Source organism: Xyrauchen texanus, chromosome 19 (assembly GCF_025860055.1).
Source record: "Xyrauchen texanus isolate HMW12.3.18 chromosome 19, RBS_HiC_50CHRs, whole genome shotgun sequence".
Taxonomy (NCBI): domain Eukaryota; kingdom Metazoa; phylum Chordata; class Actinopteri; order Cypriniformes; family Catostomidae; genus Xyrauchen; species Xyrauchen texanus.
In genome coordinates, this window is record NC_068294.1 from 25,687,286 (window position 1) to 25,759,374 (window position 72,089).

Sequence of the window (72,089 nt, forward strand, 5' to 3'; positions counted from 1 at the left end):
ATTCTTTATTATACGAACAAAGACACATTTTCTCCTCGGGAGCTCCGGATAGACCCATTTTAAAGTTGCAGTATTTTTTCCCAGTGTTTTCCCGCTCTGGCAAGAAAAAAAGGCTGCACTGCGCATGTTCAGTGTTTTCTTATTAACTTTTTTTTTTATAGTGATTTTGTAATTGAAGGACGATGAAATAAAATGATGCCGAAATAATAATACCAAAATTGAAATGGGGGACATTGCTTATGACTTGCGGGACGCGGGACAATGCTTACAATTTCGGGACTGTCCCGTAGTCACCCTACCATACGACCTGCGTTAGACATGCTTGTGTAGCATCTCAGGTGTGTTGCGTCATAAAAATAAAATGTTTAGGTCACTGTGTCAAGTTAAATATAGTTTACTACTCAATCTTTAAACACACACTGAAATCCCTTAGTTCGCATTTGAACCCTTAGTAGCATATCTGTGTTGTTTTCTTCACTGTATAAACTGTGTGTTGCTCAGACAGCTGAAATTTCACTTACGACTCAGACTACTCTGAACACATTAAAAGTCGTTGTTTTTTTTTGACAAATTTAATGCACAGGGAGGTTCATTAAAAATACCTGTTAGCCATATTATATGGCAGATCTCGGAATAGATGGCAACTGTCAGGCAAGCTCCACTTGTGGAGACTCTCTGTTCTACCTTACTCACATTACATTGCAAACAATTATTTTTAATAAAGTAAATGAAAAGCAAAATTACATAATATATTTTATCTGGTTGAAGTCGAACTAAATTTAATGAGGTTTATGCTAAAAAAAGAACAAAATGATTTGCCAATGGGGTAAGAAAAATAAACATATTTCAAAAGTGAAAACAAGTTTATTTTTCTTACCCCATTGTCAGATATTTTTTTAAGCATAAAGTTCAGACTTTTCTGAAAACAAGACTTAATATCTTACGCCATTTTGCTTGCCAAGTAAATACACTACAGTTTGGGGTCACTTACACATTCTTTATAATAATTTTTATTATAATATTTTTTTTCTTCACATTTTTGAATAAGTCATCAAAACTATGTAATACTAGAAATGGAACTATGGGAATTATGTTGTGACAAAAAATAAATATTAAAAATAATAATAAATTAATCCAAAATATGTTACATTTTAGCATCTTCAATGTAGTCACCCTTTGCCTAGAATTAGCAGACATGTACTCTTGACATTTTCTTAACCAACTTCTTGAGGTTTCACCCTGGGATGATTTTTAAACAGTGTTGAAGGAGTTCCCATCTATGTTTGGCACTTATTGGCTGCTTTTCTTTATTATTCAGTCCAAGTTAAAAAAAATAAAATAAAATATTTTGTTTTTAGTTTTACAATTTTAGTTTTGTGTAATTGTATATGTTTGTATAAGTTAGATAATTAAATAATTATACAATTAGATTTTTGTCTACAAAACTAATTTGATATTTAATAGGAATACAAACGAGTCTACGAGGCTACATTATCAAAAAGCTCCTCAACCTTTCTTACATTTATAACTTCTTTATATAAAATATGCCTTAGACAGGCCTATTTATTTATCATTATTTAATTGTATTGATGATATATTCTTTATTTTTTCTCACCAAAAGCTGGATATGTAGGCTACATTAACTGTGGAATGTGTTTTGAGCTTTGATTTCTCCTGGTATTTTTGACATTATATCTGCTGAAACAGAATTTTGATTTATTTCTGCAATGTGCAAGTTTAACAAGTTTAAATTTATAAGCAGTGTGCAAGTATAACAATGTTATTCTGGAGGCATCAGTTGTCAAACAGTCGTGAAATGTGAAGCACACATTTTGCAGCGAATATTAAGTACAAACATTAAAAGAAATGAGAAAAATGTATTAAACCTACAAACAGGTGAAAGGACTGTAAATTTATATCAGATAGTTTATGATAGGCTACACTCGAGGCTTATTTTGTGAGCACGTATTTTATGTAATCTAATAACATGTGCAGAATTAGTGAAATGCAGTGGAATAAATAGCAAGAGCAAGCCTCTATACATTGAAAAAATGTGCATGTTTTTTCTCTCTCTCTCTGCAATCCTGTGCAGTAATATTCTGAATAGATTTACAAGTATATAAACTTCTATGGGACATTTAAACTGTTTGGGAATAAAGGCTAAACAATGCAATTACCTTAATTAGGTGTCAAGGCCCGAAGGGGCGTTGTGTCGAATGAAGTGACACAAGGGGTCTTCCTGGGACGCCAAACATACCTCTGAACCTGAGAAAAGACCAATGTCAAGTTGGCAGACAGAATTCTCCTCCTAAAAAGAGTTTATTTCCTTTAAAAGAATTTGACCTGCCCTGCATGCCATGGCTCTCCTGCAAGTTCACCAAGCCAAGGCACTCAAAGATCTGCACCTGGGTAGTTCCGACCCCTACGTGCTGCAGGAACTGCGCTCTGCCACCGACCTCGCTCTCAGAGCCACGAAGGTCACAGCGCAGGCACTCGGGTGAGCAATGGTCGAGATGCGCAACGTTGACAAGGCACACTTTTCCAACGCCCCTGTCTACCAGCTTGGCCTCTTCGGCGACACCGTTGACGACTTCGCCCAGCAGATTTCGGTGGTGAAGAAGCAGATGGCACATCTTGCCGCAGCACCGCCAAACCAGTGCACCCCGCCTGCTCGACGAGGGCATCCCCCTGCGGCTAAACACCAGGTAGCTCCGCATCAAACCGGGCCCAGCTCTCAGCCCCAGTGTCGAGCACCTCGCAGGCGTCGTACGGCACCTGTCTCCAGGACCACTTCCACGACCAGAAAAGCTCCGAAGCGCTCCTGAGACGGCGACCCAGGCTGTCAGATGTTCGCCACGGAGCTGGTACTAAGACCACACTGTCCCCCGGTGGAGGGCCGGGAGGAGAATCCTTTCCTTTCATTTGCTGCACCGCCTTAAGGCTGTGGCACCAACATTCTAAATAAAGAGTGATTTCCTCACACCCTGACTCTACAGTCCCGGCTACCCGGACACAGCTCTCTCGCCTCCAGACCCGCGACTGCTCAGCCCCGGCAGGCCAGTGCTGACGAGTTCCGAAGACGCCTCTCTAGGACCTCTTCCTCAGTCTCTAACCCGCCCCCTGCCGGGTACGTTCCCGTTCGACGGCCAGGCATATCAGTACAAGGTCCTCCCCTTCAGCCTGTCCCTGCCCCCTCGCAACTTCACGAAGGTCGCAGAGGCAGCTCTTGCCCCGCTAAGGGAAGTGGGCATCTGCATACTCAACTACCTTGATGACTGGCTCATTCTGGCTCACTCTCGAGAGTTACTATGCACTCACAGGGACCAGGTGCTCAAGCACCTCAGCCGTCTAGGGCTTCAGGTCAACTGGGAATAGAGCAAGCTCACCCAGGTTCAGAGCTTCTCTTTTCTCGGCATGGAGTTAGACTCAGTCTCAATGACAGCACGCCTCACCAACGAGCATGCTCAGTCAGTGCTCAGGTGCCTCGCTCTCTTTGAGCCAGACACAGCGGTTCCTCTATAAAAATTCCAGAGGCTCCTGGGGCATATGGCAGCCTCAGCCACGGAGACCACTTCAGCACTGCCAACAGACTCAAGTCTCGAGATGGGCATGGCGCAAATACCATGTGACAATCACCCCTTCTTGCCATCAGACTTTCAACCCTTTGACGGACCTCTGCTTCCTGCGGACCGGAGTCCCCTTGCAGCTGGTGTCCATACGTGTCATGGTCACCACAGATGACTCTCAACAGGGTTGGGGCGCCATGTGCAACGGGCACGCTGCCGCTGGCTCCTGGACAGGACCACCACTGCGTTGGCACATCAACTGCCTAAAGTTGCTGGCTGTATCTCTTACCCTACAGAGGTTTCTTCCACTAAAGGCAAGCATGTCTTGATCCGTTCAGACAGCACCGTGATGGTAGCGTACATAAATCGCCAAGGTGCCGTTCGCTCTCGTCATATGTCACAACTCGCCTGCCATTTCCTTCTTTTGGAGTCAGCCACGACTCAGGTCGCTGCGCGCCACTCACATCCCTGGCAACCGCGACACGCCGTCGTGGCAGATTTCGCCCAGTGGAGAGTGGAGGCCAAATATCAGGTGGTCCAGCAGATCTGGGACCGATTCGGTATGGCACAGATAGATCTCTTTGCCTCCCAGGAAAACTCCCACTGCCTGCTCTGGTACTCCCTGACAGGAGCTCCTCAAGGGACAGACACACTGGCACACCACTGGCTCCGGGGGCTGCGCAAGTATGCATTTCCCCCAGTGAGACTTCTTGCACTGGTGCTGTGCAAGGTGAGGGAGGACGAGGAACAGGTCATCCTTGTGGCCCCTTACTGGCCCACCCGGACCTGGTTCTCGGATCTTACGCTCCTCGTGACAGCACCTCTCTGGAAAATTCCCCTGAGGAAGGACCTTCTTTCTCAGGGACAGGGCACCCTCTGGAACCCGCACCCAGACCTCTGGAACCTCCACGTCTGGCCCCTGGAGGGGATGCGGATACCACCTGCAGTCGTAGAAACGATCAACCAAGCCAGAGATCCCTCCACCAGGCAACTTTACGCCCTAAAGTGGGGCATGTTCATGAATTGGTGTTCTTCTCGAGCCGAAGACCCTCAGAGGTACGCAGTTCGGTCAGTGTTTTCATTCCTGCAGGAGAGGCTGGAGGGGAGGCTGTCCCCCTCCACCTTGAAGGTGTATGTAGCTGCTATCGCAGCCCACCTCGACACAGTAGATGGCAAGTCCCTAGGTAAGCATGACTTGATTATCAGGTCCAGAGACTGAACCCTCCCCGGCCTAGCCTGTTCCCCTTGTGGGATCTCTCATTGGTCCTCTCGGGCCTTCAGAGACCCCCCTTTGAGCCGCTAGAATCAGTTGGACTCAGGGCCCTCTCTCTAAAGACTGCCCTGCTGATCGCACTCGCCTTCATCAAGAGGGTTAGGGACCACAATTGTCTGGAGTTCGGTCCGGCAGACACGCATGTGATCCTAAGACCGCAACTGGGCTATGTGCCCAAGGTTCCTACCACACCCTTCAGAGACCAGGTAGTGAATCTGCAAGTGCTGCCCCGGGAGGAGGCAGACCCAGCCCCTTTGTTGCTGTGTCCGGTACGTGCTTTGCGTACCTACTTGGACCACACACAGAGCTTTAGATGTTCTGAGCAGCTCTTTGTCTGCTTTGGTGGACAGCGGAAAGGGAACGCTGTCTCCAAACAAAGGCTTTCCTACTGGGTAGTGGATGCCATTTCATTGGCCTATCACACCCAGGCGGGTCCGAGCACACTCAACAAGGAGTGTTGCGTCCTCGTGGGCACTGGCCAGGGGGACCTCCCTGGCAGACATATGTTGAGCAGCAGGTTGGGCAACACCCAATACCATTGTGAGATTTTACAGTCTCAGGGTTGAGTCAGTATCATCCGTGTTTTCTCAGGTCCGAGCCAGTAGAACTCGGTAACACGCTAATGGACTGGCCAGGTGGATAGGTTGCACCTAGCGCCCTTTCCCTCGGTTGAGGAAAATTGTGAGCTTTCTCTCCCAGGAGATTCCGTACATTCGGATCCCTGAACGATTCCTCCCTAGCCCTGTGGGTCCGCAATTCAGCTGAGGAATTTACTGACCAATTCCACTGCGGGTACTCAATCTACCCTGCACTGGAATAGGTGCTCCACAGGTCGGGACTCCTCATGTGTGTATTTTACGTGGTACGGTCCCCTTGCCAGTGGACCCGCGTCTCCCTTGGGCAGTTCCAGCTGCCCACTGGTCGCCATGCTGTAGCAACTCCCCCCTCCCTGAGGCTGGATCTACCACTGCGCCATGTTTCCACATATGACCTGAATGGCCATGTGATGTATTTTCCACTTACCTCCCCCTCTCTGGGCAGGTGTGGTCTCCGCAGGGTCTTTTCCCCGTGAAAGAATAGGAAACTGGGTAAGACCCCCTTCCCATGATGCGTGTAAGGGCCCCAGCCGCTTTGGCTCTATGTGAGAAACATAGAGAGAAAAGAGGCCCGGCTAGGCTCGGCCCATTCCCAGATTGGTAAGCGTCGCCTTGTTCCCCTGCTTAGGGCAACCAAATGTATTCCGACGACTTTTTATGGGGCATTGGGGAAGGGAAACGTGAAAAACCTTCCCGCTCGTGTCAGCAGTACACATACACTGCTCAGCGCATGGTGTGATTTGAATTGGACCCTTTGTGTCGCTTCTTCGACACAACGTTGAGATAGCGACAGACGGGGAACGTCTAGGTTACGTAAGTAACCTCCATTCCCTGAAGGAGGGAACGAGACATTGTGTCCTCCAAGCCACGTCGCTGAGCCAAGCCACTGTAGTGGCCGGACCATTTACGGCTCCTAAATCCTTCCTGAATGAACTCGATGTATTTGCCCGCTTTTATGCCCGTATGTTCGGGGGCAGGTTATGCAAATACTGTCTGCCTAATTCCCATTGGCCTTTTTTCATAGATCAGAGGCATATTCAGCGCTCAAGAGTGACCCCTAGTGTCGCTTCTTCGACACGTCTCGTTCCCTCCATCAGGGAACGGAGATTACATACGTAACCTAGACATTTTTGTTAAGGACATTCTTCTGTCTGTTATCCAGTCTTACATTATTCTAATATATATATTTTATTGGATAATTTGCAATGTTGGCCTGTGAAACCTCCCCAAATTACCTTGTTAAATACATTTATTTTGAATTAGTCCATGACAGAGGCAAGCAAATAACTGTAATTATAACATCATGTCATGTACTATTTTATAGGCCCTCTGTAGAAGTCACTCTTAGAATAGATGTTGGAGGAATACCCTACTTAAGCTAATTAAAAATTACTTGGAATAATGCATCTCCTACTGTTAGAACAATTTAGGTCATGGTCATGGCCCAGATTTCTCTTGCAGTAACATTACTTATTATTATTTGCTGGTGTTAAGCTTAATTGTCATTGCTTTAACATAATTTAAGCATTTACAAGTCCATACACATGAAGTTTCAACTTCCAAAATGTTTCTATAAATTCAGAGCAGTTGTATCAACACTTCGAGGTCTATTGATTGGCTTAGTGGCGAGAATGAGACAAGGGTCACCCTCTGAGGTGCAAGTGCTACATTGACAAATTACCTCCATTGAGGTCATTTTACCCTGTTCATTTATTGAGAGGCAGTTCTTTGTCTTAATACCGTTATATGCTGCTTGGCATCAGATATTTGTCCTTTGGATGAAAAAATAGCCAGTATTAGACACCCTATATAAATCCTGAACAAGCAGGTCTTGTAACAACCTTGGGAATGTTGATGAGATTCTTGGTTTTATCACACCAATTCTCTCTTATTTCTGAGGTTAGATAAAAACCTTTCTTTGTGGTGCTGTAAACATTCTCTCTCATTTGTGATGTCCCTATTCTAAATGAGAGGATCTTCAATAGGAGTGGTTGTTTGTATACCACACTGTCACTGTGCAACCTCAAAATGTCTCCTCCACAGTCTGGACCTCCTGCGAACTTCCTAACAGATGCAGTGGGTGGAGCTCCTTTCAGCCTCCCACCTTCAAATCTAAACTAGCAGCTGACGGAGGCAGAAATGGGTCGAGATGATGTTACCTGGTGCTTCAGCAGAACTTTTTAGACCAGAGTCTTTCCTGAGCAGAAGTGGATAAGGCAATTACACACATGCAGCTGGGCTCTATCCCCTAAGCCTGTTAGCTTTGCCTGTGCACAGGTTTCTGTAGATAAGTGACCATTCTCTTTCTCTCAGTAAGAGCTGTCAGTGCTACAGGAATTTGCTCTTATGGTTATCATTTTTAACAGTGAAATATGTGAAAGTAAAAAAAGCCTAGAGCACACATACACAAACAGTAAGTGTCATATATTTCATACATTTTGCCATTAGCAGAATGATTGAACACTGAAAGTGGGTAGCCCGATTTTTCTAACCACATATACTCTGAACGCTCAGTGTGCACATGCACCTGGAATTCTTTTGCACTAATTAGGGGTCCACAAGGTGGCAACACTCACATTTGAGCTGTTACTGTCACAAAGAAGCACTTGAAGATATAATTGTGAATTGAGAAACAACAGTGGACATCAAGTGTGTGTGTGTGTGTGGGGAGGTCAGCATATACCTGCATTTCTATAACTCAAGTCTAAAGGAATATAAAGGCATCTTTATGGATCTAAACTCTTGAAGATAAATAGTTCAGTCTCTTATAGCATTTGTAGTGTGCATGCGGCAACCGCCTGTGTATTCATGCACAGTAAAATGAAGTATGCTTTGAAAGGCTTTAGCAATCGACTGTACGCAGATGCTAAGTGTTGGCTTCAAAACCAAAGTATACACATGGCTTAACACTCCAACACCAGAGAACCATAATTTACCAACTTGAACCATCTTATATCTAAACAGTCACTAATATGCACATAGTTTTGCTGGTATTTTACATCACGATCAAACAGTTGTAAAGTTATTACTGTACATAGATGCTATGTGGAGAAATATATTTGTCCATTTATTTTGCTGTGCCTGTGACAAGTAGCCCTCCCTCAATATCTTTTAAAGATATAAAACTCGTAAAAAATGTTAAGCAATATATTGAATTATTCTTTGAATTTCTGGTAATGATTCAAGAACCCCTACTCTTGGGAAGTTTTACCTGCATCTGACCTACAGTAATTATCAGGGGTTTAAAGTAATGAGTTACAAATACTCATGGTACTGTAATTAAGTCATTTTTCCCAGAAATTGAACTTTTTTAAGTAATTTAAAAATGTTATACTTTGGGGGCCTGGGTAGCTCAGTGAGTATTGACACTAACTACCACCCCTGGAGTCGCGAGTTCGAATCCAGGGTGTGCTGAGTTACTCCAGCCAGGTCTCCTAAGCAACCAAATTGACCCAGTTACTAGGGAGGGTAGAGTCACATGGGGTAACCTCCTTGTGGTCGTGACTAGGTGTTCTCACTCTCAATGAGGTGCTTGGTAAGTTGTGCGTGGATCGCGGAGTGTAGCATGAGCCTTCACATGCTGGGAGTCTCTGTGGTGTCATGCCCAGCGAGCCAGATTGATGGTCTCAGATTGAGGTGACCACAAGGACCAACTAAGTAGTGGGAATTGGGAATTCCAAATTGGGCAAAAGGGGATAAAATAAAATAAAAATGTTATATTTTGTATATAAGTGCTGTACCTGTACTTTTACTGTGCTATTTTCCCTCCCTCTGTGTTCGCTACTTCCCTGTCCTGATTAATTTTTATCCATCAACATAGAAAACACGCATAGAAAATTTTAACGGTAGCTGTAGATCGGGTGCAAACTGTTATGGATGTGGAGAATCAGAATCAGCTCTATTGCCAAGAAGGCAAAGGGATTTGTCTTGGTGACATAAACTTCCAGTGCACAAACAATACAGAAACAAGACAGAGATAATAATAAAAAAATAGAATAAAAATTAAAAAAGAATAGAAAATAAAGAATATTTAGAAATACACATAAGACTATATCTATGTGTGTGTGTGTGTGTGTGTGTGTGTGTTAAGGATGCCTCAATCATCATTTAAACTCCTGAAAGGGCTTTTCTCTGTAAAAAAGCCAATTGCTTGACTGTGTCATGTGAGTTTATCTTGCTCAAGCCATATATCAGCATTAATCCTGCCTCTAATTTGAAGAAACATATCAAGGTAAATATCATATTTCTGCTTGCTAAATGATATGTGTCTATAATGTATAGCCTGTAATTTAACTATCTATCACTGAGATTATTATGTTGTTGTGAGAGATTAATGCAATGTTATCAATATGGCTGGATAATAAAAAGATCTCAATGTTTATCTGAAGAAAAAAGAGATGCCCTCGATATCAATGATAAACCTTTGAGTAATTTTCCATACTTTGCCTATGTTTTACAACTAGACCTGGGGTGTTCATTTCATCGATAGCAAGACCACCACAGTTACAATATAAAAGACTGACTTTTTATTTCCTGGCGTCTGTAGCTGCACACTGGCTTATTATGTTTGTGCGCCATGTGTGTGTGCTCCGAGAGCACTATTACGGATACGTGGCTAAACGATCAAATACACTCCATAATTCCACCAATGCTTGTCTTGGTGAGGTATTAATATAAACGCAGTCAATTATGTGTAAAGTTAACATAAACAGTGGAACAAAAAACATATTTGTATCAAAATGTCAGACTTGAATTTTAACCGAATAGACCACTGTTTAGTATGCCATTAAAAGGCTATTAATCAAACAATAGTAACAAGAAAACAATAAAAGCACTCACTACATTAGGCTGAATGACTTTAGTAGCTTTAAAATATTAATTTAATATAATAAAACAGTGAAATAATAAAAAATAACAATATTTTAAATAATATTGTTAGTTTATTAATAATACCAATCCCTGTTGTAGAGTTAATTTGTATAATAAATTATCAGGGAAGTAGAGATTATAAAATAATTTAGAATTATGCTTAGCCTTTATCAAGTTTTTCTAATACCTGTTCTAATACATAATCAACGTTTGTAGATTAACACTTCAGGTAGAATAGTCCCATCAGTCACAAATGCACCGTGCATTAGAATGAGAACACAACTCTGTCTTGGCTTAAAAGATGCACAAACTAAATCAATGTGGAACATTGTGTATCTCAAAAGGAGTACAATGTGGCCCCATGTGTTACTTAAAAAAATAGTTCACTCAAAAATATTAATTCTCTTTTCATTTATTCACCCTCATGCCATCGTAGATGTGCATGACTTTCTTTCTTCAGCAGAACACAAATTAAGATTTTTAGAAGGTTTTAGAAGAATATCTCTGTAAGACCTCACAATGCAAGTGAATGGGTGTCAAAATGTTGACGCTTCAAAAAGCACAGAAAAGTAATTCATACAACTCCAGTGGTTAAATTCATGACAGAAGGGACATGATAGATGTGGGTGAGAACAGATCTATCAAGTCCAGTTTTAGCTAGAAATTCTTCTCTCTACCCAGTAGGTGGTGATATGCATGAACAATGTGAATCACCACAAACACAAAGAAGAAGAATATGAAAGTGAAAGATTTGGCTGAGCAGGGAGGAGAATTTATAGTAAAAATTTAATTAAATATTGATCTATTTCTCACCCACACCTATCATATAAATTCTGAAGACACCCATTCTCTTGAATTGTACGGGCCTACAGAACTGAGCAGGGCTGGACTGTTAATCTGGCATACCAGGCATTTTCCCGGAGGGCCGACGCACTTTGGGGCCGATCGGGGCGGACTGGCCAGCGGGAGAAAAGAGTGGGCCGGTGAGTCGGCGATGGGCGATATGCAAAAATGACCCGCTGCGTTATGCAGAAAAGGACAATGAATCCAACTCAACAACTTTTGGGCCAGTTGCCACGTAAAATCCCGGGCTGATTTCTCTTCCCATTCCAGCCCTGGAACTGAGATATTCTTCTAAAAATCATCATTTGTGTTCTGCTGAAGAAAGTATGTCACACACATCCAGGTGGCATAAGGGTGAGTAAATAATTAGAGAATTTTCATTTCTGGGTGAATTATGTCTCTAAAGTCCAATGTGGCCCCTGTTCCAAACAACTTTTCCCACCCCTGCTCTACCTCCTCTATTGTGCGAGATATGAGACGCCAAGTGACCCTGCTTTTTTAATGATTTTTTCTTTCCTTGCATTATTTTGAACATCTTTTATGAGCAACAATAACTTGTTTTGTCAGCATTAAGGACATCATTTGATTTTAATGTAATTGTTTCATACATTACGATTTTAAATTGTGATAAGTGTATTGAAATAACTTTTTCATCTTTTCATTTCTGTAATAATGTCACCCTTTTATTTTTTTGGATTCAGATTCATTAAGTGTTTATCATAGATAGGTGATGTATTTTAAAAGCTGGCAGTCATAAATACCTATAAAATACCTATATATTTTTTTCTTTCTGGCAAACTTCATGGAATGTAAATTACGGTGTGTGTGTGCGCTACATTTTGAAATTTTAACCTACAGTGTTTATTATAATGGGGCATAGATTTCAAAACTCAGTACTCAATACTCACTCCTCATGAGTACATTTAAATCAGCTACTCTTTTACTCTTACTTGAGTAGTTTGTAAAACTTGTACTTTTACTCTACTCACACTAAATGTTTTAGAAGTAACAGTACTTTTACTTGAGTATGATTTTTATGTACTCTTTCCACCCCTGGTAATTATTCAGTTCAAATGTGGTAGACAGTCCCGTGCTTTCACGGCTACCAGCATTTTTTCTGACACCTTGAACTCTCTTTTTCTCTTTTCGTGATATCGTCATCTTTCCATCTGTTTTTTTTTTCATCATCGTTATTAATGCATTCGAGTTGCTGAGTGCCAATGCAGTGACACTGTCAGAGATGTAGTGTATTTAATGAACATGATATGGAGCAGAGACAACATAGGGAGTTACAGGAGAGAACTAAGCAGAGAAAGTACAAGAGGCAACAGTGAAACTATTTCAAGCACTGGGCAACTCCAGCACAAAAGCTCAGCAAATTACAATGTTTGTGATTATTTGTGGTCAAGAGAAACCCAACTGAAAGAGAAGGAGACATCAGTATGATAAAGATACTGACAATCAGTGATCAAATAGTTGTTTGTGGAAGAAGGAACATAAATGATCTCGAAAACAATTAAAATAAATCAAAAAGTCTGAAAATAAATCAAAATCTGCAATGCAGGACATGTATCGTGTATTTTCAGAGTGGACTGAGAGTCACAAAAAAGTGTGCATGCATATGTATATTTCTAATTCAACTTTATGTTGTTTAATATAATGAGACTCCATTGAGAGACAATTTGTATGTTTAGCCTTTATGCTATGTTTCCAGTGCTGGGAGCATTTTTGCTTAGTTTATGTTGTATTTTCAGCTATGAAACAAGCATTAGTGGGGGTTTTTTTGTAGTCAATAAAACACTTAAATAACTTGATAATATATTCATCTGAAGACATGGCTGAACAGTCAAGAATCACAGCCAATTCAGTGCATGAATAGCTATGCATAATGACCATTTTACTAAGGAATTAAACTTTCCACAAACTGTCACTTTGCTCAAAAAAGAAAGAGAATAAAAATAAAAAAACACGACTAATCCACAGGATGAATACAGCTGGCTTTTCCTAAAGTATCCACTTAATAATCCTCTATTTCTTTAAGAGTAGTGCTCTTTCAGACAGCTGTGGAGGTAAGAAAGGCAAATTGCTTGGCAGTGGGCAGAAACGAGTAAGTGCATCTGTGCTGTCTAGATTGGTCTGCATGCCAACAGGAAGTGAAGTCTTAATGGCGGCTCTCCATTTATCTTGTCCCCTGGCCTATTGAGACCAATTACCATGCCAAACCGAGCCTGACAGGGAGATTTCATGCATCAGGGGGCGAGAAAGTCAAAGGTTTCCTGCATTTTAGGGTGAAGAGATGATTCGCTGCCACAAGACACAGGCTACTTGCCGACAAAAATGTTAACAAAACATGAGTTAGGATGGACATGGAGAGAAAACAAGGCTGTAATGGTGCCTTTATTATTGTTGCTTCTTTCGGTTAACAACAATTCCTACAGAGCGAAAAGTATTATTTTTATATTCAGTGGCAACTTCAGAATAGATATAGATAGCCTCTGTCAAATTATCTTAATTGGGTAGAGGTTTCTGTTCAACTTTGTTATGACGCTCCTCCAAAGCGATCACACACTAAGTCATGTGAACTTGGGAATTCTTTAATATATGCAGTGGGCGCAGATATATAGCAGATGTTGTTTATGAAATAAATAATAAAATCCCTCTGTGATTCAGAGCAGCACAGTTCCCGCCTCTCCCTATGTGCGATGATCTAACCCTCACCTCCATCCACACCCCTCTCTCTACAGGGGCTCCATACTGATGTTCATCAATGCTTCATATTTGAAGAGTTGGCTATGGCTTAGTTAATGCTTTCAGCATGGGTTGACTGGAACACAAGCACATAATGTTCTTGTATGGTGTTGCAGAGTGAAGCATTTACATGTTTCCATTAATTTTTAAATAAGCAAGGGATGTGGTAATCATCTTTATGCTACAAATGCTGTCAGCTTAGTTTAATTTTTATTGAACCCGGAACATTCCTGTAATGTCGCCAAAATGAAGTAAAATAAAAAATGACACACAATATAGCCTACTACAAACTTTGAAACATACATCCTGCCTTCATTCAACATGAAAATGCCATTAGATTGCAGAAACACCAGACAGAAATCAAAGAAATGTAATGGTTTTAAACATATTTAAATTATATAAGTTAACACATTTACTTTATTGAAATAGAAAAAAATTAAACTATACTTAAACTAGAAAACACTGAAAAACTAAAAGTAAACTAAAACTGGCAATCGTATAGTGAAAAAAAAGAGAAAATTAAACAGAATTGTTTTTTTTTAAATTATTATTATTACAAGAGTTATGACAGATGCTTTTATCAGCAGGTCCATCTCTGACTCACTCACACACTTGACCGAGTTTATGAAATATCAAGACGGATCATCAAGCAGCTCGCTGTTGTTTGTCAGTCTACGCAGAAGACTCTGTTACCATGGTAATTCTTCTAAGTATGAGATAAGTGATAGTGTTGCGCTAATGTTTGTTTGTATAGCCGTATAGGGGAGGAATAGGAAATGTAATGACTGTGGCCACAGATGATTCTAAATGACCAGCTTACAACCGATTTCCACTTTGCTCAATTTTCTAATAGGCTGGATGTTTCGTTTCTCAGTAGTGAGGGCCAGAGGAGGTGTGAAGTCTGGAGGGAATATATATTTACCAGCGAGTCAACACTGGATTTAATATTCATCTATGGAAGAAAAATCAGCTAAATATCCTCTTTTTAGAAAGACAGCCAAATCAGAACAGACAAGACCAGTCTTTCTCTCTCACTTATGTCTCTGTAATGCACACACTCACTCCCTCACAAATGCACTTACATATATCGCTTTAGCACCTGCCTCGGGCCTTCTTGAGGGTTCCAGTCTGCATAACAATGATGGACTGACAGCATGCATCCACTTGAAGGGAGGTGAGGCCAAAACTTTCAGAACTGACTTCATATGAATCACTAAAATGACTCTTTCTCTTGCACCTCACTGTGCTGTGATTCTTTGCTGTGACTCCTCCAATTCCTCCCACATACTGTATATGTACTGATATAGTATGTTTTTGTAATTCTTATATATGCATAAGGCAACTCATAGGAACAGAGAGCGTCTACTCCAAAGTAATAGTCACTCACCCTCACCCTAACTCTCATTTACATCAAACACTCTCACGTAAACATCCGGGATGATAATTTTCCTAATGCTCTTGAATCTCAGGATAGAGATTAACTGTTGTGAATTTCAGTGATTTTTGAGAGGGCATTTCAAGGAAGCAGTGGGTGCTGGACTGCAGGTGCTGACCAGATAAGATGCTCTTGTGCATGTGTGTGTGTGTGTCAGACTCCTGTTATCTGCTTCCAGTCAATGAACCACATGATTACAGCTCAAACCACTTGAAATTGCAATTATACCTTTTCCATGGGGAAAAGTTCAAGAAGAGGACCGATTCTAGTGATGCAGCAGATTCTAGGCTGAATTACGCTCTGCTGAAAGAAGACTCCAGATTAATGTTCAGAACAAAGCTATCTCCAATCCATCAGTTTCAGAGAACGTTGTCGATGGGGTAGCTTTCTGTTTATTGCTATGGATGTATTTCAGACCGTAATTACAGAATGCTTTAAATGTAAATTGAAATAATTTAAAAGTAATGAATCACAGCACCCTTAGGCTATGAGGAGAGAGAAAGAAGGAGGGAAAGAAAAGTATTCCAGCTTTGGGTCACTTCTAACACAGTTTATGCTACTACGGACATCATGAATGCTGCAGATGATAATGTCCACTCCTTCATGAATGCACACTGTTTCTCTATTGTAGCGTATTTAGGGGTTTCAATGAAAGTTTGCTAACTGGTTAGTTTGGCGGTGTTGTTTTATGCTATTAGCTTAGCTGTACTGTGTTTACAAGATTGTGTGCTGTAGATTGCCCCGGAAGAGTCTCTTTAGGACTTCCCTTGAACTGTCGTCGCCATATCATCCAACACCAGTTTGATTGGTGATATGGGTCAACACTAATGAAAACAGTTTAATCGATGTATATCAGCGCGTACAAACAAACAGTAATCAGTTAAAGTGCCCAGATTCTCACACCAGTATAGGTAGCAAATTTGGTATGATAAATGTTCAATGCACAGGTTAAAGTGTCATGTACATTACTATTATTGGTAAGGGAAACAGTATGTGTGAGCTAGGAATTAAATGAAATGGTCTTATTTCTATATTACTATGTAAGGAAATGTATAATGGAATCAGTCGCATTTGACAACGTTATAATTTAGATAAAAGACAAATAACTAGATTATTTGTCTGAATAAATTCTCCACGATTAAAATCGTAATACAACATCTCGTTGCATCAGCTCACAATTTCTACTGTAGGGAATTAGCTTTAATAAGGGAATTATGATTAATTCTCTTATTGTAGTAATATTATTCTCATGGCTTATTTACAATAATATTACACATATAAGTATAGCTTTGAAGCGAAATCTTTTAGAAAAAGGGATGAGATTATTTATCAAAATACACTACAGTCAACATGACATGAAAAGGGAAACATGAATAATTAATCATAACTCTTTATAATTAATTATGAACATCTGGATTGGTTAATAGAATCAACTTGAAGTAGCTGAATTAACATTACAATCAATTTATCTGTTCGTCCAGCGAACACTCAGTATTGATTGTCTATCCTCAGAAAGGATATTTTCATGGCCACACAAAAAAAAAAAATCTTTCTTAGCATGGAGCTGTGATCGAATCATTCAATTTTAATTGATTTACAAGCAGACCAGAATCAACTCGCAAGAATGTACACAAACGTTTATTCAACTAAAATACGAACACATAACTAATCTAAACAAAAACATACACACAAATCACTTATACATGGGAAAGGGAAAATGTTATTAAACCAGAACAGAATAGGGGAAATGTAGTTATGAAAAGAGCCATTTTTACCATCTGAGAGAACATAGAGCTCTTAATTTAAAAGCACGATTGTTACAAAGGGGTTTTCATCTTATACTAAAACTAGGTTCAGGTAGTTACTGGTACAATACTTGGCTGTTGAGAGAGCCCGGATGCAGTCGAAGGAGAACGTCTTGATGGTTCCTCAAGTCGATGGTGTTCAAGTTGCAATCAATTTCTTCCTTGCTGAATGAAGAAATTAGGATGAACTCTGTTGTTCATTGGCTCTATGATCTAGGTAGTTGCACATGGCATGTGGTGTTGAGGCCTGCCAGCCTGCAACCTCATGGTACCAGCAGCAGAGGTTCAGGGGAAAGATCTAGGGGAAAGAGAGTGAGTAAGATGCCCTCCCGGTTGTGTGTTATTCCTGTATGCGGTCGACATCTCTCACATTCAGATGGCCATGATCGCTGTCTTTCGTGCCTGGGCGCTGCCCACAGCGAGACATCTTTCATGGATGCGTCAAGTCCTCATTGCTAGTACATGACCATGGCAACGTTGCGGTCGCTGCTCACCTTCTTAAGAAAGCAAGCTACCCCAGCGGCTCCCTGCCTCGGTCATTCCACCCACGGGTATGAGGCCAGCACGGCGAGCGCTGAGGGCGAATCAGGGACCACAATGGGACCACCTCCACCAGGTAAATCCCCGCGGACCTCCCATTTCTCCGGCACGCTCGTTTGCTCTGGTTAGGCTTCTGGATGAGTGTGCCGGCTAGTCTCAGGGCGAGTTCGACCTCTTGTTCAGCGCAGCATCTCGGACAGGCTTTCCCCTTCGGGTGAGATCTCCCAGGCACACGTGGACGCGCTTTTCCGGGCAGCCTCGAGCGTCAGGCTAGAGTGGAACTCTCCACTCTCCCGTGAACCCTCGTGGCTCGACGATTGATATCTTGGCTTACAGCGCTGCTCACAGCCACGCCACGCCCCAGTTCCTTTGTTCCCGGAAGTGCATGAGGAGCTGACAAGATTGGCACATTTTATTGCCCGGTTCCGATCTTTTCTTATTTTTTTGTGGCTCAAGACCCTGCAATACGTCTGCTCGTCGCCAAGGGTGTCTCCCTGCGGAGGCTGCACCAGCCCTGCCCCGGCGTCGAGTCCCCCGCAGGAAGCAAACGAAATAGCAATCTCATGGCCGGCCACCAAGAAGAAGGCTTCGAAGTGCCGGCACTAATGAAAACAGTTTTGGTGTTTAACCGGTGTGTACGGCTGTTACTCCAACCACCGTGGCAAATTCAGCACCCTGGCGGCAGTTTCCCCGCCCCTGAGCACCAAGCTGTGGCACAAACATACTCAAACCTGGACAGTTTCGACAGACCACGGGGACAAAACATTTCCTCTCCCCTCCTCGACCGATCCGCTGTTGAGTTTCAGGAGTCAGTTAAGTGTTTCGATGTCTCTTGACTCAGCACCGCCACAGGGCTCAAACCCCGTCAATGTGGCTTCCCTGGCTCTGCCCCGCCACGAGGCCCCATCCGGTGGTACGTCCTACAAAATTGTTCCCCTGGTCCCCCAAGCCTGGAGCTTGGACACACGGCACGAGAACACCACTAACTTGTCACGGAAATCGCAACCCTTCCAAAAAAATTAAAGTGGAAACATGCGATAGAGCCTGTACCTCCAGCTGAGATGAAGAGCGGGTTCTACAGCCCCTACTTCATTGTACCAAAAAAAGGTGGGATACGGCCAATATTGGACTTACGAGTTCGGAACCGGGCTTTACAAAGACTCCCGTTCAAGATGCTGACACTAAGGCGCACTCTAGCGAGCATCCGGCATCAAGATTAGTTAGCGGTGTTAGACCTGAAGGATGCGTACTTTCACATCTGGATTCTACCTCGACACAGACCCTTCCTGCGGTTTGCATTCGAGGGTCGGGCGTACCAGTACCAAGTCCTCCCTTTCGGCCTGTCCTTGTCCCCTCGTGTTTTCACGAAGGTCGCAGAGGCTGCCCCTGCCCCGTTAAGGGAAGTGGGCATCCGCATTCTCAACTACCTCGATGACTGGCTAATCTTAGCTCACTCTCGGGATGTTTTGTGTGCATGCAGGCACTCACCCGGCTAGGGCTTTGGGTCAACTGGGAAAAGAGCAAGCTCATTATGGTTCAGAGCATCTCTATTCTTGGTTTGGAGTTGGACTCAGTCTCGATGACGGTGCGCCTCACGAACGAGTGCACCCAGTCGGTGTGGACCTGTTTGAAGGCCTTCAGACAGAAAACCGCGGTCCCACTGAAACTATTTCAGAGGCTCCTGGGGCATATGGCATCCTCGGAGGTCATCACAATGCTCGGCTAGATGAATATTAGACCGCCTCAGCACTGGCTCCGGACTCGAGTCCCAAGATGGACATGGCACCACGGGACACATCACATAGATTTATTTCATGCTAGCTAGTTAACTAGCTGTATTAGATAGTAGAAATAGAGCGCAACAGTTCCAGCCCACTTTTTTAGTCGTTTTGGTTCTGTAAGTATTTTTCCCATAAATTTCTATCATAAGAATTTACATTTGAAGTCACGAACCAAACCATCCAGCTCTGGGGTGAATCACATCACAAACTTTTATTTGAAGCAAAATACTATTTGAAAATCAGACAAAAAGACAGGTACAAGATTTTGTACCTATCATTTTTAATGAGGGCATGGAGTACAATCTTATGAAGCACTGCAAATGATGTAATTGAATTAAAAATGATGGAAAAAATGGAAAACTATGGATTTTAAGTTGTTGATTAGATGTATAGAAACAATATATTTTGAAGTAGTTTAAGTGTGTAGACCGACTCGATTGTGTCGTTCACTGTGCATCATGAGTGGGCAGACTCAGCACTTTATTTGGCGATTCTTTAAAAAGATGGTTTAAAGTGCCACAGCATTACACTATTTGGGAGACTGATGTCTCTGCAGAACAAAAATGATGGTTTCCCAATCAGTGGCCATGATGGACATTTTTCAGTCTAATCTAATTAAACTTCTATGTTAGCTCAGATGTTTATGAGGTGAAAAATGGTATTAGAAGCAAACAACTTGATTTTATCAAGTAAAGCATTTGAAAGCGCTAATCCCAGTTTGAAAATGCTCACTGATTGGGAAATCCCCATTTTTGTTCTGCAGAGACACATACTTCATTTTCAGGTGAATTAACCTTAGAATGGTATGCATATAGTGAAGCAAAACTATTTTAATATTAGAACAATTTTTCTTTTGAGAACAATTTTGGAGAACAATTAGACTTGGAGCTGTCAATACAGAGCCACACTAGTCTTTTGAGCCGCAGGTTGAATACCAAGGGTATAGATCCATGGTTTATCTTTTTTATGAGGCATAATGGGGCTGTGTGTAAAAGCACATTAGATTTTGTTAGTGTCCCATTTTGGCCATATTCCCCTATCCTCAAAGTCTTTGTTCAACCATTACATTTAATTATCACACAAAGACTTTCTTTAATACGTGACTATCAGTTCAGTACAAGACACATGAGAAATAGAACATAAGGCTGCCTAAATGATCTTTCCCCCTCCATTTCTTTTGCTCAACTTTCTGAGTGCTGAAATCCGATTGTCTCGCTGTTTTATTTCCCCTGTGGGTCTCTACATATTGTGGGTCATTTGTGTGGCTTAGACTGCTGAACTCATGCTGAATAGTCATTGTGGACACACACATAAACGTACACACACATGCACACAGCGCAACCCAAACACCATCAGAAGAACAGATGCCTTCTCATCAAAGCGTAAATGCCACTGATGGCAGAGCTTTCCATCACAATACATCAGCCTGTTTTTTTTGTTTTTGTTTTTTTGCCTCCACTCACAGTGCTTTTGTTCATGCTGGACAGCTTAAGATAAGGAAGGCCTCTGATTGACACTAATCATTGCTTTACGCCACTCAGTGTCACTTTGACATATTTACAGTGCTGAGAAATATTTAACAAACCCAAAACTATAAAAACCTTTTCAGCTTTCTCTCATTTGCCACTTTCACACACTTTTACAGCCTGGTAAACTGCAGTAAAATAGTTGGATTAAAATGTACCACATCTGCTTTTCACAATGGTTTCCGTCTTTTTCCTTTTTGTGCACATTCACACATCAGCACCAAAATGCATGTCTCAGTAGAAACATTTCTTCATCTGCTCAGATGGAGAAGCACTTTAAGTCTGGATTGCACTACACCACATATAAAAAATGAATAGAATCTAAAAATACTAGATATCACACACTAATCAACTCTCCTTCGGCTTGCTCACTGGGGTTATGAATACAATTATTATTTTACTATTTTTAAACACAATTCACAATCATATTTTATATATATATTTATTATACAGTTTTATTGTCTGTTAATGCCTTATCTTCTGTAAAGCTGCTTTGAAACGATATGTGTTGTGAAAGGTGTTATAAAAATAACTTGACTTGACTTGACTTGACAGACTATGCAAATGTATAGAGACAAAAATTTGGCATCACACACTAGAGAACAACTGAGAATCAGAACTCACGTGGAAACACGCTGCCCTGTTCTAGGAGACGCTTGATAGATGTAAACAAACATGGATGTACAGGATCGCTGCCATTGATGTTGCTGATTCTCTGTTTTGAGTCTCAAGAGAAATGGTCCGAACTCATTTGGGTGCGTTCTTGGGTGAAAGACAGAGACTGTGTGAACTCCATTTCTTCATGATCCAGTGGTGTGGCTGCACACAATTTCCATAGGGTGCTCACAATGTGACTTCAGATTTGAGTCATGGAGAATCATACAAGATTTCCTAGTTTGTTGGCTCTAAAATATTACATATTTGTATATACTCTGACTAAAAATAATTTCACTATCTGAATCATCTTCGTCTTACCTCAGCACATCCTGATCTAGTACATGCACAAACCGTTAATCTTACAACTCGTTTCACAGGTATAGCAACAAAACTTTTCAGGTAATGTTCATCTTTCACTCATTCAGGGAAATAACCAGTGCTACATTTACCAGTATCTTCGAATGGGTTGTGTTCACACAAGTAAATTGAAAATTGCAGTTAATTTTGTGGAAAAGGCTTTATGTGCGAAAGTGACTATTGCCTCTATGATGTGAAACACTTTCACAAGATGGGGAACATTACTTTTATAGTAAAATAATAATACCTTTTTATAGTTGAGGGCGGCTGTGGCTCAGTTGGTAGAGCGGGTCAACCACTAATTGCAGGGTTGGTGGTTCGAATCCTGGCCCACCCTACTCCACATGCCGAAGTGTCCTTGGGCAAGACACTGAACCCAAAGTTGCTCCCAATGGCAGGCTAGCTTACATAGCAGCTCTGCTGTGTGTGTGTGAGTGTGTATTTATCACTTTGTGGGGACCAAATGTCCCCATAACGATAGTAAAACCCGAAATTTTTGACCTTGTGGGGACATTTTGTCGGTCCCCATGAGGAAAACAGCTTATAAATCATACTAAATTATGTTTTTTGAAAATGTAAAAATGCAGAAAGTTTTCTGTGAGGCTTAGGTTTAGGGGTAGGGTTAGGTTTAGGGGATAGAATATAAAGTTTGTACAGTATAAAAACTATTATGTCTATGGAAAGTCCCCATAAAACATGGAAACACAACAAGTGTGTGTGTGTGTGTGTGTGTGTGATGTGTGAGCGTGTATTTATCACTTTGTGGGGACCAAATGTCCCCATAAGGATAGTAAAACCCAAAATTTTTGACCTTGTGGGGACATTTTGTCGGTCCCCATGAGGAAAACAGCTTATAAATCATACTAAATTATGTTTTTTGAAAATGTAAAAATGCAGAACGTTTTCTGTGAGGGTTAGGTTTAGGGGTAGGGTTAGGTTTAGGGGTTAGAATATAAAGTTTGTACAGTATAAAAACCATTATGTCTATGGAAAGTCCCCATAAAACATGGAAACACAACATGTGTGTGTGTGTGTGTGTGTGTGTGTGTGTGATAAGCAGCTGAGAGAGCAGCTGAAAATGAAAGGGTGAAATAGCAAAGAAAAAAGGGACTAGAGAAGAAGGCAGAATAGAGTGAAAGATTACGCTTTACAGATTGAATGTATTTGACTTGCAGACATTTATTGTTTTAAATCTGAGATTTAAGAGGCAATGATTAAAGGGGACCTATTATGCAAAATGTACTTTTACACGGTGTTTGAACATAAATGTGTGTTGGCAGTGTGTGTACACAACCACCCTATAATGATAAAAAATCCACCCAGTCCTTTTTTGTTATTCCCAATTAATCATAAGCACTGTCTCAGAACAAGCAGTTCGCAGATTCTGTACAAATTTAAGTCACATTGTCCCCTGCCCACAGCTGTTGACAGACACTGCTGATGGGCATGTTTGTTTATGTGTGTTGTTTTGTTATAGCACATAGTGAACATTGTAACAGTATTTGTGTGTGTGTTGCTCATTAATCATTGCAAAACTGCTGAAAAAACTCTACAACAAATAAATACATTTATCAAATAACCATTCTGGTTCATGCTCAAAGTTGTTACTTCTGAGTCTCTCTCTCATCATTTTCATTTGAAGACACACACGCAAAAACAACTAGTTTTTGTTCCCGCCCAAAAATTTACATGTTCAACATGGTATAATAAATGATCTGTAGGGTATTTTGAGCTGAAACTTCACTGAAACATTCTGGGGACAACAAAGATGTAAATTACATCTTGAGAAAAGGTGCATAATAAATGATCAATGCTGTGTGGATGTGCATCTGTGCAATCAGTGTCACCTATGATGAATAAAAAATTAAGCTCAAATAGACACATGTTGAACAGAAATGTACATCTTGAGCTATGAATTTCCTCTTGGCACTAAATATAAAATCTGTTGTACTTGAAATTACCAAACGATGTGTGCAAAATCCATATCCCTGCAGAAAAGACCAGCATTGCTGTTCACCAGCTAATGTTGTGTTTTGGATGCTGGTCTCCAGCATGGAATGCTGGTGTCCCAACCAGCCTTTTAAACTATCTTTTTCCAGCATGATCAAAAAGAACAGGCAGGTCAATAAGCCTCACCAGCTAAAACACATGGCTATGCTAGTCTACCTGCTAGACCAGCACCAAACAACACTAACCAGCATAAAGTAGCCTAGACCAGCATGGGAATTCCATGCTGGTTAGGCTGGTCTTCTCAGCAGGGAAAATGGCAAAATGACTGAGATGAGTTTAATTTTATTTTATTATTTATTATTATTTTTAAATTATAATACAAATAAAATTTGTAATGATCTCCAATGGAGAGTATTTGTGGACTTTCATATTTGGTCCATGATTTCCAAATAAGGTAGCTTTGAAGTTTCTTTATCAAATTGTGTGCATTATACAGTATGCACTATATACAGGGTACAATGCATCTCTACTAAAGCTGTTGTACCTGTAAATAACAAACAACAGATAATATCCATCCATCCATCCATGATGGACTCATATATTTCTCAACCAGGCGGCTTTGATGTTAAAAAGATGCCAATGTAGTGACAATCTTGTTACTGTAGAAACAAATTTTCTTCTCTAGTTTTTAACCAGTAAATATATCGTCACCATTTCTCCAAATAGCAACAGACAAATGGAATAAAGAAGGAGAGTGTTTTCCATAGTATCTGAGTGACTGATATGATACCTCTCCCCTTTTCTCTGTGATTTCATCTCTGATCATTATGCAGCAGTGAGCAGCATTCTGTCAGATAAAAGCACTGCAGTAATGGAGGATAATGACTTGCTCACATGCCCAACTGCCTCTAAGCCAGCATGCTGTGCTTTGAAACTGTGAAGCCCTAGTCCCTTGACTGCTGTAAACAATGAGGAGTTAGCGAAACAGACAGAAAGATATAAAAGAGGTAAATGGTGATGAGGGAGAATTAACCCCTGAGATTGAGGTATGTCAAAATGCAGAAGGAATTAGTTCCATCAGGTGGTGTCAGTAAGCCAGGCTACCAAGGGCTTCTGCTGTTGTGGCATAAGAACACAAAGAGAAAGTATGAGTGTATGAGTTTGTTCAGTGCTGAAGGACCATTGTGCAGAGTGCCAGCTGCTGACTCCTTTTTTCTATATGAGTAAATCCTATATCTTCAGAAGTGTTGAGACACTACCAGATAAATGCAAATTTGTGTGTATTTATATACATATATATATAAATGTATATAAACATGCCACAACCATGCACAATGTCTTATGCAATTTTCATGAGAGAGCTAATTCTAAGCGCAATTTCCATGCAAGCACATGTGGCCATGGGTGGGAGTGTTTGCGCTGACTGTGGATGTATATGCGTGTGTGGCATTCCCAACTGGAGGGAAACGTGAATCAAAATTAAATTAAACCCGACTACGCCACCCTGGGGGAGAGCCAGGGAAATACTCCCAATAAAGGGCACACAGTTTCAAACAAAATCGATGTTTAAACACTGACCCTTAACACTTACTTAGATTAATAATTTTAAACCATGACTTTAACTATACATAAGTAATATTTACATTATATTCATGATGTTAGCCAGAGGGGAACTGGCTCCCACAGTGAGTCTGGTTTCTCCCAAAGTTATTTTTCCTCCATTAATCAACATCTTATGGAGTTTTGTGTTCCTTGCCACAGTTGCTTTCAGCTTGCTCACTTGGGTTATTACTACAATTATTATTGAATTACTTATTTTTAAACACAATAAACAATCATATTTTATCTAATTACACAATGATGATTCATCGACATTATAGACATTAGTTTTATCGTCTGTTAATGCCTCATCTTCTGTAAAGCTGCTTTGAAACGATGTGTGTTGTGAAAGGCGTATACAAATAAAATTGACTTGACTTGACAGGTAAGTTGTACCAATTGAAGGCAAATGAATAAGCAAAAGGGAGACATGAGTATCAATAAAAAACAGGAAGTGAGGAACCCAGACTCACCAACCCATCTACCTCCAAGATAAAGGGAAGGGAGAAGTCAGCATAAGCCAATATAGGGGCAGAGGTGAGCCTACTCTTCAACCCCTCAAAGCTCGCCTGGCATTGTTCAGTCCATGCTGCACCAAAACTCGACTCTACTCTACTACGACCGGCAACCTCAGCCACCAGCCGGAGCAGAGGGGCTGCCAACTTGGCAAATACCTCGACAAACCGTCTATAGTAACTGGCAAACCCTAGGAATTACCAGAGTTCTGCCACCCCTGTAGGGCACTGCCATCGAATCACTGCTTCTATCTTGCTCGAATCCTCAAAACCACCTCCAACCACTCCAGATGTTAGGTCACGGAGGAGGAAAACACCACTATGTCATCCACGTACAAAAGCAGGGACTGACACTGCTGATCCCCAAACAACAGCTCCATCAAATGCTGGAAGGTACTTGGGGCATTGCAGAGCCCAAACGGCATACAAGTCCATTCAAAAAGGCTGAATGGGGTGCAAAAAGCAATCTTAGGCTCATCCCCCTCTTTGACAGGAACCTGGTTGTACCCACTGGTGAGGTCCATGGTAGAAAACCAACGGGCCCAGACAGTGAGTCCAACGTTTCCTCTATGCGCGGCAGAGGAAAACCATCTTTCTGCATCTTTGCATTCAGCTGGTGGTAGTCAATGCACAAATGGAGTCACTTGTGCCACCCGGAATACGACATGCTTTACGACCCCGCAATCGGACCCTGTCTGAAAAACTAGCTTGGGGGACAGCACTCACCTGGCGACAGTGTTGTAATGCTTGAAACACTGATTTAGAGGCCCTGAACACCGACGATACATCAAAAAGGGTGGGAACATGCTGCCCAAAGTGCTCCCGATAGCAACGGTTCAACACATTCATCCCCAGAATACCAGGGACTCGAGCACCTGTAACACCGGGAGGATCTCTGACACCAGCATGCCACATCCTGGAATTACCTGACCAAAGAGCTCAATGTCCAACTCCATATAACCAATATACGGTATCAACGACCCATTGGCTGCATGGAGCTGCAACCACTGACATGCCCTGAGACGATCCTGGCCTCATGGTTCAAACTGTTCTAAAAACAACTTTCTGTGATCGTAGACACCTTGGAGCCAGTATCAATCAAACAGGACACCTGTACCCCACCCATACAAACAACGAAGTGTGGACACGATGCCATTAAATATGACAGGGGGCCTGATGAACCTAAAGTCATTGAGCCAACTTGGCGGGACCTAGTTTTCCATCGGTTGGGTGAACGTCTGCCCAGCCCTCACCGTAGGAGGAATCTCACGACGAGCTAGGGAGGGATGAGGGAGAACACATTCTCCATCACATTCACGAGCAAAATGGCCTGGTTTTTGACAACGACGACAGAGTAATACCTCAGTACGGGATGGCCGACGAACATGCTGAGGAAACCGCATACCTGCAACATTCTGAGTGAGTTGATCTAACTGTTGCTGCTGTGACTTTAACATCTCCCGCAGCTCCCTCAGCTCTGACTGAGACTGCCCTGGCACCCCGTACTGGATGCCATAAGCCATTGGAACTGACTGACTCTGGCCCCTCTCACCCTCTGGCATTCCCTCCTGCTCTCAACTAATCCCTTCACCACGTACTTCCAATAAAACAGAAGCGGGCTGGCGGCTAACTAATTGCTTCAGCTCCTGGCGGAGTGTGCTTTTGGCAACATATTCGACAAACTGATCACGTAACACTATTTCAGCATTAGGGATAGCATTGGGTGATTGCTGTTTAAACCTCTCCAGGAGTGTCATCAAGGCCAGGGAAAACTCTAACAGAGATGCTCTGTCCTATTGCCTACTAAAAAAAAAAGGCTTCTTGAAGCGCTACATATGATTGAGAGCAACCATACAACTCACATAAAATCACAATAATCTTATCCGGATCTCCCTGTTCCTCTCTGGGTCGGTATCTAATCTCCTCATGCACTTCACCCTCCAAATGATCGAAGAGAAAGAACGCTTTGGACAAATAATGAGCCCACATGCATTCCTGAGCCTCCTCCACCCACTCTTCAATGACTGTGCTGGATTTGCCACTAAATTTTGGACATCATCTGTCCCTAGGCACAAAAACAAACCGTTCCGGCACAACAGAATTAGTATCGACTGGTTAGGGAGGGTCAGGTGCTGCCTTGTTGGGAACAAGATGAGCAGTGCTAGGACCAGGTAACTCACCTGGTATCTGCTCATGACGCAAATGGTCATTATCTGCTCTCAACTGCATTACCAATTCTCGCAACTCCTGCATCTCCTCCTCCAAACTTGTAACCACTATGCTCACTCCACAATGGAACAGGATAACGGATAGATTCCCCAAAAAGGTAAAAATGCACACTGCTGTTTTGCTTCTGAAAAAAAAATTCCAACCAATATTAAATCACACACAGAATTACACCCACATCTCACTAGATAAATCTTTGCCTTACCAGGTAAATACTGCCGACTATACGCCAAAATGTGACATTCCCAACTGGAGGGAAACGTGAATTAAAATTTAATTAAACCCAACTACACCACTGCCCTTTATTGGGAAATACTCCTAATAAAGGGCACACAGGTAAGTTGTACCAATTTAAGGCAAAAAAATAAGCAAAAGGGAGACGCGAGTATCAATACAAAAATATATATTTTATTGACACTTCAGCATTACTAAAAAAACATACAATTATTTAAATTACTTAAAGCACAATAAATATTTAAAAACAACTAACAATTCTCCAGGGCCAGGTTTAGCAGTAGCAAGGCAGGCCAGCCGACTCGGGAGATCATCCAAACCCACCTCAAATTCACACCAAATCATCAGACACACACACACACAACATAAAGTTGTGTCGGCACACTTAATCAAGACAGCTAGCCTCCCCCACTCCCCACAAAGTCCTCACTGGCTCCTGGAGAAAAGAGAAACACAAATTAGACCAGGATTACAGATAAATAACAATATACAATAACACAACAACATACACCAAATCAAGTATAAAGTGACAGTGTGGGAAATACTAACCTGAAATAACAGGTTTGAGGCAGAGACATGCACCAATATAACAAACCGCCTCACACTATATGTGGTCACAAAACAAATTTACTCAACCTAAATATAAAAAAACTAATAGTCACAAGATAACTTGACACTAGAGGTCGACCGATATTGTTTTTTTCAGGCCGATGCCGATCTTTTGAAATCCGGGTCGGCCGATGGCCGATTAATGCTGCCGATTTATTTTGGCCGATATGTGCTTGTTTTTAACCTCTTATTTGAACCTTTTATTTGAAAGATAAAATGTAACACAAATAATTTCTTAAGATAGACAAAATATCTCAACAAATACTTTTATTGAACACTTGACCAATCTGCACTTGTACACTTAAATTAAAAATGTATAATGTAAAAACATATTGTATAAATAATGTATAACAAATATATTAAATAAACAAAGCAGGTGTTACGAACTGCTCCGAGACACGAAGGCTGAGATCCAAATGCAGCTTTAATTAAGGGGCAATCCACACATGTAATCCAATATTCAGAGCATCCAAGAGAAGCACAGGCATAACTAGGGATGGGTATCGTTAAGGTTTTAATGGTATTACTATCTTACCGATACTGCTTATCGATCCGGTACTTCAACGGTATTCTTAACGGTTCTTTTTTTTGTGAAGCTAAACGCAGTTTTAAAGGAAAAGATACTGTTTAAAAAAATTTAAAAAATTAAATAAAAATTGCACTTAATGTGACGTAGAGAGAAGCGACGGAAAGCAACGGAAACAGCGGAGAGTTTACGGAAGTAAAAGCTGTTAGTGGATGCGAGCAGAGAAAACTGAGTGCAGAAAGAAGGATAAGATATCATTATCCAGTGGCACAAGTGTCTTCTATGTGGAGAAGCATTCGGGCTTAAAGACTGTGAGTGAAATGCGGAAAGAAAGGGAAAGCGCAACCAGCGAACGGTCATCCCAGGGACGCTGATGGTAGGATCAAACACTCTCTAGTCGGGAAAGGGTTGATTATCTCTCTAATCTGTGCTATTTGAAGACAATCATGGACTATTTAGAAATGAATTGATCATATTGTGAAACATTAGCTTTTGGAGGCAATGTACATATTGTTCGTGTGTGTTTACACTAAGTAACACTGCTGTGAGCACATTGTTTCAGTTTGTTAACTTAATGTTTATTAGGCTTATTATGCTTAAACATATTATGCTTATTATGTTTAGACTTAGAAATAAGTGAATGTTGAGACAGTTGTGCATAAGAATATTTTATTCACATAGTATTTTGTCTATATTTAAGTAAATGTTAATAGTAATGCTAGTGTTTATTTTTAGTTTCTTTAAGGCTATCAAAATGTATCAAAATTTAACAAAATCTAACAAAAGCTAATAAAGTCCAACAAAAGCTAAGAAGAGTTAACAAGTAAGAAAGATTCATCTAAGTGGTTAAGAAAGCAACTTAACAAGCAACTTAACAAGCAAATTCAAGAAAGAAGCTAAAAGAACAAACTGATGTGATTGTCTGGATTTGTGTACCACTGAATTGAATTGAAACAGAGTTTAATTGGACTATCTGAACTTTGAATCTGACTACTGTTCAATCTGTTATGGAATCTTTTGAAAAATGAATACAAGTCGTGGAAAATCCATGTGGAGTTGTTCCGTGTGTCCTTTTGAATGACTGATGCTCATTTTCGAGTTAGAGGCAGATGCTGATGCGTAAAATTCTCTGGATAACTCGACATTGTTATATATATATATATATATATATATATATATATATATATATATATATATATATATATATATATATATATATATATTAAACAAAGATAAATGTTATATAGGCACAGTGATTTAATTTTAGGAAGGTCTACTAACATTACTGTTCAGGTGTGGTCTAAAAAGAAATCTAATAAAGTAATCAATTGTAAAATAACACTGCATAGTTTATCATAGATAGATTAATGCTTATTAATGCAGGAGTTATTCATTCAAGAGCTGTAAGTGATTTTCTCTTTGTCTTTTGTTGTTTGATTCGCAGTAATGGCTCAATCGTCAGCATGTTTATTAGACTGCTTCCCCTTTAAGACAGAGTCTAATAGGCTCCTGATGCGCCATATGTTCTCCCAACTATTTCCATAACTACGTCCATTTAAGACATAAACTGTGTTTAAGTGAATCTCCAAGCCGGTCGTTTTGACATATTTTTGTGTATAGTTGATCGTTTAGATGCGCACATGAAACCCAAAGTAGCCACTTTGCTTGTCTCGTTGTGGTCTGTTTCGGAGCGCGCGCCGCCTTGGGAACGGTATCTCTTGTGCTCTTTTTATTATTAAACGCATCCCGCAATTTAGCAACAGTAGCTAGACTGCATTTTACAACAATCACCGATCGTGCTGATTCTGATATTAAGTTTGAGTTTTAGGGAGAAATGTCAGTGCACCGCTGTGAAGGGAAGGAAGTTTTGCTAGACAGAATGCGGCTTATGTATAAATATTATTTTTATAATCTTTGGAAGGCGAAATCTAAAATAAAATCAGACTAATATCACAGATCTAAACCAGGCTACGTTTGAATGTTTCATTCTGTCACTCATTAAGCAGGGCTCGTGTTGTGCTCGCTGTGGCACCGCGTGAGAGATCTCTCTCTATCTCTCTCTCTCTCTCTCTCTCTGACTGCGAATAGCTAAATTGCATCACAGACAAATGGTTTCACAAATGGCGAGATAAAATAACTTTCTCTTTATAGCAATAATAAATGTATTTTCTTAATTTCTCCAGTACCGACAGCAGAACCGATAACGTCCGAGCTTACCAAAGCCAGTCCTTCAATAGCCTATAGTGCGTTGGAATCTTTTTTATTACTTATTTCTCTGCATTGAGTGACGACCCTCTCAAATATAAGACACACAAACAGAACAAATAAAAGTGCTTACTTATTGTGACATGATAGCAACCCTTCTGCTGTGATAATGCAACTTCAACTACGCTATCAATATCCAAAGTAGCCGAACGTCATGTCGCGTTTTTTCTCGAAGTTGGCAGTAACATATCAAAAGTTTTTAATTAAATATGAAGAAGTTATACAAATTTAATCCTTACCGTTTTCTCCAAGGAATTTAGCTCCTCCTTAAGCACTGGATGAGGTCTGCTCACTCTGCTGGAAAATGACTCTAGGGGCAGCGTGCGTCGAACACGTGTTCCACAACAACACTAGGCTGCCCACAGATGCGCCTGCCTAATAATCGGCTTGATATACTTGGATATTGGCCGATGCCGATTATGTAAAAAAATGCAAAAAATCGGCCAGCCGATTAATCGGTCGACCTCTACTTGATACTATAGCAACTATTAAAGAAAACAAAAAATAAAAAAGACACAGCACAAAGCACAAAGGGGAAACAAACTACACAAACAGGAGCTGATATGCAGAACAGCGAACGCGAGGCTCATAACCGGACAGCCCAAGCGAGCCACAAAGATAGCATCTGATTGTTAAGGCTGCTGTTTCTATGAACATAATATAATAAATACCTCCACAATATGCGATGTAGAGATTAAAAAAATACCAGACATACCTGAAAGCGTCCTCCGCCGCAAACTCGCCACAACACGCACGCCACCAGCTCCGCTCTAATCAAAACGGTACATCAGCATTTTTAGCCTCGAGATGTTCACATTATTAAACAGTGAGCAACACCTCAACATACCTGAATGGAAACGAAACGGAAATTCCAGGAAGTGAGGAACCCATACTCACCAGGACATGTATACATCAAAATAAGGGTCCTTAAATAGTATGGTAGCTCCCACCTCATTGGGCTGCCACAACCATACTCCAACCAGGCCAATAGGATGGTAAAATCACTTACCCTGCCACACGTGCAAATTGGGTGTGTATTGTATGTAAATAAAGTGGAGCAAAGCGCAATATGCTATTTTCCTGAGAAATAGGTAATTGAGGTAAGATGTTTAAAAAGCACATGTGTTTGCAGCACAAAGTCTAAATTCAGTGAGGAGCATTCAATTATGTCCATGACGATCACTATCTTTAGGTTATAGTTTAATTTACATTAATATTTGTAATGTGTACATTTACATTTGTATTTATAATCTAGACTTACTGAGCACTTTATAAGGAACGCTGTGGTCCTAATTAAGTTCCCGACATTTTCTTCTACTGTTGAAGCCCATCTGCCTCAAGGTTTGAAGTGTTGAGCATTCTGAGATGCTGTTCTGCTCACTACAATTATACAGAGTGGTTATCTGAGTTACCATTGCCTTTCTGTCAGCTCGAACCAGCCTGACAATTCTCAATTGACCTCTCTCATCAGCAGAGCGTTTTCTTCCGCAGAACTGCCACTCACTGGATGTTTTTTGTTTCGTGTTGCGTTTGGTATGATTTTTCTTTCATCACTTCATTATTTTGATTACATTTTCATTTTTAAAGTGTATTTTGAATTTAGAAACATTTTTGGTTTAATTTTTTGTCAGTTAGTCAGTTTATTTACACAAGGCCAAAAATCAAGTCAGGCAGAGTTTATGAAATCAGCGGGCATCGACTGCAGCGGGGTTGAAGAGAGCCAATGAAGCAGTGCTTGGCAGGTGAATGGGACATGAGAATACTATGCACTTGACCGGAGGTGAGAGAAAAGAGGGAAGGCTGGAACACCTGGCGTAACGAGGAAGGGCGAGCAGAGTGAAGCGAAGAGTAATCCACTTGAACTGGCTAAGACAGACCAACTGGCAGACTGGCACTTGAGGGAAACACACAACAGTGCAAAGACTGACAGACAGACAGACAGACAGACAGACAGACAGACAGACAGACAGACAGACAGACAGAGCGAGGCTATAGAATGAGAGGTACAGAGACACAACACACAATACACAATAATCTGGCAACGAAAATTAGGAACAGTGGGGTTAAAAAAGAGTGTGGAAAATGAACAACAGCTGTCGCTAATCAGCCGTCCAGTGGAAGCACCAGAGTAGTCATGGCAACGGTGATATGTCTGATCAGAAACAGCTGGCCACACACGTGGGAAAAATGAAAACAAACACACAGGATAAACTGGTGACTCACCAACTGTGACAACATTAGAAATTTTTCCAAATTTAAAATCTATGATTCAATCACTGTTAATAATAGCCATGATTTATGTGTCAGTAGATGAAAATGATTAATTATACTTAAATTCTCTATAATTTAATAGTGTATATCAACACAATGAAATTAAACTGCTTTCACGTCATTTCGGATACATCTGCCAACTTCACATCTTTGTTGAACATGTAATTTCAAGTTGAAAATTTTACGAAAGCCCTAATAAACCAATAAGCAAGCAGCTTGAACAGTTAAGGTAGTAATATTGCAATCTCTGCACATATTTCTGTTTGATATGAATTTAATTATAGCCAATTTTATCTTATGCTTTTTGTTTGTTTATAAATATTCTGTTAAAGCATATAGAGGTCAATTATTTAAGTATTTTGCTATCATTAACAGCAAAGCCACACATTAATCCATATCTGTTATTAGTGTTTCCAGAAAAAAAAAAGTACTTCTTAGTCAGAGCACATGAACAGCTCAAAAGCAGAATCTCTGAGTAAATCAGAATTTTCGGTCATTACGAAAGGCGTGAACATAATATATGTTGTCATAAAAACATGTCTTAATGTGTAACTTGCTGAAAGGTGAAAATTACATTGTGTTTTGTACCTTAATCACCTCTGCGATAAGGTGATAAATCTGGAAACATTATTGAGCCAAATTAAATTATACACCACTGCTTGATCTCTGGCCCTTGAAGATAAGCCGCAGTTTTTGAACAGGAGTTGCTACGTGACGAAGAGTAGATTTCACACAAAAACGCTGGCTTTACAGAGGACACATGAGTGCGTGGAAAGAACTAAAGTGGCCTTTCAGCTTTGAAAGGAGAGTGAGAAGAAAAACAACTGATAGACACCTGGCCACTTCTGAGTAAACAGACAAGGGAGAGTGGATTGTTAGACTTGCCGACCAGATCAGTCGGGGCTCTTGATTGCATGTCGTATATAAAGATAGAGGAGAAGACTTCAGATGGCAGATGAATCCTTTGTAAGGGGGGTCATTGTGGCTGTTGTTGCCTGGAGCCCAACAATTCAATTATCCATCACAAAGTATACACTATACCTCAGAAATAGCTTTGATGACTGTAAGGATTGCTTTGTGTGAAAGCCTGACTTCTGTGGAAAACCTTTGTTCTAACCTTTGACATAAAGTATTTGTAGGTGTGCTTTAGTCTCACAGAGCATACATTAAAATGGACACATAAGCTGATTAAATGGGATAAGTGGTAGGGATTCTTTTTATTTGGCTTCTATTTCTTTGTCAATCAAAAATATTGTTACAATTTACATTTATGCATTTGGCAGACGCTTTTATCCAAAGCGACTTACAGTGCACTTATTACAGGGACAATCCCCCCGGAGCAACCTGGAGTTAAGTGCCTTGCTCAACGACACAATGGTGGTGGCTGTGGGGTTCGAACCAGTGTCCTTCTGATTACCAGTTTACCAGTTATGTGGTTAGACCACTACACCACAACAAAGGGTTTTCAGTAGCATTCACACCATGGCTAATGTGACTCTATATCTGTGTTCAATATGGGCTATCCATTCCTGCACCAGTGATATATTAAAACCACCACTGAAGTTATATTTTCTCATCAAAGGAGGGATGAACATCAAGATCTGTGAATCCCACCTCACCTCATCAATAGTCTGTTCATGTGAAACATGGTAGATGAAAATTAGCTCTCAGAGCCTCTACTACAGCATCGTCTTCTTTTTCATGGTCATTGGAGTGTGTAAAACCAAAGCAGTGGAACCAGTTAAAGCCCTGTTCCAGATGGAAGAAAGTTCTTTCATTTACCACTTCAGTTGCTGATATGTGTCAAATGTTGCTGGCAGAAGATGGTTCAAGGGTTCAGTGGGTCAAATCTTGCAGCATCACTTAAACTGAAGAGGCTATGAGTAGTTGTTTTCCCCTCTGTTGTTTTCAGATGTGTGCATTGTCATGGATGAGGGCAATTTCCCTCGAATGCCTTCCATCGTTTTGACCCTATCATCGCATCAGCATCGCTCTGTGCACAACTCAGACTGCTCGCCTCCTACAGGGGGAGAGCAGTCCCCATGTGGTATATGCCAAAGAATTGAGAGCACACACTCAAAAACCTGAGTAGAATATGTTGGTGCAATGGTCCATTTAGCATAAACAAAGAGGTTTTAATGGAAATTATTCTGCAGGAGTTTCAGTGCCTTTGTAATCCTATTAAGCAGCGTCTGTAAATGGCAGCGGTATGCACCAATGAAGCTTCCCTTATCATATCCAGATAATATGAGAACCTGCATTCACAGCATAATAATGTAATCTGTGATAATTCTAATAATAATGCCCTCTGGCATTTTGAGATGCATTTTGAAATTTTAACTTTCTTGTTTAAAAAAAGTTTGGAAAGTTGGTAATGTCATTGAGCAGTTTTCCACACAGATTTTTCCACACTGTTTATTAGGTCTGGAGGCAACAACAGAGGCCAGTATTCTCCTTCATGTTTCAGCAAGACGGGCCTTTGAGTTAAAGGGATTTTTCACCCAAAAATATAAAGTTTGTAATCTTTTTTTCTCCTTAATGTTGTTCCAAACCAATATAACTTTCTTTGTTATGCAACTCAAAAGGAGGTGTTAGGCAGAATGTAAACTCAGTCCTTCACCATTCATTAATTTAACTTTTCACTTTAATTGAATATATTTCCATGTTATGAAAGTGAATAGTGACAGAAGTTGACATCTCTTTTTGTATTCTATGAAAGAAAAAATGTATACTATTTAATATATAAATATACAGTGTAGTGGTTTATATGCCATAATTTAAGCTAATAGTGACTTTTGATAATCGACTAATCTAACAATTATTAGAATAATGAATAGACTATTCATCTTGTGCCCCGACATAAAAGGTTGTATTAAACGTGCTTACTAACAACAAAGAAGAAAAAATCTACTTAAAAAAATACCTCTAAATGACATTCACTGAATTAAAGGCAAAACATATTTTTTATTAAGTTTAATTCAGTAAAAAAAATTCACTGCAAATTTTTTTTATTGTTATTAAGTGTTCCCTTACGACTTCAGTCCACTTGACATTGCATTTACTAACGCATATGGGGAGTGCCTTCATACATGACCTATTTGAAACCTCTCTACAATAACGCCAATATTCTAATATTGGCTATGGTGTCTGAGCCCAGCCTGTTTTGCCGCAAAACTGACAGGTCATTTCGGTGCGAACTGACCGCTATAAAACAGGTGCACAGACACAATTTCCTCAGAAATTCTTCCTTCAAGACAGCGATTACCTCTTGTCTCGAAGCCCTCTACCTTCGCCGTCGATACACACCAGTCAGTGGACGGAATCTTCATGGCAGCGAGAAGACTCTCCGCTCCCCTGCAGAGCTCCGGCAAACATCACTCTGCCTCGCCGCTTGACGCTGCACTGGTGAACGGACCTCAGCATCCTGATTCTCCGCAGCGCGTCGGCAGGTGTAGAGTATCCTTTTAAAGCTAAATTGTGCTTGTGTGTTATAAATGTAAGTTATATAAGTTATATAAATATAAATCTATATTTATATATCTAGAAGAGCCACTTAGGTGTTCGCGTCTTTTTCAAGATGTCGTTCCGTAAGTGTTCCTTGTGCGAGAGACGCATCCCGCCGTCAGACAAGCATGAGAGCTGCATTTTCTGTCTGGGCCGTGCCCACACAGAGTCAGCCCTCATGGAGAAAGACTGTCCTCACTGTGAGGACATGAGTCTCAAGTCGCTTCGCTCACGAATCGCCCTCGTTCTGAGGGACGATTCAGCCTCTCGTGGCCTCCCACCAGCCTCTTCTGTGATTCCCAAGGGTTCACACGAGGAGGCACGTGCACGCGCCACTGAGAGGGAGATGCGTCCTTGCAAGGGCAGTCGAAGAGCTTCACCCTGACTGGTCTCCCACAGAGGAACCGTCTCGCCTCCAATGAATGGTTCCAGCAGTCCAGGCGCAGTCAAACGGCAGCATCCTGCATATTTCTTCCCCGAAGTTCATAATGAACTATTCAAGTCCTGGCGCGCGACCATATGTTGTGCGCTCACATGACCTTATTATAATTCTGTATTATTTTAACTTTAATAAAGCTATAATGCATTAAATATAACTGCATTAAAGATGTAACACCGGGGTGTTTCCCGTAAAGATGTTCGATACACAAGTTTTGTTTAAGCGGAGCGGTAGCTCCGGCTCCGCTTATTCCACAACGAGAGTGCTTCTGTATTTACTTATTTGATATTTTTATTTATAATTCCCTCATACTTTGCGATCTACATCACCCAAAGCTGTTTGGAAAGTTTAGAGTGCATCTGGACTGTGAGCTGTGTCTTCTTCAACTCCTTAGTCATGATTTGTTCTGCTGCTCTCACGCACCATCCTTAGTTTCATATGATCTCATGTTACGTTAAATGACATCAAAAGACTATTCAACAAAAAATGTTTTGACGTTATCGATAATGTCGACTAATCGTTTCAGTCCTACTCTAGTCTAAGCTCAAAAAAGAAAAAGAAAAACACAAACAGTAAAAGTAAAAGTAATCAATATGACTTGGACTATATTCTGAGTTTTATAAAGCCATACAATCATGTTGTACAATAATTGTTATTCATTCTCAAATCAAATCATATTCATCAAGTAAAGCACTTCAGTCAAATATGGCAGCTATGTCAATAACATCAAACATCTTTGGTTGTCATTAAATGCTTTCCCAATCAGGTAAAATTTTCAATTGTGAGTCACCATATTCTAAAGGCTTTCCGCCAGCATGGTTCTGTGTCCTGAGTACAGGAATGGCTTGTAATCATGCCATAATGAACAGTGTTCAAGTGGAAATACTACTGGAACCGTGACTTACCGTCCTCAGAACCATTCTGCCTGATGGTGGAAATGGGTATGCAGTGTATATAAAAGTGTTTTTTGAGTTAAAAAATATGGATCAAAAATATGGTTATGGCAAAAAAAGGATCAGCAACAAAGCTCTACTTGCAGCTTTCCTTTGTTGCGCAGTGCCATACTTCTTATGTGGGCAGTGTGAATACTGTAACCTGTTAATATGGACACCAGAATAAGGACATGCTGCTTTTGCACACAGTGAAACAGGCCTTCATTTCTACAGAACAACAAATTCAAACTCTTTTAACAATTGTAAAAAGTGTTTATTGTTCCTGGTGCTATTACTTGCTACTGACTGTGATGATGGCAATTATAATGATGCGGATGTTGTGAATCTCGTAACATCTTGAGGCTCATGCATCATTACTTCAAAGTTTTGTGCTGTTTAAGGCCAGATCTTTCCCCATGATGGTCATTATAGACTTTCAAAGACAGATGGGTGTAATTCACTTCCCTTTATTTGCTCTACATGAAAGAGAGCATTTGAGGTCTGTGTTCTCATTTGAGTGTGTTTTTTTAGCAAGTCTCACGTTTGTTACTGAGAGTGAGAAGGGACCATTAGGACAATGCTAATGATGTCATCTGTTGCATCAGTCATATTTTGTTATTTTTATTTTTTTTTCACCAAAGCACTTCGGAAGGTGCTGAAAATTATGGTAAGGCTGGATTATCAAAATCCATATTTCCTCATAATAATGCTTAAGGTAATAATGAAAGAGCAATGTTTCCTTGCATCTTAGCACAGACACAGCTACTCTACAACTGCATTTGGCTTGTAAAACAAAACAGCAAAAAACTCAGCATCTTCATAGTTACAGTACATGCCTGACATTTGTGACGACCACAGGAGGTGACAAAATTAAAACCAATTAAAGCATCCCAGTTCTGTCAATCAAATCCCCCATCCCGATTCTATCATAATTTTGGGTCGCCGAAACAGAAGCGCCTGACTCAATGTTTCAGCCTTGTGCTTTGATGAAGTTATCTGTGACAGAGCCTTTGTTTCCATGCCTCAGCGTGTTCCTCCAGCAGCGAGAGCAGAGGGGAAAACTTTCAAAAGCATACAAGGTTTCATCTCAGCTTCAGTGAGAGTAAGAGAGGGCGAGTGAGAATAAGGACAAGACAAATCCAGAGAATGATAGAGTGAGAAAGGGCAAATACTTTAGATTAATGCATAAAACCAAGCCTCCAGCCAAATCTCTCACATTTGCATTAAAGTAGGGCAGAGTGTTGTTCTTTGTTCTGTTTGCTAAGACAAGCATCACTATTTCACATTACTATTAGGTAAGAGATTTGAAGTCCCTAACCATATGCATTAAACTTTGGCATGTAATTTGAACAGCACTATTTGTGCTACAGACACAAATAGAACCTCAAGTAAAGCAGCTTGTTGAGAAAAGGTGTGCTATTATATTTTTGTATGATTTCTCACTGGCAGACAATAATGTGGCAGAAAAAAATCCTATAGTCTTAAAGCCGAAATTATACTTCTGCTTTGAACCTATATGCCTTAGCCTGATGTGCATTTCTCCAAAAATTTGACAAAGCTTCTCTTTAATGGAGACAACACAACTGTGATTGTTCCGCTTTGTAACTAGAGACTGTCCCCCAGGATGACAAAAACGTTATCTGAGGTAGCTGCGCATTTTCTCCAGGATTATTTTAAGATCTGTGCATCATATCTTGTTTTACTCATTGAATTTTTCAGAAGCTTCTGTTTTTATATTCTTTTTATAATCACTGAGCACTTTATAAGGAACATTATGGTCCTAATAAAGTGCCAGATGTGATCTTCTGCTGTTGTAGCCCATCTGCCTCAAGGTTCGACGTGTTGTACATTCTGCGATGCTATTCTGGTCACTTCAACTGTACAGAGGAGTTATCTGAGTTACCATATTATTTGTGTCTGTCCATTCTCCTTTGACCTCTCTCATCAACAAGGCATTTCTGTCCGCAGAACTGCCGCTCACTGGATGTTTTTGTTTTTGGCACCATTTTGAGTAAACTCTAGAGACTGTTGTGCATGAAAACCCCAGGAGATCAGCAGTTACTAAAATACTCAAACTAGCCCGTCTGGCAACAACAATCATGCCACTGTTGAAATCACTGAGATCAAATTCTTTCCCCATTCTGATGGTTGATGTAAACATTAATTGAAGCTCCTGGCCCATATCTGCCTGATTTTAGGCATTGTACTGCTTCAACACAATTGGCTGATTAGATAATCGCATAAATATGTAGGTGTACAGGTGTTCCTAATAAAGTGCTATGTGAGTGTATGTTTCATAAAGTTACAAGCGAAAACGCAACAAATACACATCTGTTTACAACTTATGAACTCTGTGCTTTTTTTCCAGGGGGTTTTACTCAATATATATTTAGTATGTTAGTGACACAATATTTGTTGTATTCTACTTGAGAAATTTCCATTCTGTATGATTTTTTGACCATATGTTTGACAGTGTGATGTACAGTAAAATAATGAAAATTCATAAGTTATAAAAATAGAACACTTCTAATTTGTCAACAAATTAAAGAGCACCTGTTAAGAGTAGATTATATTGCCAAACTTTCATGCTGGAAAGAAGTTTAGAAAGTTTTTAATGTTCTTCTGCCCTCACAATGTGTACTAGTACATAGCTAAGCAGCGTGCTAAACACTCTTTCAATAAATACCCAGGACAGTAGCTGACTTCAAGCATTTTAATGGAAAACGTGGGAAAAGACAATACTCTTTTCAAGTGCAAATAAAATGTGGATGGAGAGGGATGTCTTCTGTTTGTACTTTGCATGTGGTTGCAAAAAAAATGGCTGCATGAGCTTTCCTACTAAATGCAAAATTGTAACCACTAGAGGTCTCTAAAGTCATTAATATGAATGATACAGTTTTGATATTGGTGCCAGAATAAATGTAATTTCCAATTTATATAAATAAAATGTATAAGCTTTAAAACAACGTTTTGTGTTGGTCAAGCAAGTCGTTTTTTCTATTTTTGTTTCTCAGGACGGAGCACCAAAGAATGAAAAATATTTATTTATTATTATTTAAGCGACTCAATAGCAACCATAAAGTAAATAATAATAATAATAACTTTATTTATATAGTATGTAAGCCGTAGAGTGCCAATTAAAAATAATGAAGAAATAAATGATCAATCTATTAATTTGCAGCTTTTAAATTGTGTTCTTAAAAAAAGCATATGATAATTGCTTCTCTTCATTCATTTGCCAGTTGCTTTTCTTCATCTATTTGCCAATGACTTTTCATTTTCGTTTTAATTTGGCTTTTATTTTCCATTTGCCAATTGCTTTTCTTTCTCCATTTTACAATCAAGTTTAAAGATCCCATTGTACAGTTGACTCATAGGAACAACCAATGAATTTCGACACACACACCCCTCTCCCATATGCCATTCGAAGGAGATATAATATGGCCTATCATTGGATGGTTATTTATAGAGGTATGAACAGTTTGTGCTTTATAAAACCCATACAAAAGAAACAGATGCAAAGGGCATCAGAAGTTAATGGGCTCTTGTCACCACTGCTGTTAAATGCAAAGCGCTGCCCTCCTTGAGTGTCCACATTGGAAGGGAGCTATTATGGTACAGAGCCGCTGTAGAAAGCCGCCAGAGCTCCAGGCTGCAGTGGCCACCAGATTTTGAAACTACATGAAGCAAACGCTTCTCTGTGCTGTCTAATCTTCCTTCAGCCGCTCCTGCAAGTGGTGACACCATGTCCACTGTCAGTTATATAACATTAATTAAGACACTTTATGGCCACCTTTTATATATGTTAAATATTTCCTTTTTATTAAAATAATTGCAGGAGTCAAAGTTTCTCAGCCGCAAGCAAATAAACCATTACAAATTATCAGCGAAAATATCAGAGGTTATTCCATTATTGGTGCGATAATAATATTTAGATTTTCTGGCTATTAATATATTGACCGCTGATATATCGAAGCCTCCCAACAGGCAACATAAATATAAATCACAGAAGTATATACATTTACATTGAAGGAGGAATTCAAGCCATGTCCAGGGACCAGAATACAGTATCATGGACACTTGTGGGTGTGGCTGGCAACCACTCAGAACAACCCAGCAACCACTTTACAACTGCATAAATATGGGCTAAAAGCCACACAGAAAACCTATAGCTACTCAATAGAAGCTAGTTATTGATTAAACTCCCATCAGTTTCTGTGCAGTCATACTACCATTTGCTGTATATTAATCTCAATAAATTAGAGTAGTTTAGACCACTAAGAATTTCCATGCTGGTTTTTGCTGCTTGAGTGCTGGTCTAGTTGGTAAACCAGCAAAACCAGCAAAGTCATGCTATTTACATGCAAAACATTGTTGATGAAGCTGGTTGACAAATGAAGTCTATCATCCTGCATGCACTCAGACTAGACAGTAAATCTAAAATATGTTGAGTATCTGTTCACAGATTTTTTTATTCTTGCCATAACAATGCTGGTCTCTAGTGAGTGACTTTTTGATGTAAAGGAACAGCAGAGGACATACCAGGCAAAACACTAAAAAGGACTGAGAGGAAATGAGGATAGCTGCTGCCCATAATAAACCTCTCTAACTTCTGTGTTCTCCCCTACCCTTGTATGATGCTTCAGCAATGTGTCTCAATGACTGTACAGCAACAACATCAAAGCCGAAGTCTAACGTGGATCTCCAATAGCAAGGGATCCAGAGTAATGGATGATCAGACCTAGCCTACACAGCGCTGCTGCTGCAAAATGAAGGGTTTATTTAGCCTCTGTTTATTTTCCTCTCATCGCAATGTTTGTTTTCATCTCTAGTTTTTACTGCAACCACCTCTGGGATTATTCAAACAGGCTCTGGAATTAATGACATGCATGAGGAGGAGAGAAGGAGAAACAGAGGCAGTTTATATGGGGAGGGAAGTTGTATGCGGAGGGTGCTGTTTCAGGAAATCCACACTGCTTCATTCCCTGTAGGGCCCTGCTCACCCCCTACCCAACTGTATCAGTCTTGTCTGTCTGTCCTTCTCCTGAACTGGAACTCCCTCTGAGTTATTCTGAGTCTATGTGCCTTTGAAACCATGAGGATTATTGTGAAGCCTGAATTTTGAAACATTGACTTTATGGCTTGTGCACAGGCTTCAAATGCATGCTGTTGCTATGAGCAAAGCAGTCTCGCACTTATCCATGTTATTAGATGACAGAGGAGATGCTAATTTCACCCTCACCAAAAAGTGTGATTGGGCGATATGATTTTAAGTTGTTCTCAGTTTCCCAGTGGCACTGTTGATGTCTGAACGCAAACTGAGCCTGAGGACACAGACCAGATAGCTTACACACAGAATATTTCCTTTTGATGCATGGATATATAAGTAAGTCTATGGATATACACAACTGCACAACATGAGATGATGCCTTTTGCCTTTGATAATGCAACAATGATGTAGCATTAAGTGTGTTGGCACTGATCTGGGAACAGTGATCTGAGGACTCACTTCTGTTTTCTTTTACACAAAAATGAAGTTGTTCACAATTGAAATAGAAATTTTAAATTTAAATATTTTATTAGTTTCCAAGTATAAACTATATCTTTTTTAAAACTGATGCTTGCCCTTCAGAAAAACAGTATAAATCAGCCTAAGATGGTTTGCTGGTCTTAGCTGTCTTAAGCTGGTCTCCCAGCACAACCACTTTCTGCACTGCATCACCAAAGTATTGCAGAAATATTGAAAGTTTTGAAACAGATTTCCTGAAAATTCTTCCAATCGGAAAATTCCCCTATTGGTTAACATTTACATTAACATTTATTCATTTGGCAGACACATTTATCCAAAGCGACTTACAAAAGAGGAAAACATAAGAGAATAATTTTAAGGAGACAGTGGTACGAAAACTGCCATACTAAAAGTTTCACTATCATCAGATTAGTATACACAACAGATTTAATTGCAACAAGAATTTAATTTTTTTGTTTTTTTGTTTTGTTTCCAAGTGCTCTTGGAAAAGATGTGTTTTTAGCCGTTTTTTTGAAGATAGAGAGTGAGTCAGCTTCACTAATTGAGTTGGGAAGGTCATTCCACCAATGTGGTATGATGAAACTGAAAGTCCGGGAAAGTGTTTTGGTGCCTCTTTGTTTTGGTACAACAAGGCGACGTTCCTTAGACGACCGCAGGTTTCTGGTGGAAACAAAGCTCTGCATAAATGTTTTTAGGTATGCTGGAGCAGACCCAGTGACTGTTTTGTATGCCAGCATCAGGCATCAGGGCCTTGAATTTAGTACGTGCATGAACCGGCAGCCAGTGGAGAGAGACAAAGAGTGGTGCAACATGTGCTCTCTTTGGTTCATTAAAGACCAGATGTGCTGCTGCATTCTGGTTCATTTGCAGAGGTCTAATAGCACATGCAGGAAGGCCTGCATTGAGAGTGTTTCAGTAGTCCAGTCTAGTTATGACAAGTGACTGAACGAGCAGTTGTGTGGCATGTACAGATAGGAAAGGTCTTATCTTCCTGATATTGTAGAGTGTAAATCTACATGATCTTGCAGTCTTTGAGATGTGGTCTGTGAAATTTAGCTCAGCTATGTTGTGTTCAACAGCAGGGTTGGCTGGAAAGACAAGGAGTTCGGTCTTGGCTGGGTTGAGTTGCAGGTGGTGTTCCTTAATACAGGCTGAGATGTCTGCCTGACAGGCGAGCGAGTCGAGCAGTCACTGTGGTATCGTTGGGCTGGAAAGACAAGTAGAGTTGCGTGTCATCAGTGTAGCAGTGGTAAAAGAAACTGGTTAACAAACAGATTTTCCCAACCCAAATTCATGGGTTAATCTCCTTGTGGTCACCATAATGTGGTTCTCGCTCTCAGTAGGGCACGTGGTTAGTTGTGCGTGGATGTTGCAGAGAATAGCGTGGGCCTCCACACGCGCTATGTCTCTGCAGTAACGCGCTCAACAAGTCATGTGATAATATGTGCGTATTGATCTCATACGCGGATACAACTGAGATTCGTCCACTGCCATCTGGATTGAGGTGAGTCAATATGCCACCACGAGGGCCTAGAGTGCATTGGGAATTGGGCATGCCAAATTGGGGGAGAAAAAATAAATAAATATTTGCCTTTGCATATTTAGCTAGGAATATGCCAAACTAGTTGCCGGTTTATCTAATAAGGATGATTTAGCAAATACTAAGTAACACTGTCCATACTTTAGCAATAACGCTTTTAGGAAATAGAATTAAAAACTTAAAATATGTCTTGTGGTACCCCTGAATCTCATATAATTTTAGCACAGTCCCACATATACAGTACACTCATGCATATAGAGATTTATCAGGCAAACAGATAGGTGTTGATGAGCATAAATCTACTCAAATTTGGTGTATAAATCATAAAATTGGGAACTTTTTAAGTCAGTTTAGCCTTCAAGCTTCAATTAAGCTTTCACACACCATTACTATTAACGGACATTTATTGAAATCAATTGAATGCACCGTGCAGAACCAATAATAACAAACCTAATAGCCTATTCTAAACAAATTTCACCCAGTACAAGTTACCTAAAATATTATAGGCAAACAGTCAGGACTGAAAATATCTAACAGGTAAGCAAGCCATATAAATTAGATATACTACAAAATATTACAGCTGTTCACACTAAAGTATATTTTTCACTATGCAAGGGAAGTTTGAATAACAGTTGTTTGATTTGCCCCCCCCCCCACCCCAATTTCTTTAACGAATTTACACAATTCACTTGGGTCCCAATATTAGGATTCTGTATTAATACAGATAAATCACATCCCTGATGTATAAAGCCCAATCAAGAATACCCACCCACATCTTCTTTGCAAACACACAAACATGCCTGCACTCACAGTGCCAGTTGCGGTCACATGCTAAATTAAATAACGGAAGCATGCGTTCAGCTTCTTTCTGATAGAGGATCGCTCTAGTGCTTTAAGCAAAGCCCATTATCCAGGTCCACCACTCCTGCCAAATAAGAACAAGATAAGAACACTTCCCCTCCAGTGGCCAGGTTCAGTGTCTTAGGACCTCATCCAGCTGTGTGCTGTTGAACTCCAGGCTCCAATAGTCTAAAAAAGGCAAAGTGACTAACAGCTCCACAGTGTTCCCAAATGAGTTAAACCCTTTTTTCATCAAAGAGATCACAGACATTGAATGCAGACAATTTGATTCTAGGGTAATAACCACAGTACTGAAGAAAAGAGAGAGAGACAAAATTGCACATACTTAATATCTATAATATTTGTAGTTGCATATGATTTACAGTTTGTTTAAACAGGTCTGTGTTTGTGTGTTAAAGTTTGATCTTACCACTAAGCTGCAGTGAAGGGGAGAAACTTGCATTTTGCATGGATTAGTGCCACTAATCCATGCAAAATGCCATTTTCTCTCCTTCACTGCAGCTTTTCTAGGTCTGGAGAGAGCTGAGTCACTAAACGTGTGTTAATGACAGGGTTATATTTGGTAACACTTTATTTTGATGGTCCCAAGTAGATATTTAACTGACTATACGTGACTTATCAACTGCCTTGCTATAGCTAGTAAACAATGTTTCAACAAACATTCAGTAGACTATCAACAGCCTGTGTAACAGCAGCAAAATAACACTTTATCACTCACATTTTTAAAAGCTCTATCCAGAAATGTCATGTCATCTATCACTATTTCTTTTGATTTTATTTTTAAATAGTAAACACTGAATCACTGCAAGATCTGTGAGGAATTGAGAGGGTATGAGGGAGTTCTTAAAAAACAAATTAGATTTGATAATTTGTGTTAGGCTTAGTTTGTAAATCTGCCTTTCCTTTCCACCTTCTCCAGCTTAAATCAGGACATAACAAAATAGGCTAAAAAACATGCTATCAATTACATGTTTGTATGCGTATGATTAATTGGCAAAATGTAATGTCTTTTTTGCAATTTATATATCTCTAATATACATAAGCTTAATGATTGAACACATGGTACATTTTATCTATATCACAAGTTTTTTGAACATGGCTGCTATGTCTTCTAAAAACTATATGTTTACTGTTTCAATACTGTTACGAATGTTGCCTATATGCTTATATAAAATATAGCTTCTTGTGACAGAACTTGCTAGAAGTAATTATAAAGAAAGTGAGCAATTTTGGGTTCAGGTCATGTTCAGGTTTATAATCTTATCGTTCGGGCCACATGGTCTTGGATACAGGTCAGGTTTCATTTGAAGGCCTGTGCAGACCTCTAGTACTGACGGTCAGTGTGAGTTCTTTAATATGCACTATAATTAAAAAATCTTTCCTTACACTTCACAGCAGATGCACTGAAGATCAGCTTATATATTATCAAATATTGTAACTTTGGCTGGCAGGCAATGACAGGCAGACTAATATGATGATGATGTGAAGAACCCAAGTGCAGTTTATTCATAAAGTGTAATCCAAAAACCGTGAAGAGAAGATTCGACTTGACTCGACATCCAAACAACATTACATTAACACAACCTGACCAAGGACCATGGCAAACATGAGGGTATAAATAGATGGACATGGGTAACAAGACAACCAATAAACAGACAGAACTATAAACAAGATAACAAGATACTAAAACATGAACCAATGACATGACAGAACTGATAATGAGTTAACAAGGCAATAAACCAATGAAAACAAGACACGTGAATATGGAGGGAAAACAGGACATGACATGGACCCTGCTCGTCGACCGTGACGTGGGACCCTGGTTCGGCGCCATGACTTGAGTTCTCTGGCTTGGCAGACATGACGTGGGACTGTGGGTCAATTAACCTTGTCGGAGTGGGCGCCCTGATTCTAGTTTTTTTTTGTGATCTAGGCAGGCTACTACCTGGGAAGTTCTCCCACTCAGAAGTACGAGATGGGGAGGGGGGTGGGGTGGGGGTAGTTCAGGTCTAACCACTGGAAGCCCGAGGTAGGGGGAGCCGGGGAATTTATCAAATAGGGCACCTCTAACTTTGTACAGTACTAATGAAAATAAGTCACACTACAAAACGTTACAAAATAAAACACAATTCATTCATAATACTGTCAAAATATAGTTTCACAGACATATTGTTGCATTTTTTTTCTGGTTTGTGTGACATTGATAAGAATAATATAAAACCAGACAGTCTGCACACCCTCAAGGTGAATTAGTTTAGTCTTGATTGGTTGACAGTGGTTATTATTGATGCTCGAGAGCCAAATCAACATAAATGGATAAGAAAAGGTCTAAGCCATCAGGTGCCCAGTTTAGGAAAAATTGGGTTCTCTTCTTTATAAGTGTGTTATTCTATTTGTGTCTTTGTGTGATATAGGATTTGTGCAATTTAGTTTTATTTGTGTGTTTTTTGTCAGCAATAGGGCAATAGTGTAATAATTCGATTCTCTTTTTTATTTTTATCTATATACTACTATTTGTTTCCATTTGTCTTTGTTACTTCTTCTTTTTGATATTTATGAGTCTTATTTTTGTATATATTTTAATATGTATATAGTTGTAAATGTTTTGATAATTTGGGTTGTTCCAAATGTCTGAATAAAAATGTGTAAGTGCAGAATGGTACTTATTCGCCCAGGGTGCCATACAAGCTAGAACCGCCACTGCAACCTATCATATCTCTTCTGAAGACATGGATTTAACCACTGGAGTCACATGGATTAGACTAATTTTATGCTGACTTTTTTAATTTTTGTAGCTTCAATATTTTGGCACCCATTCACTATGGACCATAAGAGCTGAGATGTTCTTCTTAAAATCTTAATTTGTGTTCTGCTGAAGAAAGAAAGTCATACACATCCGGGATGGCATAAGGGTGAATAAATGATGAGAATTTACATTTTTGTGTGAATTATATATTTGAAGGCTGAGGTGGCCCCTGTACCAAACAAATGCTCTATCCCGTTTGCTTTTTTAGTGTTTTTTTTTTTTTGCATTCCTTGCATTGTTATGAACATGTTTTATGTGCCACAGTAACTCTCTGTCGACATTAAGGGAAATGTAGACATTACACACTGATTTTAATGTAATTGTTTCATACATTATTATATAAAATGGGGATCACTGTATTGAAAATAACTTTCATCTTTTCATTTCTGTAACCATGTCACCCTTTTATTTTTATTTATTCCATCAGATTCATGTAGTTTAGCCAACCTAAAAATGTATTTGTTTGGACAAACATGTCTCTTAAATACCAAATCAGTGGTGCAAACGGATTAAGACCTACCAGCGTTAGCAACCATTTAAAAAGCAGTTCAATCGACTCAGTGACAGCCAGTGAACATATTGTTACAGTACATATTTTTAGTAATTTCTTCCCTTTCTTTTCACTTCCTATTCACTCTCTGTTTGAATGTTAAATACAGTTCTGCTTCATAGGAGTTCAAATCCGCTTCCTTACCTTTTTCTTAATTTTCCTTGATTGATGTTTAATATGGGAAGGGCCTCTCTTAAACCAAACCCTAAAGATTTAATTTAGATTTTCAATTTTTCTTTTAGTTAAAGTCTCCCCATTGATTACAAATGAGCCTCATTACCTGGCATACACTCAACCTGTCAGAGAGAGAGAGAGAGAGAGAGAGAGAGAGAGAGAGGGGGTCAATTTATCAGACTTACTGGCACAATACAAAATCCCCTAATAATCACTCAGTGCAGTCATGCACCTGGAAGCCATGAAGAAATAATAGCGATAAAAAGCACACAGGCACTGAACTGTGAAAATCCCTCTAGTGTTTAAAAGATGGATGCCAAACAGGCTTCCCAAAAGTATTATCTAAGATCTTATCCAGGACAGCGGGCATTTGCTGTTGGGATTACTAGGGCTTTCTCGTAGAAAGAAATTTATTAACTCCTCATCATGAAGAGATGGCAATTCAGCAAAGAGGACTGATAGACCAGGGATCAGCAGTTCCTGCCTTGTCTCACACAGCCAGCATGCTATTTTGCAGTATTTAGAGGACACTTATTAAAGTGGATCTCATTCACCAATAATTGTGTTCAAGTACCTTTGTTTGCATCAGGTGTGCACTGACAGAAATGTATTCTCACCCATGTTTTAAAGGTGCGGTCAGACTAGACTTTGAGTAGCATATTAAATAAAGGTTAAACACCTTTAAACAATGGGCACTTTTATGGTGCTTGGACCTTGACAGCCCTAGTTGTTCACTTTCGTTTGAAAAGCAGCTTGTACTTTCTGCTAAATGGCTCCTTTTGTGTTCCATGGAAGGCAACAAAAATAGGAGTTTGAAATAACATGAGGGTAAGTAAATAGCAATAGTTTTGGGTTAGCGATTTTGCTGTACACCACATGTTACTGTTCACAAGTTCAAGTAGTTAAAATAATCTTGTATATGGGTTTTAGGGAAGGCCACTGGATTGAGCTATTCTCAAGCTAATTATTTTTCCATTGATGTTTTTATGTTCAGATTTTGTGAGGAGCAGCCATTGCGCCTCAGCCTTGTATTGAATCTGTGGTGGAAGAAAGTAGTTCCTCTCATAAGAGCATTTTAGGGACAGAAAATGTCTTGAGATAAAACCCTGAACGATGTCTTAAGGTGTAGTAACTGTAGTATAAGTGGAATAATTGCATGACTCTGGCCCGTTAAATTGTTTAAAAATAATGCACACCCACACTGTGTGCATTATATTTGAACAATTCAATGGTCCATCGTCAGTTATTCCTTACATAATATCAAGAAGTGTTGGTCTGAGATCACTCCATATTTTATGTGTTCCCAAGAGAATACCTCCATAATGACATAGCAAACTGAAAGAAACAAACAAATTAAACAACTTTCAAAAAATAAAGAATGTATAAACTGGCACTATATCTGACCAAAATTAAAGACTACTATAACAGGAAGCTTTTGACAAAGTATTGTGTGAGTGAGCACAGTCTGGCTGTAGAGACGGGTCGGCACAGACAAAGCTGGAGACCCAGAGAGAACAGACTGTGTTCGCTCTGCACTCATAGAGGATGAACTTCACTTCCTCACTGAGTGCATTAAACATGAGAGCATTAGAAACACACACTTTACACTCATAGAAAAGATGCTGCCTGAATTCAGCAGATTGAGTAATATAGAGAAACTCTCATATGCTCTTGGAGAGAAGGCTGAATGTATATTTAGCAGCAGAGTATGTGTCTTCTTGTCATGATCTGAGGGTGAGTGGGTGACCCCTCACTAAATATTAAGTGTCTGTTTACGGCAAAACTAAAGTGTTGAGATTATTTATCTCTTACAGTTTCGTGATTAAGTAGGCATTATTTTTATTACGCTGTATAGTTTGGTGTATTTATTAGGGTGTAAAGAGCACAGAGTTGTCTTTTAGTTTTCTTGGCCTCATACACATAGGCAGATACAAGGCATAGAGTGTATACATTCTCTCTCTCTCTCTCTCTCTCTCTCTCTCTCTCTCTCTCTCTCAATAATAATAATAATAACAAACAAACATATATTACATACTTAAAACATCATACAGGTAAGTGCACAAAGTGTAAAGAAAAGTAACTACAGAGTACAATGAGTAACAGTAACCTTCTGATTCGCTGCACAAAATGTGCTGCCTTTAACAGTGGGGATACTGCAGGAAACTGCTTGATGCTAAAATGACATTTGTATAGCTATCTAGCACTGATTAAGCAAGCTTTGTCAAACCCTGTTTGTGAATTCCATATCATAAACATCTTATTTATTTTTGCAGTTATTATAATACTGCTGATGACTTGTTTCTTACCTTCTTATAATTCAGTATCAATGTACTGTACTGTGGATTTATGCTACATTTAGACACTTAAAGGTATAGTTCACCCAAAAATATATATTCTCTCATCATTTACTCGCCATCATTCCATCCCAGATGTATGACTTTGTATTTTGCTGAACACAAACAAAGATTTTTAGGAAAATATCTCAGCTCTGTAGGTCCATACAATGCCAGTCAATGGTGTCCACAATTTTGAAGGTCCAAAAATCATATAATGGCAGCATGAAAGTAATCCATAAGACTCAAGTGGTTAAATCCATATCTTTAGAAGCGTTAAGATATTGTGGGCGAGAAACAGATCAATATTTAAGTCCTTTTTTATCATAAAATCTCCACTTTCACATACACATTCTTCTTTTGTTTTTGGCAAATAAAATTTTTGTATACATCACCACCTAGTGGGCAGGAAGGAAAATGTATAGTTAAAAAGGACTTAAATATTGATCTGTTTCTTACCTACACCTATCATATCGCTTATGAAGATATGGGTTTAACCACTGGAGTTATATGGATTATTTTTATGCTGCCTTTATGTTTTTTTTTTTTTTTACCTTAAAAGTTCTGGCCACCATCCAATTGCCATTGAATGGACCTACAGAGCTGAGATATTTTTCTGAAAAACTTTTTTAAAGTAAGTCACACATCTGGCATATCATGAGGGTGAATAAATAATGAGAGAATTTTCATAATTCTCTATCCCTTTAAGCCACACATGTAAGTCATCCAGTTGATTCCATCATGAATTCCAACTTCTCCTTCACCTCAAAAACTTGAAAAGTGAAATTGTTCTTCAAAATATTCATGACAGCATTCCCATAATGCACTGGTATGGGAATAAGTGTAATGAATTGTGCAGAACCAACAAGGATGGGGTTTCAATCCTGGAATGTGACTCACAGCATTCCCTTCTCACCTTTCCAATAAATCTCTGAACTGAAAAATTAATGAGGGTATCTACACCATGTCCATGAATTATTCAAACCCTTGTATTGTTCACAGATTTTTTTCCCTGTTTTATCCTAACCACCTAGCTTCGCTATGGGAAGCAGATTTGGTTATTCAGTTGAGCTTTTCAGAATAGCAGACATTCTCTGCATGTTAATCGAACCTCTGGAATGAAGTTTGAATTTCCTTTGCCTGAGGTGGCATAATTCCCAATGTAAAAGCATAACATTTCATCTGGTAAAAAACAAACAAAAACTATGGGATATGTACATATCTTTTTTGCTGCAATGCGTGTTATTATAGCTCCCCAAATGTGTGTGCCTGTCTGAGAGTGTTTTCCACTCATGCCTGGAGGTCCAGATTAGCTCTCTTTAATCTATGTAGTGTGAAAACCTGCTAAAATGGAATGCTCCATTGATGTCATTATTCTGTTGAAAACACGTCTCAAGCTTTAAAGGGCTGTGGAAATGTGCTCAAACTACTCAGACTCCCCTTCACAGATACATATTCAACTTGATGTGAGGAGGTCAGTGTTCAGAATCTATTATTACTCCACTGGGTCAGAACTCCGGATGCTTAAGGCTCATCACTATTCATTTCACCATCTGAGTTTTGCCCTGCTTGCCCCATTGTGATAGTGATTACCTCACCCTGACTCACCAGTGTTGTCAAGGAGATCATAAGCAATAATTGTTAAGGATGGTTTAATCACACAGTCAGGTCATTATGTAGCAGTGGTCACTCCAAGAGAATACAGTATGGCTACAATAGTGGACTGGTACTGACCATGAAATGGAATTAGCAGCCCCCTCTCAGGCAAGGTTATACCTGTCCCTAATAGGGTACATTGAGGTTATTTAATTGTATCACCTGTTTAGTTTCAGGACTGCGGTCACTTTGTCATCTAAATATTTTTTATACACATTGGCAGCCAAAAGTTTTTAAAAATGTACAGATTTTGCTCTTTTGGGAAGTAATTGGTACTTTTATTCACCAAAGTGGCATTCAACAGATCACAATAGTCTGAACGTTAATAATATGAAAAATTACTATTACAACTTATATTCAGGACTTATTAAACTACTTAAAAGAGTTCTCAACAAACAATCCTCCACGTGCAAAAGTGACAGTTTTGCAGATCCTTGTCATTCTAGCTGTCAGTTTGTCCAGATACTCAGGTGACATTTCACCCCACGCTTCCTGTAGCACTTGCCATAGATGTGGCGGTCACTTCTCACACACCTTACAGTCTAGCGGATCCCACTAAAGCTCAATGGGGTTAAAATCCATAACACTCTTTTCCAATTATCTGTTGTCCAATGTCTGTGTTTCTTTGCCCACTCTAACCTTTTCTTTTTTTTCTGTTACAAAAGTGGCTTTTTCTTTGCCATTCTCCCCATAAGGCCTGCACCCTGGAGTCTTCTCTTTAATGTTGTACATGAAACTGGTGTTGAGTGGGTATAATTCAATGAAGCTGTCAACTGAGGATATGTGAGGCATCTATTTCTTTTTTTTAATGTTTTATTGGAAGACAAGATGGTAACATTTACATGCGACAAATACAAAGTACTCGTGTTACAATGAAGGAGATATGAAGGCAGCAAGTGACAAAGTAGAGAAGAGACAAGAAGTAAAAAAAGAAAAAAAAAATAGTTATTATTATAGGTGTAAAAAGGTGTTAATGTGGAGTTTGTATGTATTTACATGGTGGGCACGTACTGTAGTTGATGGTTCAGGGTGTGTATTTGTGCATGTGTGAGCATGAGTGCATTTGTAGGATCATGTATGTGTGGGCAATTACAAGGGTATCTGTATGAAATATAAAAAATAAAGCAATGAAAACAACCACAGCAACAACAATAGAAAAAAAATATAGTAAATAATAATCTGATGGACTGCCCCACGTCCCACCACGGCCGCAACGAGCCAGGCCACATGAGGAATAGGTCACGAGGAGATTATGCCATGCCCAGGGCACACCCATCATGGGCGTCCATGAGGCGTCTATTTCTCAAACTAGAAACTCTGATGTACTTATCACCTTGTTGTATCTGGATCTTCCACATCTCTTTCTGTCCTTATTAGAGCCAGTCTTTGAAGACTGTAGTGTACATCTTTTGTATGAAATCTTATTTTATTTTTTGGGCAATTTCAAGCATTTCATAGCATTTCATTTCATTCCTCAAAACAAAGGTTGACTAATGAGTTTCTAGAGAAAGCCGTTTCTTTTTTTGCCAATTTTGACCTAATATTGACCTTAAGACATGCCAGTATATTGCATACTATGGTAATTTAAATTACCAAACACAAAGACAATGTTAAGCTTCATTTAATGAACCAACTAGCTTTCAGCTGTGTTTGATATAATGGCAAGTGACTTTCTAGAACCAAATTAACAATTTGGCATAATTACTCAAGAATAAGGTGTAGGAGTGATGGCTGCTGGAAATGGGCCCTGTCTAGATTTGATAAAAAATGACTTTTTTCAAATAGCGATGGTGCTGTTTTTTTACAGCAGTAATGACCTGGCTATACTTTGTGACCAGTTGAATGCCACTTGACACAGGTGAATTAAAGTACCAATTTCCTTCTGAAAAACTAAAATCTGAACATTATTCCAAACTTTTGGCTGCCAGTGTATATATATATATTCATCCTTTAAAGCTTCTTGTAACCTTGAAAAAATGTAACTTAAATCTGTCATTTAAATTAGATTTCTTCTTTGATTAAAATCTCTGTTTAAGAAAAAAAAAAAAAAAAAAAAACGAGTCTCTTTGCTGGTTTTGGAGGGGTATGCAACCCAAAAGGGGTTTTCTCATTGTGAAAACATGACTCTATACACATTTTTGCAAAACTTGTAATTACCTGTAGTTTCCAGGAGAAATGTGCACTAAAGGCGCTACAACAACTGTGTGTTTTAGGTGGAATACACACACGGTCTTACCGGTTAGGAGCGGAAGCACATCGTGTGGAGCGACATCGTGGTAGATACTACCCTAGGGGGAGGTGTAAATACAAACACGGCGACCCAGGGCAGAGGGCCCTCTGTCCAAGGAAGAATCGGTTTACCGGCAGGATATAAAAAATTTTACAGACCGTTTTGCGGGATATACATCATACGGGGGCCTAGTGACACCCGCATCGGGGCGGCAGCGAGCCTCTCCAAAGACTCGACGGCCGCTAGGCTAGGGAGGAAGAACGTCCAGGGTTCACACTTCCTGCGAACGCAACTGGGGAAAGAGCGCACGTCTTCGCCTCAAGGGAGGGGAAACGCACTATGCACAAGCAATACACCTGGCCAGCTGACCCGAACATACTTGTTTGTGTCACCTGATAACACACGGGACGAAACTGGCTCAACCCTGAGGTTATAGAACACGAGGAGCGTGAGGTCAGAGAACCAAATCTGGGAGGGCCACTAAGAGGACCTGTTCCCCGTCCTCCCTGACTTTGCACAATGTCTGTGCAAGTAGGCTCACAGGGGGAAATGGGCATAAATATATTTATATTCCCATGTATATGGGAATATAAATATATATATAAACTAAGTTATTCACTCCGTGAGCTCTTTTTCTGCTGCTGAAGTGCCCAAGGGGTGTGTGCTCAGCACAACGTAGTATGCGAGGGGGAGAACCGCTGGAAATGCAGTAGAACCAACAGCTTGGAGAGATGAATGAAACAGCAGAGGACTTCAGCTCTGTGACTGCTCTCTTGGCACCGAAGAAGATATCTGATGTGTATTTGCAGTGTCACTCCTTTTATACCCGTATGTGCGGGGGAGTGGCATGCGAATTCCACATGGCAATTCTCATTGGCCTATTCTCAAGATCAGAGATGTCTGGGCTCTGCAGGAGCGATCCCTAGTGTCAACTCATCGACACAACGTCGAGTGAGTGACAGACAGGGAACCTTATTTTTGTCTCTATTACTCAGAACCTGCTTTTTTGTGATACTGACAGACCTTTACTCAAACACATGTTTTGAAAAACAATACATTATAATGCTTTTATGACAGCTACACCACCTTAAACCAGCTTCAAATCAAATTCGTTTTTTCAGCATGTTATTTAAATGGGAGTTTAAATTTCATTCAATTAAATTTCAGGCGGCTGTGTCTCAGTGGTAGAGCGTGCCGGCCATTAATCGCAGGGTTGGTGGTTCGAACCCCGGCCCACATGACTCCACATGCCGAAGTGTCCTTGTGCAAGATGCTGAACACCAAGTTGCTCCCAATGGCAGGCTAGCACCTTGCAGAGCTGCCACTGGTGTATGAATGTGTGTGAATGGGTGAATGAGTCACAGTGTAAAGTGCTTTGAATACCGTTAAGTTTAAAAAGGCGCTATATAAGTGCAGACCATTTACCACTTACCATTTAAATTACAGACTTATACCAAAACAGAGCCCACCATAACTTCATAAGCACTCCTGTCAGTCATCTTTAAGAGAGACACTTTTGAGTCATTACTCTTAAAAACAAGTCATAATTGACATGATCCTTTTTAATTGATTCTACACTTATGTCCTGCATCAGTGACTAGGTAATTAAAGCTATTTAATAGGCCAATCTCATTTAGCTGATTGAGATTGTGACCGGAAACTACGACTCCTGAGGGGCCAGCATGCTGTCTGCACCTTAAAATTAAACATGTTTATGAATTCACAGTGAAAACAACATCCATTAGCACAACCAATTACTGAGGCAATCAACTCCTTTATTTTAGGAAATAATCCACGTTTTTAATAATTAATGCTAGGTCTTTATGTATGTTTAGTTTACATGGATGTGAGTTTTAACTACATTTGAACTAAAGACAAATGATAATTTTTACCAGGACAAAAGAGATGCTTGATAATAATTTTTGTATTATTTGTGTGGTATTGGTATTGTGCACCACTGTATCATGGTGCTATTTACTATTTTAAGTTCTAGAAGATTTTTGTAATGTTGAAGCAAATAATTATTTTTCTTAAAGCAATGAACAGAACTTTCTGTAATCTAAGAATCCTCTCACAGCTCTTTTCAATATAGCCACAGTTCATAGTGCATGGCTGTCAAATTCCAAAACGGAATAAAAAAACTTTATAGAGAAAGATTCTCAGTAAATAACTAATTCATTTTTGGTCTTATTTCTTATGCAAAGCTATCGTATGACTTCAGAAGACTTTGAAAATAGCACACACATTGTATAAACTACTTTTATGAAGTATTCATCTTTTGTGTTCCTTGTACTGAAAAAAATATTGAGCTGTTTTTTATTTATTTATTTTTTTAAATCGAGGAATTAACTATTTTCATCAGCTTTTTTGATCTCAGCAACTTTTAGTTTGACATATTAGACTATTAGACATATTTTCAACATGTAACCCTAAGTAATGCCAACTCAAATACATCAAATTGCAGCCCATTGTTTTAAGTTATAAAGGCAATATTTAAATTTTCATTTACATTTACATTTATGCATTTGGCAGACGCTTTTATCCAAAGCGACTTACAGAGCCCTTATTACAGGGACAATCCCCCCGGAACAACCTGGAGTTAAGTGCCTTGCTCAAGGACACAAAGGTGGTGGTTGTGGGGATCGAACCAACAACCTTCTGCTTAACAGTTTAAGCAGTTTTAAGGATCTACCATTTCAAGTAATATTGACTTATTATTAAAGTTTTCTGATAAGCCATTAATTAATAAAACCAAAAATTATATTCACCAGTTTCTATATTAAAAGCACTATAACTACACATTATATTATGTTTTACCTTTAGAATTTCATAATTTTTTTATGTGCAGTCATTTCAAATCAGATGAATGCAACATGCTCCAAAAAAGTGAGACGGGGCAATTCCAGACTACAATTTGACGAGTTAAAATAACAAGGCAATTTGAAACAGGAGATGTTAAACTGGTGAGTCCTTCAAGAGCAAGGATCATTCAAGACTTGTCAATTTGCCAAGAAATGCTTCAGCAAATAATCCAGCACTTTGAGAGCAATGTTCCCCAAAGTCAAATTGGAAGGATTTGGGGCATTTCACCCTCTACATTGCACAATATATTTAAAAGATTAAGAAATCTGGTAAAATCTTGCTGCGTACAGGGCAAGAGGAAAACCACTTCTGAATGCCCTCACACATCACTGTCTTAAAAACATCATTCATCTGTAATGGATATCGTGAACATGGGGTTGGGATAACTTTAGTAAACCTTTGTCTCTCTCCACTGGCTGCCGGTTCATGCACGTACTAAATTCAAGGCCCTAATGCTGGTATACAAAACAGTCACTGGGTCTGCTCCAGCATACCTAAAAACATTTATGCAGAGCTACGTTCCCACCAGAAGCCTATGTAACACGCGCACACTGCGGCCTTAGCATAAAATGAACTTTCTATATCTCGGACCAGATTCAGAAGACTACGTTCTATAGCCAGTATTGCAGCAAGACAAGGGAAAGGAACACATGAGACAGATGTAGATGAAAAAGGTAAGTATTTCTTTTCTTTTTTTTACTTTGAAATAATTTGTTTAGATTTAGGGAAATAAGACAAAACAACAAGGAAAACAACAAAATAAAATAACACAGTTTCAATATATTTTACAAATCCCTTCTTGAATTAATTCCTTGAAATCGGTTTCACTCAAAACCCAAATAAATCTGACTCAATGGCTCTGTTCAACCTTCTCAGAAGAATTTCAAAAACAAATGGAAAAAAAAAATAAACAACAATCAAGACAAATAAATGTCAACACAATACTCAATGGCACACTAATTCAAAAATTAGTATCCGAATTAACTACAATGAATTAAACTCATTTCAATGTTCAGTTTACTCGTTCAGTGTCATTTATGAACTGCAATGCAGATCCAAAGTGAACGAATAAGATGGAAAAATCCCGTCTCATTCACTGAATGCAAAGATGTCCTTGAGTGAAAACAAAACACAAAATCGTGTACACGTATGGTCCTACCACCTCGATGAACGTGTAATAAGTGTCCAAGTTCAGAAAACCAGGGTTGGCTCGCCAGTTTCCACCAATGTCGAGCTGACCTCGTTGACGGCAGAAACAATTTCAGTTCAAACTCCTCGTTTGATTCCAAAAGACATCACAGACAGGAGCTCAACATAAAGAGAGGGAAAAGAAAGAAAACAAACAAAAAAAAACCCAACCTTGCAAAGACAAGGCAGAAAAATACAATTAATCACAATTTATTCCCTTTTACACACATTAACATTTCAATTCGACTACTTCTCATCAACAAGTCCTTTAAAAGGAATATATATACACATATTAATGCTTATGACTTCTCTTAATCCTTAATAAATCCCACAAATATGAAATAAAGTAGATAAAATTACGTCTGAAAATGACGTGCACTTGGTTAGCTTATAACTCGCACTGTATGGCTAGCAAAACCTCCACGTGAGCTACAATACACTCATTACGCCAATGAAATGAAAAACCATACATAACCACTTTTAGCAGTAGATTAATTCTCAATTTATCACTTTAAATCACATTTCTTAACATATTTCTCAAAAAACTACAACACAGTATCACTTAAACCCATAAAACACTGAACAATGTATACTATAGCTGATTAATAACTCACTCACCAAGAACGGGTGCTAATCAATCAGAAATAATCCCAGACAAACTAGGAAAATTAGGCTGGACACGGTCCTCTGACCGAATCCGTAGGATTTCTCATCTAATATTCTTTTTTTTTCACTGGAATCTACGTGCATTAATCACGCGGCCATTTCACTCCACGCTTTTTTTTGCGACAACTTCCTCACTCCTAAAGCCCGCGCTAGTCATGACAACAGCTGAGGGCGGAGCTAATCCAAATTAATCGAACTATTCTCTTTTCTAGTTTGTCACATTTACAGGTTATGTTATTCATATTTAATTTCTTTATCATTAAAATAAAAGTAATAAATTACTTATATAAATCTAACTTCTGTCTTTTTTTCTTCCTTCTCTCATAGGTTTGGTGTGCACTCTTGTAACCTGGGTTACACCCTCCCCTCTGGAATATATGCACGTCCCGTTGCATCTACACGTGAATTACAGGGGCGACAACTGACTCTTCTAAAGAAGAACTAAAAGCATTTAGACCCTGCAACAAGGACTGGATTACTAGGGTGAGTGGATTCCCTAACTGGGGATATTCAAACTTTTTAGGGGGACGTCGCTCTCTCTGTGAGCGTCTGAGGGTAAATGTGTCTTCAGGCTCAGCACTCCTTTCTTCAGCTTTATTGTCAACACAACTCTTTTCGTTTGAGATCAGATTTCTTCTTACACTCCCTAACTCAGAACTACTTGGCACGGTCTCAACCAATTGAGTAGGATAGTCATCCAGAGATCCAGGGGATTGTTCTGGTTCTGGTCTCTGCTCCACTGAGACATCTGATTCAATCTCATCTGCACATATTCCTCCAACAAATTCATCTAATTTTTCCTCCACAGGTTTCCATTCAGGTAAGTTCCGTCTAGTAGGATCAGGGACAGGTAAGTCAAATGCAACTCCTCGAACACAAGGTAAGTGCTCAATGCCTGTAATAATTTGAGTTTCAGAGCCCAATGTTCTCCCAGGTACGTAACAGGGAATTCGCTCATCCTCAGACTCTGAGCATTCAGAAGCGGACTCAGACTCCTTTATCCCTTCATCAGGACAAGCTCTGGTTCTAGGCCTTCGAACTTTCTGCTTTGGTCGTTCTTCGAATTGCTTGGCTGCAAAACCCACAGGGCAGCAGTAAGTCTCGATGCAGCGTCCGGAGAGGACCCTCTTTTCTCTCTGGTTGGACAGTATATACTGGCAGATCTCGAATCTTTCTGACAACCACATGAACATCTTGTTCCCATTTATCAGCCAGTTTATGCTTCCCTCTCAATCGCACATTCCGTACCAGAACTCTGTCACCTTCTTCCAATGTCGAAGCAATCACATGCTTATCAAATCTTCTTTTGTTTCAGCTCGGCTACCTTCCTTGCATTTTTAGTAGCCACCTCGTAACTCTCTCATAACCGACTCTTAAGATCTCGCACGTATTGAGAGTGAGACTTGATGGGAGTATCTGCTGGCAATCCGAAAGCCAGATCTACAGGTAAGCGGGGTTGTCGTCCGAACATGAGTTCATAAGGAGTAAACCCAGTGGTGTCATTGCGGGTGCAATTATAGGCATGCACTAAAGGCTTTACTGAACTCCTTCCACCGAGATTTCTTTTCATTTTCCAGTGTCCCCAGCATCTGGAGGAGTGTACGATTAAATCGTTCCACTGGATTGCCCCTTGGGTGGTATGGGGTAGTTCTCACCTTGTGAATTCCTGCGATCTTACACAACTCCTTTATTGTGTGGGACTCAAAGTCTGCCCCTTGGTCACTATGCAGTTTCTCTGGAAACCCATAGTGTACCAAGAAATTATCCCACAGGCTCTTAGCAACGGTTTGGGCAGTTTGGTTTCGAGTTGGTATTGCAACGGCATACTTAGTAAAGTGGTCCGTGATAACCAGTATGTTTTTGGTGTTGCTCTGGTCTGGTTCCAGGGACAGAAAATCTATGCATACCAGCTCTAAGGGCCTGCTAGTTTGGATGTTTACCAAAGGAGCTGCTCTTTCCGGAGGTGTTTTTCTGCGGACACAACGCTCACAAGTTTTTATCCTTTCCTCCACTGCCTGTGACATTTTCGGCCAGAAGAACCTTGGCCTGACGAGATCCAGGGTCCTGTCAATACCCATATGACCAATGTCATCGTGGAGGCTCCGTAACACCATGTCTCTCAATGTAGTGGGCAGTGCCAACTGATAGCAAGAGGCTCCACACTCCTGTCTCCTCCTATACAGCACCCCACTTCTCAGCTCGAGGCGGTTCCACTCTTTTAACCACAAACCCATGGTAGGGGGTTGATCTCTCAGGTTACGAGGTTTCACTCCACTCTCCAATCCTCTAATAACAATCCTCATTTCCGGATCTTTTCTCTGTAGTTCTGCCAAGGAAGTTTCTGAGAGATGAGGAAGATCTGGGAGACCATGTTCATCTTCATACTGGAATTCATTTGGCAGAGCGTCCTCATGTTGAGCAATGGTTTCAACCAAGGCAAGTGAGAAGTGAGAGGAACTAGGATTATTAGATGATCCAATCACCTGATGCCTTTCACAAATCGCCCTTATCGTGTCTGCCATGAAAACAGATGATTCAACTCCCGGCCTCATGAAATGATTCAATGTGAACTGTCTTATCCTTTCTCTCTCCTTTTGAGAAATCAGGTCATCCAGAGGTTCACCATGCTGTCGTCGGGATAGACCATCAGCATCCTGATTTTGGCTACCTGCTCTGTACTGCAGCTTAAAGTTGTAAGTTGACAAGCTGGACAGCCAGCGGTAACTGGTGGCATCGAGCTTCGCTGAGGTTAGAATATACGTCAAGGGGTTGCTATCAGTTACCACAGTGAACTCTACACCATAGAGGTAGTCGCTAAATTTGGAGGTGACATTTTAGTGCCAGAAACTCTAGTTTGTGCGCAGGGTACCTGCTTTCACCCTTGGTCAATCCTCTGCTGGCAAAAGCTATGACCCGCATCTGCCCTTCCTGCTCCTGATATAAAGCTGCACCGAGCCCGGTGGTACTGGCATCGGTATGAAGCACGTAGGGAAGCTTGGGGTTAGCAAAGCCCAACACAGGTGCAGACGTGAGTTTGCCGATTATGGAGTCAAAAGCACTCTGACAATCTTGAGTCCATCGATCACCGAACTCTTCCTTGGGATTGAAATAGCTTCCTTCCTTCGGTTTCTTAATACCGCTCTTTCTAAGTGGAGGATATCCCGCTGTAAGGTCGGTGAGAGGCTTAATGATCTTGGAGTACTCTCGCACAAATCTCCGATAGTATCCAGCAAAACCTAGAAAAGACCTCAACTCCTTCAGGTTTGTTGGCTTCGGCCATGTCTTCAAGGCTTCGACTTTTGCTGGATCCGTCTCTACTCCATCTCGTGAGACTATATGACCCAGATACCTCACTGACGTCTGGAAGAACCGACATTTCTCGGGTGACAATTTCAAACCATACTCCTTCAGTCGGTTTAGAACTTGCAACAACCGGGACTCATGCTCTTCAAGAGTTTTCGAAAAGACTATGAGGTCGTCGATGAAAACCAGCACTTGCTTTCTGTTCAGGTCTCCCATGCACCGCTCCATCAACCTCTGAAACGTGCTTGGTGCGTTGGTAATTCCCTGCGGCATCCGGTTAAAGTCCCAGAATCCCAGCGGGCAGACAAAGGCGGTTTTACACTTATCAGTCTCTTCCATTCCGATTTGGTAGAACCCGGATTTCAAGTCGAGCACCGAGAACCAATTCGAGCGGTAAGTGTTGAAAAGACCTCCTCCAGATTTGGTAAGGCATATGCATCCTTAATCGTCTGTGAGTTAAGTTTTCAAAAGTCAATACATAGCCTTACTGTACCATCCTTCTTGCGGACTACCACTATGGGTGACGTAAATGGAGACTCAGACTCGCGGATAACCCCGGCCTCTAATAGTTCTTGGAGGTGCTTTCTCACAGCGTCAACATCTTGGGGATGTATGGGTCGAGCTCTATGCTTGAACGGTGTGTTGTCATTCAACTTTATCTGATGTTTGACCTTTTCAGTGCTGCCGTAATCAAGGTCGTGCAGAGAGAAGACCTCAGGCATGGAGTTCAACAACTTTGAGATCCTCTCTTTCCAGCTCGTGGGCAAGGGAGAATCGCCAAATTCGAAGGTAAGGTTAGCACAGTTGGGCGACGGTTCCTCAGCTGTGAATTCTGAACTCTGGTGCTGCTGGTCTATGATCTTCTGAACTGCATGAATCTCTGCCAGCACAACTTTAGGAGGGACTTTTATGTCGGTTCGCGTTCCATTTCTCAGCAGAACTGACAATTTGGAGAGACGTTTTCGAGGTAAGGTGTGCAAACAGTTTGCAATCTGTAGACCGCTTGGTAAAGGAATAGATGGAGGCTCGAGAGTCACCCACTTTTCTGTGTGAGGACCATATAGGTGGACAAAGCCATCAAAAACCACTGTGCTTCCTGCAGGCACAACTTCAGGGGAGCTTCCCCTCAACTTCACATAACCCAGAGTCTTACTACTGGCTTGTCTCCATCTAGCCTCCAAAACTTTGAGTACGGCTTGGTAACCATGGAAACTTGACTGAAAGCTAGCTACATTCTCTTTAGCACACTTGCTGTAAAGCACATCTAAGGAATTGGTCCCAACTAGAATCTGGGAAAGACTTGTTAAATCTGGAACCACCAGGGCCAGAGTGGGAACCTCAACTTCAGTACCAGTGAGCACTTTGGGGAATTTCAGTGTTAGCTCAATGTACCCCAGATATGGCACAGCCTGTCCGTTAGCTCCTTCTACCTCCAGCAAGTCTTCCAACGGCTTCAGTGGGTAGTCTGGCAAATTGGCTTCATAAATCGACTGCTGGAATTGTGGTCACCTGTGACCCTGTGTCCAACAGGCAATCTACTTCCCTTCCTTCAATGGTGACCTTAGCTGTGCATTTTATTCCCACTAGCCCCTTTGGCAAGCGTTTCAATGGTGGTGCTTCACGGCTGCTCAGTATCAAATATCAATTTGTAACATTCAGGGCGACAGTCTGAACATCTGGCCTCCATATGCCCTGCTACAGAGACCTTCTTCAGTTTAAAGGCTGGGCGGGCCTTCCATGCAGAGAGTCCCATTGCCTTTGTCGCTCTCTTAAATCAAGTCGCTTCTCTTCGACTTTGGCAGGATTTGGAGCGTTCTCGCAAGTGATAGCCAGGTGCCCATCCTCTCCGCACCGGAAACAGTACCAGGGTCGTGGTCTGTTAACTCTCAGCTGACCCATCCTGGGATTTCTATCCGTTTCCGTGTCAAGCGGTCTCCGACTGTTAGGAGTTTGAGGCATCTTACGAGTGGCACTTTGCGTTTGTAGCTCTGCGATCTGACGCTGCAGCCTTGCAACTTCCAACTCTTCTGCACTGTTTTGTTTCAGTCCCTGGGTGACCGATGCTTTTACTGCAGCTACTTGGGTGCATAATTCTCCCACCATCTTCTTTAAAGCGGTCAACTCAGCCTTTTCGGAGTGACTCTTTGGATTTCCCCGATCAGGAGACTGCTTTAAGGCAGTGACTTGGGCTTGGATTTCTGCAACTTGTTTCTTTAGAAGGCTAGTTTCCGAGCCATCGGAGTTGGGCGCATCACATGAACAGGCTGATACTCGGTTGGAGACCGCTCGTGACTTTGGGTAGGCATTAGGGGGTTTTGTCATCCCAAGATGCTTCCTCATCCGTTCCTCCTTAGAGGCGTGTTTGTCTTCCTGGGTTCGAATAAGCACTGCTAATTCGGCAAAAGTGGGTGGTTGGGCTTCTCGTTTGTCAAGCTGAAGATCGGCAATGAGACGATTGTCCCAACACCCTCTGCAGAATTGTTTCAGAAGGTAACGGTCATGTTCATTTTCTGCTTTGCCACCCTGCCTGATTGCAGCACTCAGAATAACTTGCAAACGATGTAAGTAGTCTGACGGTTTCTCACTCTGATTTTGCAGAGTGCCCATGAGTTTGGCCAACAACTCGTCTCCGTCCTCAACAGAACCATAAACGGACTCTAAAACCTTAAGATACACAGCAGGTAAGGCTGGAGGACGCTACATGTTTTACAACGTCGGCAGCTGGAGGTAAGAGACTGTCGAGGATTTTTCGCGTTCTGTGCAAGTCAGAAATTGAAGGGTCATTTAACAAGAAATCGACACTCGCACGCCAGGTGTCGAAATCTGGTTCGTTGGGAGGGCGAGGAGACCTCCCTGAGAAGACTCTCAGACGGATCGAGGTTTGCTGTGACAGAGTAGCTTCACTTGTTTTTACTATGTGTTCAACCACCATTCTCTGAACACTGGGTGGGTCCACAATACTGGTGGGGAACACAGGGCAGGTTGTCACGGTGATATCTTCAGTGGTAGTTTCTGGAGAAGGGGAGAAACAAACATTGTTCTGTTCTTGGTTGGGTTTTTAGGTTCGGAGCTTTGAGTTTGTGTCACTTTTAAATTAGTCAGGGGGCTACTTATTGACGATGGGGTGGTGGCCTCTGCACTCTGTAAGTCACTGCTAGAACCCTGACAGCTCGCTTGCTGAGATTCTGCTGGAGCTTCATTTTCAGAATGGGTCTCTCTGAGTTTCTCCAATTCCTCTTGAAGCACACTTTGGAAGGACATTCCACTTTCTTTAGCAATGGCCTTCAATTCCTCAAGATACCCTTCAGTGGCAGTGCAGATAGAAGGTTGAGTGTAGACAGTGGCTAAGGCACGCACTCGGAAAGTAACGCCTGGGTCAGAGAGACTCCCCAAAGTCAAGGGTAGGAAGGAGAGCAAATTTTGGATTGCTGAGTCGTGATTATACTCTATGATGGCATTTCGGTGAAACTCTGAAGCTGGGTCATCAATGATAATATTACGGCTAATTGAACCAAATCTTTCTAGGTACATTTCTAGCTCATTGTCTGTTTCAGTTAACGTAAGGCCTCCGACTATGAGGGCGTTTGCTACTTTAACGTTTTCCCGCTTCACAATATCCATTGTGACAGTTGAAATTTTCGATAAGTTGTTCCTCTTGTTCTAGTAATTTCCCTTCTCTGTCTCTTTAACAGTTACCCTTGCTGCAAGAACTGGCTCCTGGCTGGGCTCGCCAACTTCTATGTAACACGCACACACTGCGGCCTTAGCATAAAATGAACTTTCTATATCTCGGACCAGATTCAGAAGACTACGTTCTATAGCCAGTATTGCAGCAAGACAAGGGAAAGGAACACATGAGACAGATGTAGATGAAAAAGGTAAGTATTTCTTTTCTTTTTTTTACTTTGAAATAATTTGTTTAGATTTAGGGAAATAAGACAAAACAACAAGGAAAACAACAAAATAAAATAACACAGTTTCAATATATTTTACAAATCCCTTCTTGAATTAATTCCTTGAAATCGGTTTCACTCAAAACCCAAATAAATCTGACTCAATGGCTCTGTTCAACCTTCTCAGAAGAATTTCAAAAACAAATGGAAAAAAAAAATAAACAACAATCAAGACAAATAAATGTCAACACAATACTCAATGGCACACTAATTCAAAAATTAGTATCCGAATTAACTACAATGAATTAAACTCATTTCAATGTTCAGTTTACTCATTCAGTGTCCTTTATGAACTGCAATGCAGATCCAAAGTGAACGAATAAGATGGAAAAATCCCGTCTCATTCACTGAATGCAAAGATGTCCTTGAGTGAAAACAAAACACAAAATCGTGTACACGTATGGTCCTACCACCTCGATGAACGTGTAATAAGTGTCCAAGTTCAGAAAACCAGGGTTGGCTCGCCAGTTTCCACCAATGTCGAGCTGACCTCGTTGACGGCAGAAACAATTTCAGTTCAAACTCCTCGTTTGATTCCAAAAGACATCACAGACAGGAGCTCAACATAAAGAGAGGGGAAAAGAAAGAAAACAAACAAAAAAAAAAAACCCAACCTTGCAAAGACAAGGCAGAAAAATACAATTAATCACAATTTATTCCCTTTTACACACATTAACATTTCAATTCGACTACTTCTCATCAACAAGTCCTTTAAAAGGAATATATATACACATATTAATGCTTATGACTTCTCTTAATCCTTAATAAATCCCACAAATATGAAATAAAGTAGATAAAATTACGTCTGAAAATGACGTGCACTTGGTTAGCTTATAACTCGCACTGTATGGCTAGCAAAACCTCCACGTGAGCTACAATACACTCATTACACCAATGAAATGAAAAACCATACATAACCACTTTTAGCAGTAGATTAATTCTCAATTTATCACTTTAAATCACATTTCTTAACATATTTCTCAAAAAACTACAACACAGTATCACTTAAACCCATAAAACACTGAACAATGTATACTATAGCTGATTAATAACTCACTCACCAAGAACGGGTGCTAATCAATCAGAAATAATCCCAGACAAACTAGGAAAATTAGGCTGGACACGGTCCTCTGACCGAATCCGTAGGATTTCTCATCTAATATTCTTTTTTTTCACTGGAATCTACGTGCATTAATCACGCGGCCATTTCACTCACGCTTTTTTTTGCGACAACTTCCTCACTCCTAAAGCCCGCTAGTCATGACAACAGCTGAGGGCGGAGCTAATCCAAATTAATCGAACTATTCTCTTTTCTAGTTTGTCACATTTACAGGTTATGTTATTCATATTTAATTTCTTTATCATTAAAATAAAAGTAATAAATTACTTATATAAATCTAACTTCTGTCTTTTTTTCTTCCTTCTCTCATAGGTTTGGTGTGCACTCTTGTAACCTGGGTTACACCTACAGTCGGCTAAGGAACGTCGCCTTGTCGTACCAAAACAAAGAGGCTCCAAAACACTTTCCCGGACTTTCAGTTTCATCATACCACGATGGTGGAATGACCATCCCAACTCAATCCTGGAAGTTAACTCACTCTCTATCTTCAAAAAACGGCTAAAAACACATCTTTTCCAAGAGCACTTAACCGGTCACTAAATAAACGAATGTAAAAAAATAATTATTATTATTTACATTTCTTGTTGCACTTAAATCTGTTTTATATACTATTCCGATGATAGTGAAACTTTGTAGTATGGCACTTTTCGTACCACTGTGTAATGATGTGGAAATAAGGGAAAGGCAGAAGGGTGAGCGGATCCAAGTGCGGCTTTATTATAATACAAAACAAACAAACACTGGAGCAAAATAAAAGGTCCACGAGGGGAAAAGTAAACACAAACACAAACTAACATAAAGCTGAACATGAGTTGACAGAACATCCACGAAGGGCTGGGAAAACCTGGAGAAAACACGAATGGAGATTACACATTGGCATTGGCATAGACATGAATATGAAACGGTAACGATCGACAACGGAGAGAGGAAACGACAGGGTTTAAATAGACAGACACAGTGATAACAAAATAAGCGACAGGTGCGGATAATATCACAGTGCTGGCAGTGAGGGCCGGGAATGATGGGAAATGTAGTTTTTACAAGGACAGTGAAACACGGGCCGGACAACAAGGAAAACGTGACATGGAATGTGATCAGTGACGAGTGAAACACAAAACACGGGGCAGACAACAAGGGATCATAACACACTGTCTCCTTAAGATGATTTGCTTATGTTTTCCTCTTTTGTAAGTCGCTTTGGATAAAAGCGTCTGCCAAATGAATAAATGTAAATATAAATGTAAATGTTGTTAGTCAACACCACTCGCTGCTGCATCCACAGATGCAAGTTAAAACTGCAAAGCAGAAGCCCTACATCAACATTGTTCAGAAGTGGTGCCGAAATTCTCTGGGCTCAGTCTCATCTTAGATGGAAAGTAGAACAGTGGAACTGTGTTTTTTGGTCTGATGAATCCACTTTTAAAATATTTTTTGAAAAGCACAGCCATTGTATTTCAGGAAATAGACCATCCAAGCTGTTATCAGCATCAGGTCCAAAAGCCATTATCTGTATGGGCCAGGGGTGTGTCAGTGCCCAAGGCATGGGTCATTTTCACATCTGTGAGGGCACCATTAATGCAGACAGATATGTACAAATTTTGGAGCAGCATATACCACCGCCACCCAGCACCGTATTTTTCAGGGATGTCTTGGAATTTTCAGCAGGACAACTTCAAACCACATACTGGCCGAAAAAGTAGAGAGTGTGGGTGCTAGATTGGCCTGCCTGCAGTCCTGTCTCCAATTGAGAATGTGTGGCCGATTTAGTGACACAAGAGGTCTCTCTTGAGACCCTCGGTTACCTCTTATCTTTGAGAAATGGGCAGGTGCATCACATTGCATGTAACCTTCACATTGTGTCCCTCTTACCACAACACTGTACTTAGCTGCTGAAATGGCCGGGACGTTACTCTCGGCTCCTCAGCTCAAAACCTGTCTGAACAGATGCACACTTGCCTCCTTTTATACCTGTACGTCCGGGGGAGGGGCATGCAAATTCTGTTCGCTTATTCTCATTGGCCTTTTCTCAAAGAGATAACCGAGGCTCTCAAGAGAGACACCTAGTGTCACTACATTGACACAATGTTTCCTTCCATCCATCAGGGAACGGAGGTTACAACAGTAATGGAGACGATGTATGCATTAAAAATTACTACATAATTAATTAACAAAAGATTCTTCATAAATTACTACGGACATCTTCTCTGATAAAACTTTTTCAAATTATATATATTTTTTTTAAATGAGCCTT